The sequence below is a fragment of the Phoca vitulina genome, unplaced genomic scaffold (assembly GCF_004348235.1).
Source record: "Phoca vitulina isolate PV1807 unplaced genomic scaffold, GSC_HSeal_1.0 scaffold52, whole genome shotgun sequence".
NCBI classification, from domain to species: domain Eukaryota; kingdom Metazoa; phylum Chordata; class Mammalia; order Carnivora; family Phocidae; genus Phoca; species Phoca vitulina.
The window spans coordinates 8,017,741-8,078,688 of NW_022589755.1; the positions used below are offsets into that span (position 1 = coordinate 8,017,741).

General features: G+C 54.8%; 4 protein-coding genes across 10 annotated transcripts in view; 2 read left to right on the forward strand and 2 right to left on the reverse strand.

The window, feature by feature from the left end:
- Positions 1-10,353, forward strand: part of MEIS3 (Meis homeobox 3) — a 10,887-nt gene extending 534 nt beyond the window's left edge. The window contains exons 2-13 of one of the 3 annotated variants that reach the window (XM_032388232.1): positions 1,318-1,499; positions 1,690-1,849; positions 1,945-1,995; positions 2,980-3,030; positions 3,211-3,360; positions 5,632-5,743; positions 5,930-6,078; positions 6,891-6,967; positions 7,187-7,245; positions 7,353-7,436; positions 8,048-8,110; positions 9,940-10,353. In XM_032388232.1, the coding sequence (XP_032244123.1) occupies positions 1,318-1,499; positions 1,690-1,849; positions 1,945-1,995; positions 2,980-3,030; positions 3,211-3,360; positions 5,632-5,743; positions 5,930-6,078; positions 6,891-6,967; positions 7,187-7,245; positions 7,353-7,436; positions 8,048-8,097 (1,125 nt within the window). In that variant the 3' untranslated portion in view covers positions 8,098-8,110; positions 9,940-10,353. The remainder of the gene's footprint in view (positions 1-1,317; positions 1,500-1,689; positions 1,850-1,944; positions 1,996-2,979; positions 3,031-3,210; positions 3,361-5,631; positions 5,744-5,929; positions 6,079-6,890; positions 6,968-7,186; positions 7,246-7,352; positions 7,437-8,047; positions 8,111-9,939) is intronic. The other 2 variants (XM_032388233.1, XM_032388234.1) reach the window with 2 other exon arrangements.
- Positions 10,354-17,746: 7,393 nt separating this feature from the next.
- On the forward strand, positions 17,747-18,855 carry LOC116622167. The gene has a single exon (XM_032388408.1). It carries the CDS (start codon positions 17,757-17,759, stop codon positions 18,846-18,848), a length of 1,092 nt encoding a protein of 363 aa, XP_032244299.1. The 5' UTR covers positions 17,747-17,756; the 3' UTR covers positions 18,849-18,855.
- Positions 18,856-19,713: 858 nt separating this feature from the next.
- DHX34 (DExH-box helicase 34) lies at positions 19,714-45,943 on the reverse strand. 3 transcript variants are annotated; one of them, XM_032388405.1, is made up of 17 exons: positions 45,864-45,943; positions 40,964-41,900; positions 38,298-38,609; positions 36,229-36,483; positions 33,832-33,934; positions 32,522-32,739; positions 29,941-30,115; positions 27,883-28,076; positions 26,731-26,832; positions 25,747-25,971; positions 25,414-25,587; positions 25,022-25,139; positions 23,897-24,003; positions 21,685-21,969; positions 20,769-20,945; positions 20,448-20,586; positions 19,714-19,994 (listed from the first exon to the last, which is right to left on the reverse strand). In XM_032388405.1, the coding sequence occupies exons 2-17, from the start codon at positions 41,663-41,665 to the stop codon at positions 19,861-19,863; spliced, it is 3,420 nt and encodes a 1,139-aa protein (XP_032244296.1). In that variant the 5' UTR covers positions 41,666-41,900; positions 45,864-45,943; the 3' UTR covers positions 19,714-19,860. The 3 variants fall into 3 exon arrangements, with proteins under 3 accessions (XP_032244296.1, XP_032244298.1, XP_032244297.1); XM_032388407.1 differs by having other exon boundaries at positions 19,714-20,080; XM_032388406.1 differs by lacking the exon at positions 45,864-45,943 and adding an exon at positions 43,428-44,409.
- A 5,950-nt stretch (positions 45,944-51,893) lies between these two features.
- Positions 51,894-58,657, reverse strand: C5AR2 (complement component 5a receptor 2). Of its 3 annotated transcripts, none has more exons than XM_032388377.1 (2): positions 58,481-58,657; positions 51,894-53,572 (listed from the first exon to the last, which is right to left on the reverse strand). In XM_032388377.1, exons 1-2 carry the CDS (start codon positions 58,502-58,504, stop codon positions 52,544-52,546), a joined length of 1,053 nt encoding a protein of 350 aa, XP_032244268.1. In that variant the 5' UTR covers positions 58,505-58,657; the 3' UTR covers positions 51,894-52,543. The 3 variants fall into 3 exon arrangements, with proteins under 3 accessions (XP_032244268.1, XP_032244271.1, XP_032244269.1); XM_032388380.1 differs by lacking the exon at positions 58,481-58,657 and adding an exon at positions 55,869-56,069; XM_032388378.1 differs by lacking the exon at positions 58,481-58,657 and adding an exon at positions 55,645-56,069.
- Between the last annotated feature and the right edge of the window lie 2,291 nt (positions 58,658-60,948).

The window sequence follows — 60,948 nt, forward strand, 5'->3', positions numbered from 1 at the left end:
GGGAGGGTCTCACCAGGCTGGGCCGAGGGATTCTCTCTTCTATGGTCCTGGGGATGGGGAGATCAGAGTTCAGGCGAGGAGGTGAGTATGCACCTTTGGGGGTGCCGGGGTGTGGGAACGTGGCAGGCTGTGAGGACCCCATTGCACATCTTAGGATGTGCGAGGAACCGCAGGGAACAGTTGGATTCAACTTCGGGGCTCGGGAGAAGTTAGGAGAGGAGGAAGAGAGAGAGACGGAGAGAGGGACATACACACACACAGCCATCGGCGCACACCCACCAGGGGCAGGGGCCAGCGACCCGTGGCGGGAATGCCTGCATCCTTCTGTTTGAGTCTCTTGGCTTCTTTGAGCCTGTTTCCTCAAGCCCAAGGAGAGGGTTTAGCCTGGGTGGTAAGGCCCCTCTGGCCTCCCCAGTGTGCATGCTTTTGTCATGACAGTGGTTCGCTTTGGGGCTGATCACACAAGTGGGTTGTGCGGTTGTGCGGGGTTCCACTTCGGTTCAACAAGTGTTTATGGAATGTGTGCCAGGCGCTGTGCCACCTGCCTCATTCATTCATTCATTCACACATGCACTAAATGCCTCATTCATTCATTCACCGACTCATTCCTTCATTGCTGTGTCTGGTGTTTGGCTCTGTGTGTGTGTGTGTGTGTGTGTGTGTGGAGGGGTGGATTCACATGGTGAGTGGGGTGTGACAAGTTGTTAAATATGTACAGTCAGATGGACATATTTGACAACTGTGGGATGAAATTGAAGGGGGGGTGACAGTGTAGACTTACATTTATGCATAAATGATGCACTGCTTTTGTGGGAAGCGTCCATGAGTGAGCATCTCTCTCTCTCTCGCTCCTGTATCTTCTCTTCTCCATCCCACTCTTTCCTATCCTCTGTCTCTCTCTTGTATCTTGCTCCTAGTCTCTATCTGAATCTCTCCATGGTCCTCTCCCCTCTCCCCCTCCCCTCCTCACCCTGGGAGGAGTTGGTAGTTACCATCAGCTGATCTTTGACCCCCACCTTGATCCTCAGACCTGAGACCTGGGTCAGTCTGTCTCCTCTGGACCCTTCTGCCCACACACCAAGAATCTCTGATGGAACATTTTTCACAGGCCAGGGGTATAAGAGAAGACCGTGGGGCAGGGCTCTCAGACCCACCCAGAGAGCTCCATGGGACGTCCGCGGTCTAAAGGTGGCAGAGTTCAGACACGGGGAACGAAAGGGCTTGTTCTGGGGGGCAGGGAGGGGCATCTCCTGGATGCCAGGGTAGGGAGGTTTCCTGATGCCTCCCTGGGGCTCTCCCCCTCTTGCCTCCCCCCAGTATGATGAGCTGCCCCACTACCCAGGCATCGTGGACAGCACCGCAGCCCTGGCTGGCTTCTCGGAGGCAGTGCCCTCGACACCGAGAGCCCCCGGGCCCTATGGCCCCCACCGGCCTCCCCAGCCCCAGCCCCCGGGCTTGGACAGTGATGGCCTGAGGAGGGAGAAGGATGAGATCTACGGGTGAGTGGGGACAGGACTGAAGGTTCCATGGGGTCTTGGGATTTGGGCCCCTTTCTCTGTCTCTCTGACACTCTTGCTCTGTCTTCATCTCTCCATCTCTTCCCTTGGGTCTTCTGTCCCTCTCCCAGGTGCTCCATACTCCACACGTCCCCTGCTTTCCCTCATGAACCTTCTCTCCTGCTTCCCCCAGACACCCGCTCTTCCCACTGCTGGCCCTGGTCTTTGAGAAATGTGAATTGGCCACGTGCTCGCCCCGGGATGGGGCCGGGGCTGGGCTGGGCACACCTCCAGGTGGTGATGTATGCTCCTCTGATTCCTTCAACGAGGACATCGCTGCCTTTGCCAAGCAGGTGGGCACCCCCATCTGCTGTGTGCCAGGACAGCCAGAGAGGAGGGGTGGGCTGAAGACAGGGCGCCCCCTCCCTGGTCTCTCTCTTCCTCCCAGGTCCGCTCTGAGAGGCCCCTCTTCTCCTCCAACCCGGAGCTGGACAATCTGGTGAGACCTGCGCCCTCCCCAGTGCTCCTTCCTCCACAGGGGTCTCCTGTCCCACCCTCCATAGCCCTGGGGTTGGTTGTGGGAGCAGAGAAGAGATCACCTGACCCACTTGATCAAACAGTGGTAATTGTGGCCCGTTTGCAATGAGTATAGCCTAGAGTTTGAGAATGGGGACTAATGGCCTGAGTTCAAATCCAAGCTCTGCCACTCACTAGTTTTGTGAACCAGGACAAGTAGCTGAATCTCCCTGTGCCTCGGTTTCCTCATCTGTAGCTAGGAACAATTCCTATCTCATAGGGCTGTTGTGAGGATATAATGAGCTAACAAGAGTCAAGCACTTAGAACAATGCCTGGCACAGAACAGGGACTCAGTAGACGTTAGCTGTTCTATCAGCCAGGACAACAGAGCCCATGCCAAGATGAGTGCAGGGACAAAGCGCAAAGGAGAGAGGAGAGGGAGAGGGAAGGAGAAATACCCTGGCTTCTCCCTTATTTTTGTTTTCCAGCTCCCGCCAGGGCTTCCTATTGGCTGACCCTTTTGACAAAGGACTCTGGGAAATGTAGTTTACAGTCAGAGGGTGGGAAATGGAGCAAGGGGCAAGCAGGCAAAGGATGGAATATTTTTATTATAGCAGACCTTCATTCACTCCTCTTGCAATGGATCCTTTCCTGTCTCTTCCACCTCTTGCTTCTCTTTCTCTGTCTCTGACTCTCTGACATTCCATCTTCCCTTAATTCTGGGTCTCTGTCTCTGTTCCCTGTTGCTCTCTGCCCCTGTGGTTCTGTCCCTCTCTGCCTGTCCTCTGTCTTTGCCATTCTATCTCACTCTTTCTCTTCCTCTCTCTCCTTTTTTCTCCTTTCTCTTCCTCCTTCTCCTCTTGTCCTTCTCCCTTTCTCCCTCTTTCCCTCTCTTTCCCTCCCTCCTCCTCTCCCTCCATCCCTCCCTCTCTCCCCTGCTCTGTCTCTTCCTGTCTCCATTTTCAGATGATACAGGCCATTCAGGTGCTCCGCTTCCACCTGCTGGAGCTGGAGAAGGTGAGTGCTTCTCACTTCCCCTCACACCCTTGCTTGCCCTCCACCCCTCCCCTTCTCACCCCTTCCACCCCTCCTTCAGGCCCTCTGCCCACTGGAGTTGGAGCAGAATGCTGCCCCCATCCCTGTACACCCCAGCCCTGGCCCCCGGGTGGCCCCCCCAGTACCCCGGTGCCCCCTCAGGTCCACGACCTGTGCGACAACTTCTGTCACCGCTACATCACCTGCCTCAAGGGAAAGATGCCCATCGACCTGGTCATCGAGGATCGGGATGGCGGCTGCAGGGAGGACCTCGAGGACTACCCGGCCTCCTGCCCCAGCCTCCCGGATCAGGTGGGCCGGGGAAGGGGCACCAGGCATCACCCCGCAACCAAATCTGCGAGCAGACACAGCCGGGCTACAGCGTGAGGGCGCGCGCACACACCCCGCGGCCTCAGCCAGACACGCCTGACCACTGGGCATGCGCCAACGACGCAACAGCTGCGCAGACCGGGACACAGCCGGATGGCAGCGCATGCGCACACACGCACACACATAGACTCAGCCGCACGCACAGAGCCTTAGACACAGCCACGCACGCTCAGTTACAGCCGTTCTCCCTCGCAGCTAGATGAGCGCATATACCACCTACTCAAGCACACACATCCCAGCCGCAGAGCAGCGTCATGCGTCGCACAGCCTGACCGAGACCCGCACTTCTAGAGCACGCCCAGCCACACAACAGTCACACCGGTGGAGACGGAGCCAAACGGCCCAGATCCTGCCGCACAGACTTGGACAGCGCCGCACTTAGACCCAGAGCTGCACGAGCACAGGGCCTGTGCTCACTCAGACGTGAGCCACCCTCACCACGTGACAGCCCCTAGCCCCAGGTGCAGATGGACGCGTTTTGTTGGCAGTCACATAACAGCCGCGCGGAGCCTGACCCGGGCCACCCCCGCCCCAGATACAGGCACATGGCCGTACCCCGACACAGACTCGGGCCGGCTGCGCACAGCAGCCACAGACGGGCCTCGAGGACCCTCGGCCCCACAGCGCACAATCTGCACATGTGCAGCAAGAGCCCCACTCAGAGGCATCGCCGTATTCCGCGTTTTCAGGCAGCCTCCGATACACACCATGGCAATCCTCCAGCCCGGTGTAGACACAAAGCCACCGGCGTGGTAACCACACACACCGTCTCACAAAGAAGACAACCCAGCCCTGGAACACCAGACACAAACTTAGAACACTGTGGCCTCGTGATGGTCACATACAGCCACCTGGCCATCTCAGAGAGGGACACAGGCGTGGGCACACTGACACGTGCCACACAACAATCCCAAGACAGCTTCGGGCACACTGCTGTGGACGCTCACCCACAGCGTCCCATCAGAGCCAGCGCTAGAAGAGCCGGAGGCGACCCTTGCAGCCAAGCTCAAAAGCCTTCGGACGGATGATTCCGCAGTTCGCTCGCCCGTCCATCATGCAATCAAACACACAATTCCACACAGACATACCACACCTGGAGAAACCTTCTCAGCTGTGGCATCTCCAGCCCGGCCCCTGCAGGATAGATGATGCACCCGCAATGGGCCATGTTGGGGGGGGGGGGGGGGGGGGGGGGAGGGCTGCTTACAAAGCAACAGGCAGGGTTGAGGGTAATCAATAGGGCAGGTGGGGCACCCTGGGGTTCAACAAGAGCTGAACCCACCCAGTCTGCCTCCCAACAATTGAGCTGAACCTGAAACTGAAAGACAAAGGGCGTTGATGAAGTGTGTACAGGTAGGTCAGCCTCCAGGACACGGAACTGGGGCCGAGGGCAGATCCAATGCATTGTCCAGTTCTTCAAAGTGTGTCGGAGTCTGCATAAAGAAAGCACAGCCTGAACTCCCCCGATCTGCAATTCAGAGACACCTCCCTCCCTGTCGCTGAAAACTGAAAGTTGTTTTTTATCCCCCGTAAGTTTAGTGCAAACTCATTTGGCAGCAAAGTCTGACCTGAACTAATGAGAGGCTATTTATAGCCTTTATTTATTCCACTTAGTTAAATATTCATCCATCTTGCTGCAGAAATGTTAATGAGTTTGGTGAGGAGGTTAAGCCCCAGGCCCTGCTGGGGGTGTTATGAAATACACAGGGTGTGCACGAATTTACTGTCTACACATGCGAAGAGTTCTAGGGGCGCCCGGCTGGCTCAGGCGGTAGAGCGTGCAACTCTTGATCTTGGGGTCGTGAGTTGGAGATTACTTTTAAAAATAAATTTAAAAAAAATTAAAATGTGGAAAGTTCTGAATTCTGAAACACTGCTGGTCCCCAAGGATTTCAGATAAGCTGTCACGGATCTGTATAAGCTCATTTTTATGGGGCGATTGGTATGTGTCTTTATGTGAATGAACTCACTGAGTCCTTTCCACGCTCTGTGAGGTAGGGAGAGTTGTCCTGTTTTCCAGTTGAGGAAACGAAGGCACAGAGAATTGAAGCAACTCGCCCAAGGTCACACAGCCAGGAAAGAGGCAGGGACAGGCTTTACACTCAGGTGTCCCAGCTCCAGAGCCCATGGTCTCCGCCACTATGCTATAGAGCACCCAAGCCTTGGCACTGACCTCTAGCTCTTGTTTTCCAGAATAATACATGGATTAGAGACCATGAGGACAGCGGGTCTGTACATTTGGGGACCCCGGGTCCATCCAGTGGGGGCCTAGCCTCCCAGAGTGGGGACAACTCCAGTGACCAAGGTAAGACGCCTGGGAGGTGGAGGGGAAATGTGGGAGTTGGTCTGAGGATTGAAGTTAGACAGCAAGTAGGACTTCCAGAGGCGCAAGGATGACAGAGGTGTGGAGCAGTCTCTTGGGTGAGGGTTCTGGGTCCCTCTGGTCCCCCCGCTCACTGCCCACAAGCACAGCATGCCTGTCCTCCCTCAGGAGACGGACTAGACACAAGCGTGGCCTCTCCCAGTTCCGGGGGAGAGGACGAGGAGCTGGACCAGGAGCGGCGGCGGAATAAGAAGAGGGGGATCTTCCCCAAGGTGGCTACCAATATCATGAGAGCCTGGCTGTTCCAGCACCTCTCGGTGAGAGCCCTGGGGCTCGGGTGCAGGGTAGGCATAGAGAGAGAAGGAGAAGGATGGTCACACAGAGACTGAGGCCGTGAGAGAGACCCAGTGATGGGAGACTGAGGCATGGGGGAGATACTGAGGGCGAATCTCAAGGGGAGGCGGTTAACAAGAGCAAGCATCCGTGAGCACTAGCTGCGTGCCAGGTGCCGCTAGGGCTCTGAACTCACTCAGTCCTGCCCCCAACCCACCACCCATTCACATCCCGCCCCCTCAACAGTCATCACCAAACAGAGCCTATGAGGATGGGGCTGTGAGGAGCTCCATTTTGCAGGTGAGGAGCCCAGAGGTCTCCTAGCCAGAAGTGTGTTCAGATGCAGGCAGTTTGGCCTTATCCAGTGCAGCATGCTGCCTCGTGGAGGGAGCCGGGAAAATACAGGAAGAGAGTCAGGGAGAGACTGAGTCACAGAGGGACAGAGACCGGGACAGAGAGAGACATGCACCGGGACCCTGACAGAGACTCAGACAGGGCCCCGTGCTGGGCTTTGCCTCCTTTCTGGTGTTGGAGCCCCCACCCCGAGCTTCGGTCTCCCTAATGAGAGCTGGCCAATTAGCCTCTAATTGCTGGAAGAGGCGGGGGCGCCCACAGGCATAATTGCCCGAAGCTTGGCTCCGCTTCCCTCCACTGGGCTCTGGGGGAGCCTGGAGCAGCTCCGAAGAGCTGGCTCTCCCGGCCCTGCCCCAGCCTGGGCTCACCATCCTCATGGGGCCAGGCCTTGGGGACCAGATGGCTGCTGGGCAGGCAGGGTGACTCTTGCTGGTGGCCACAGCACCCATACCCCTCGGAGGAGCAGAAGAAACAGCTGGCGCAGGACACAGGGCTCACCATCTTGCAAGTCAACAACTGGTGAGTGACCCAGGAGACTTGTGCGGGTCCGTGGGCCAGCCCGGGGTGGGAGGCCGGGCGCTGTCCGCGGTGCTGAAAGAGGCCCCGCAGCCCCTGGGAGCCTCTCCTCTCCCCTCCCCATCCCCGTCCTCTCTTTCCAGCTCTGTCTCCGTGTGTTCATTTCTGCCTCTCTCCTACTCCCTCTTTACACCCTGCTCGGTTTCCATAACCCCCTCCCAGGTTCATTAACGCCCGGAGACGCATCGTGCAACCAATGATCGATCAATCCAACCGCACAGGTACGGGGAGAAGGTGGGGAGAGAGGGCCTAATGTTCCCTGGGGAGTATCAAAGCTGGGACCCGCATATCCTGGGGCTCAGCCTGCACCCCTCAACCTCCCTCCCAGGTCAGAGTGCAGCCTTCAGCCCAGAGGGCCAGCCAATGGGGGGCTACTCGGAAGCTCAGCCGCACATGACTGTCAGACCTCCAGGTAAGTCCCCGCCCCTTAACTAAGCCATGCCCCCAACACGCCAGGCCCCTCCTCTTAATGGCGATGTCCCACCTTCTGGGATTAAATTCATGAATAATGCAGTACTTCATTTGCATAACAGCGGAGCGGGAGAGGCAATTGCAGATTTCCTGGTGCTTCTTTCCAGGCCCTGCCCATCCGTTGGAAGGTTCTACTTTTCCTTAAAGGAGTAGTACCTTTTTTTTTTTTTTAAGATTTTATTTACTTATTTATTTTCTTTGAGAGAGAGCGCAGCACACACACACACACACACACACACACACACACACACACGAGCTGGGTGGGGTAGGGGTGGAGCAGCAGAGGGAGAGGGACAAACAGACCCTGTGCTGAGAGTAGAGCACAACGCGGGGCTCAGTCTCAGGACCCTGAGATCAGGACCTGAGCTGAAACCAAGAATCAGAGGCTCAACCAACTGAGCCACCCGGGCATCCCAGGACTAGTACTTTCTTAAATGATGATTCAGTCTGTCCTGATAGAGGGATCCCCTGGGGAAGGAGCAGGTGGGAGGGATTTAGGGGCATATGGGGATGTCTGGTGAAGACTCACAATCTTCCTCTTTTGTCTTCCAGGGTCGATGGGAATGAGTTTGAACTTAGAAGGAGAGTGGCATTATCTATAGATTCAGGACAAGTGTGAGTGTCCAATGTCTAGGGGTTCTGGGTTGGGGGTTGTGTGGCTCTCAAACCTTGGTAAGACCTCCAGATTCCAATATTGGGCTCACCCAGAGCAGGGTCAGCATGGGTCCCTGAACTGAGGGTTCTCCAAGGCTTACTGGGGGGATGATTCATCCATCCATCCATCTGCTCATTCATCTGTCTATATATTTATCCATCCATCAATCATCAACCTACCTACTATCCATCCAAACAAATGTCCACTCACTACCCATTCATCTATCCACCCACCTCCCCATTCATCCATCCACCTCCACCCTGATCCACCCACCCACACATCCACCCACTTATCCACGCATTCACTCACCTACCTACCTACCCATGATCCATCCATGCATCCATTTACTACCTGTCATCCATCAGAAAATACATCAGCCCACTCATATGTCCACCTCCATACATTCACCCACCCACCTACAAACCCATTCATCCACACACCTACCCATTCATACATCTCCAGCATATTGAGCAGCCTCACATAGGGTCCTGCTCTTGAGAAGATTTGGGCTTTTGAGGAAGTGGACATCAGGAAAGAATGACAGAGCAACAGCTGAAACAATAAAACACAGCTTGCTCAGAGGAGAGAACATCACCTATCTCTGAGATATCAGGAAAGACTTCATAGAGGAAGTGACTTCTGGGTAGGACACTGAAGGATGAATAGGAGTTCACTGGGTAGAAGTGGGGGGCAAAGGAGTAGGGTACATTCTTTTACTCTCCCATGTCTTAAGGCTTTAGAGCATCTTCTCACTTAGTCTTAATAAAAACCCCAAGAGGGAGAAAATATTATTTTCATGTTACAGATGAGAAAATTGATGCTCAAAGAAGAGTTCACTTGTGCAGGTTCACTCAGCTCAAAAAAGCAGAAGGAATAGCATGTGCAAAGACCCAGGGTTGAGAGGCTGCCTGGAAATTCTACAACACAAATCAGATCTTGACTCTCTCTGGATTAAAACTCTTCTGTGCCTTCCTAGTGCCCTCTAGATGCAATCTAGAGTCTTTAGTTTAGCACCTCTTCATTCCTTCATTCATTTAATGCACATTCCCTGAGCACTTCTGTGCCTGGCCCTGTGCTGGCTGGTACTTGGGACATAGCAGTGACCATGACAGCCCAGCCTTGCCCTCACGGGGCCCACTGTCCAGCAGGGGAGACAGACCTGTCTTCAGACAGTGATGACCCAAAGTGAGCAGAGCTGGGATGAGGGAACCCAGGAACTGGAGGAGCCCAGCGGGGGCATCAGACCCAGGCTGGGGGCATTCAGGGAAGACTTCCTGGAAGAGGGGACTTGGGAGCTGAGACCAGAATGGAAGGAGTGAGGCAGGAAAGGAGGGAAATAGCATATGCAAAGGCCCAGTGCACTTAGCAGACTCATGGCTATGAGACAGCCGCCCGCCCCCATCACCACTGCCTACACACCAATGAGGGGGAAGGAGGACTGGGCTGGGCTGGCGCCAGCAGAATAGGTGGGTGAGTAATGAACTTGGGGCCAACAGAAAGGCTGGGAGATGGGAGTGGAGACCTAGGAGGGCTTAGGCATGGAGCCTGGGAAGGAGAGATGGACATGTTTGTCCGGAGCCTGGCAGGTCAGTGGGGGTCTCAGCTCTGGCCCGACCAACCAAGGACAGGTGTGGCCTGGTCTGAGTGTCAGAGGACCTCATCTCTCTCTCTGCCACCTCTGTTTCTATTCTGCTTCCCTCCCTCCCTCTGCATTCCTCTCACTATGGGGCTAATGTGGGGCCAGACCCCTCCCCACTTCCTGACTTGGCCTCTCGTCCCCTCTCCACAGACCCCCGCCTCTGGACTGTGACCACCAGGCTCACACCTGGTTCTGGTCCCCACCTGGCCCCCTGACTTCAGGACCCCACCTCCTAAGGCCCCCAAAGCAATGCCTACCTCCCTGGGGCCCCACTGGGACATGGGGGCCTGAGCGCCCACTCGAGGGTCTCTCAAGGACAAAGACAAGGCCCCCAGACCCTGTGCCCCGCTTCTGCCCTCACCTCTGCCTGGAACCCAAGCTGAAATCCCGGGCCTGGGTCTTCAGAAGATGGTGGCTGGGGGTCCCCCGCCTCCAGGCCAGAGAAGGGACTGGCGGTGGACTGGGGAGGTCAGGGAAGGAGGGTCAGCTGGATCCGACATTTGGAAGAGGTCCCCTTGTCCTCCCAGCCCACTCCCTACCCCTTCTCTCCCCTACCTCCCTTCATGGAAGTCTTCTACTTTTTTTTTTTTTTAATGATAAAGTCTTAAAAACAAAAAGGCACCAATCTGAGTTCTTGTGTCTCTTTCGAGATTCAAATTCTCATCAATTTGAAGCTCATGAATCACGAATTATAATAATAATTGATACTCTTTTTTTTTAAAGATTTTACTTATTTATTTGTCAGAGAGAGAGAGAAACAGAGAGCAAGAGCACAAGCAGGGGGAGTGGGCAGAGGGAGAAGCAGGCTTCCCGCTGAGCAGGGAGCCTGATGCGGGATTCGATCCCAGGACCCTGGGATCATGACCTGAGCCGAAGGCGGCCGCTTTACCGACTGAGCCACCCAGCCGTCCCAATAATTGGTACTCTTAAGCCCCACTGTCCTCAGGCACTCTATATCAATTAGCTATCGCTGTGTAACAAGCCACTCCAAAGCTTTGTGGTTCAAATGCCAACTATATTTTAGCTCATTATTCTATGGGCTAAAATACTAGGGCTAATAATTCTACGGGCTAAAATTCTATGGGCTAATCTACTAGGCTCTGCTGGGCAGTTCTTGTAACTTCAACAGGGTTCTGCTGTGTATCTGTGGCCTCTTGAGGCCCCAGCTCAGGTCTGACCTGGTTATCTCAGCTGCATTATCTTGGCCACAAATCTCAAGGCCGGCCCAGATTCAAGGGAGGAGACATAGACTCCACCCCTTACAGGCTGGGGATGGGGGGCTGCAAACTCACAGCACAAGAGATGGGGACACGGGGAGGGATGAAGAAAAATGGCCACTTTTGCATTAATCTCCCACACTGCGGCTCGCAGTCCCAAGGGACACAAACACAGTTACCCAGGGCTGTCCTTGGAAATATTCATGTGTGGCCAACAGACCAGCAGACTGCCCAGCAGAGAGGTCATGAACCCAGACTCCAGCCCAACATGCCCGGGGTTCAAATCCCCGCTTTGCTCCCTACCAGCTCCGTGATCCTCACTTGCACTGAGCAGACCCGCGCTTGGACGCATGAGACCCTCAGAGCCCACCTCCAAACACCACTCACTGACCTACTCATCTTCGTTTTTTTAAGATTTTATTATAGAGAGAAAGAGAGCATGCGCGTGAGGGTGGGGTTAGGGGCGGGGCAGGGGCGGGGCAGAGGGAGAGGGAGAGGCATAAGCAGACTCCGCGGCGCGTCTGCACGGGCTCTGGGTGCTGGATCGGATGACCCTGAGATCCTGACCTGAGCCAAATCAGGAGTCTGAGGCTCCACCGACTGCGCCACCCAGGCGCCCCTCACATACGCACCTTCTAAGATACAGCAGCCTCTGGACCCTCGTAATGCAAACACGGAAACTGAGGCCCTGTTAGGCCTGTGACCCACAGAGGCCTTTACCGTCCCCAACGAAGTGCACGTGGATCTAACCTCCCTCGTGGGAGCCTCAGCTGCTGCCAACTCCAGGGTCTGCCGATTCGGCTGTTTTGTTCCCAAGACGCCGTGGAGCTCAGTGCAAACTGTAAGTTGCTTGGGTTTGGACCCTTGTTTGTGGCAAATAGCTCAGTCTCCCTTCTGCGCCTCCGTCCTGGCCGCTCCCTTTGCCCTGGATCACCTTCCCCAGCTCAGAGTCCCGTCGGCAAAGATGCAGGAGCAGCCCAATCAAAGCACCCCCCTTCTGACTGTCTGCCGCTCCTTTATTGCCCCATCCCTTTTCCTCCTAACGTCCCCTCCCTGGAATTCTCTCGGTCACTAATTCGCCTGTTTCCTTATTGGCTTGAACCTCAGCCCTGCCAGCACGCGGCGCGCAGCAGGTGCCCAGGGGACAACAGGTGGAGGGCAGAGGAAACGGGCAGCTGAGCCTCATTCACTCAGGCCACAGGTGTCTCCAGGGTCCGCACTCTGCTCTCCGGGCTCATCCGTGAGCAAGGCGAAGGCCCCTGTCCTCAGGAGCTGGCGTCCTAGTGTGGGGCACCCCCACAAAGGGCTGAGCAAACGAGCACATGGTGTATACTGCGAGGTGACAGGAGGTTGTAAATAATAGAGCGGCGTGGGGGTGGGAGTTACCTGCTGCGTTCTAGCTCCGTACCTACCCACCTGGTACGCCCTTACCACTAAGGAAGTGCGATGGCTGTCCCCATTTCCCAGATGAGGAAACCGAGGGCCAGAGAGGTGAACTTGAGCCCACCCAGGGCCACACAGCTGGAGAGTGTGGATCTCCATTCAAACCGGCAGCCTGGCACCTCTGAGGCCCGCGTACTAAGCACTCCGCCCGCGCGCCCTTTTATTTAAAAAAATAGAATTCTAAGAGTCTGATTTTGAAAGGGCCTAACATGAACTGTTCTCTGTGTTAGCTATGATTTTGGTGACGAGGATTCGTGTTTATTTCCCGCCAAACTCCGCAGGACTGAAGTGGCATGGATGAGTGATAGAGAGCAGGAAGGACTTCCCGGCCCTCCTTTGAGCGCAGGTGGGGGAGGGCCCTGGGGAGGGGGCGGGGCCGGGCCGAGGTCGGCTGCGGGGGGTTGAGGGGGGGAGGCCGGCGCATTCCTGCGGGCCCTGCCTGTTGGGGGGATGGGGGAACCCGGGACACGGGCGAGTGGGGGAGAGGCAGCTCCCCTCCCGCTTCCCCCTCCACCTGCTCGGTGACCGTAAATGCCTCTCGCTGAATCCTCTCTAATTAAACCAATTGGATGTGCCACCGGGGAGGAGGGAAATTGGGCGGGAGGTTAATTGTAACTAAAAATACCTCCCCCGTTTCCTGGGGTGAGGAAGCAGCGGCCGCCGCGGGTTCGGGCCCGGGGAGGTGGGGACCCCTCCGGGTCTGCGGGGCCGGGGGGCGGGGCCTGGCGGGCTGGGGGGGGGGGCGGTCGGCGCGGAGCGTGTTCGCGGCTGAGCCTGTCCCCGCCCAGCGCCCGCGTGTCCCCGACAAATGCCCGGGTCCCCGGCTGCGTCTGTCACGTCGTCGTGCCTCAGTCCAGCTCGTGCGTTTGCGACTGTGAGATTCTGGGTGTCGCTACCTGAGTCTGGGGGGCATTGTGTGGCAAAGTGGGTCATCTTTATAACTGGGGGCCTCCTTGAACGAGTCCACGGCGGTGTCTCTCTGCGTGTAGCTTTGTAGGCTCTTGGGAGCTCTGTTTCCAGGACAGCGAGAGTCTGGGTCATTTCAGCTCGGGTGCCCGTGAATGTGGGGCAGGCAGTGAGCCCGGGCTCCCTCCAGAGGGCGCTGGGGAGCCATGCAAGGCGGTTTTGTTTGTAACCGCTTTATTGAGATGTCATTCACTACCTTAAAACCCTCCCATTTAAAGTGTGCAGTTCGATGGCTCTAGTCTATTCAGAGTTGTGCTGCCATCACCATAATCAACTGTAGAACATTTTCATTACCCCAAGAAAGAAACCTTCTACCCCTCAACAGCCACTCCCCCGCCACCCCAACTCCCAACCTCGGGCAGCTATGATCCACTTTCTGGGTCTATGGATTTGCCTGCTCTGGGCATTTCATAGAAATGAAATCATGCACTATATGGTTTTGTTTTTTTTTTTTAAGATTTATTTATTTTAGAAAGAGGGAAGGGGCAGAGGGAGGAGTTTCAAGCCGACTCCATGCTGAGTGCTGATCCCGATGCAGATCGACCTCACAACTCTGAGATCAGGGCCTGAGCTGAAGCGCACCCCCACTATATGGTCTTTTGTGTCTGGCTTCTTTCACTCAGCATAGAGTTTTCAAGGTTCCTTCATGTTGTAGTGTGTCTCGATGCTTCGTTCCTTTTTATGGCGGGATATTATTCCATTGTCTCGGAAGGATTTTGAGCAGAGAAAGGACAGAGTCTTCTGTGTGCTTTGTGCTGAGCGGCCATGCAGAGGGTGGATTACGGGGGAGGGGGATGATATGAGTTGGGTTGTGTCCCCCAAAAAGATATACTGAAGTCCTAATTCCAGGACCTATGAATGTGACTTTATTTGGGGATAGGATCTTGGCAGATGAGCCAGTTAAAATGAGGTCATAGGGTGAAAGAAATTAAAAAATCAAGCATTGACTTGAGGGAAATATTCACTACACACATGACAAATTTATATATATGTGTATATATATATACACACACATATAAAGGACTATATATATTATATAAATATATAAACTGTATATATATATATTTTACTTATTTTTTTAAAGATTTTATTTATTTATTTAATTGACAGAGAGAGAGAGAGAGAGAGACAGCGTGAGGGGGAACACAAGTAGGGGGAGTGGGAGAGGGAGAAGCAGGCTTCCAGCTGAGCAGGGAGCCCGATGCGGGGCTCGATCTCAGGACCCTGGGATCATGACCTGAGCCGAAGGCAGTCGCTTAACCAACTGAGCCACCCAGGCGCCCCTATATATATATATTTTAAAGATTTTATTTTTTGACAGAGAGAGACACAGTGAGAGAGGGAACACAAGCAGGGAGAGTGGGAGAGGGAGAAGCAGGCTTCCTGCCCAGCAGGGAGCCCGATGCGGGGCTCGATCCCAGGACCCTGGGATCATGACCCGAGCCGAAGGCAGACACTTAACCATCTGAGCCACCCAGGCGCCCCTCAACCGTATATATATTTTTTAAAAATTTATTATTACGTAAACTCTACACCCAACCTGGGGCTCGAACTCCCGACCCCAAGATCAAGAACTACATGCTCTACCAACTGAGCCAGCAGGCTCCCTGTAAACTATATACGTAATATAAAGAACTCTTTCAAATCAGGAAGACAACTCCTTTATAAGAGTCAAAATAAATCAAGAAAAGTAGATAAACCGGGGCGCCTGGGTGGCTCAGTCGTTAAGCGTCTGCCTTCGGCTCAGGTCATGATCCCAGGGTCCTGGGATCGAGCCCTGCATCGGGCTCCCTGCTCCGTGGGAAGCCTGCTTCTCCCTCTCCCACTGCCCCTGCTTGTGTTCCCTCTCTCACTGTGTCTCTCTCTGTCAAATAAATAAATAAAATCTTTAAAAAAAAGAAAAGTAGATAAACAAATGGCTAATAAGCCCATGAAAAGATACTCGACATCATTAGGCATCGTGGAAATGCAAGTACAATTGCAATAAATATTACAGTATCATTAGCTAATCAAAGGTCTTATGCATGGCTGGTAGGAGCATACATTAGTAAAACGACTCTGGAAGGCCATTGCAAAGAATCTACTAACACTGAACCCCTGTGTGTCCCGTGAGCCAGCAGCTCCAGCCCTGGGCACGTACTCCGCAGAAAGGCACAGATGGGTTCACCCAAAGCCACACGGACTGTGTGTCCATAGCGGCATTATTATTGTAGCTGGAACCCAGCCAACTGCCCATCAACAAAAGAACAGATTAAAGTGTGATGAATTCATTCAACAGAATGAATAAACCACAGCTCCACGCAACAGGATAGCAAAAGAAGCCAGGCATGGGAGAGCACATTCTTATGAGGTTCTAGAACGGGCAACGCTAGGCGATGGTGTGAGGGGTCAGAGTGCTGGTCGCCCTGGGGGCCCGGGCTGGCCATGGTTTGTTTCTGTCTGCATGCTGGTGGCACAGGCGTGTTTTGTGTCCTGGGGAAATTCACCAGGCCGTTAGGCTTCAAGAGAAAGTTTTACAAGGTTGTTGAGTGAGTGCACACACACTTTGCATCTTGAAAGATGCTGCGAAATTGAAGTGCGAATTCCCCTCAGGGTGGCTGGAGGTGCCCCTCTCCTCACATCCTCGCCAGCAGGGAGCATCCTCCATCTTTTTAATTTGGGCCAATCTGATGGGTGAAAAGGGAGGTGTCCGGGAGCTTTATTTCATGCAGTTGTGAGAATGGCCAGACTACAGCCCCACCTAGAGTTTTGGTGCACGTTTCAGAGCAGACCTATTTCCCCGGGGGGCTGACGGGTAATAAGAACTTCTCAATTCGGACGAATGCCCTGGTGGCCATATCTGCGCGTTAAGAGTTTTCTCCCTTCTTCTGTCAGTTTCCTTCAGACTCACGCCCTAGCATGGTTTTATTGGGTCTGAACCCAGGGGATGCTTGAGTCTTTTTGGCAGATACCGGAGAGCTTCCATTTTTAGCACCTCCCTACCTGTGTGCATGGGCACACACACAAATAAAAAGAACTCTGTTTCTTGCCAGTGGGACATTAATTTATGTTTTAACCTGAAAAAGGGGGAAAGCAGGAACAGTCCGATAAGCTGTAATGTTCTTAGGAGACTTGGCTGGACAGTGGGTGGGAGAAGCTCTGAGGTTAGTTTCTCCCATAAGCCATTTATTTCTCTATTTTTAATGCCTTGGGTCAGGGAAGGCATTTTCAGAGGTCATAACGGGAGAGAGATTTGACTACCAAAAAACTTAAAAATGTTGAGTGAAGTCACCATAAAGCCAAAAGACAAGCAGCAAACTGAGAGAAATGTTTATAACACCTATGATGCTTAAGATCCAGAATATATAAAGAGCTACTACAGACCAATAACAAAATGACAAAGAGTCTAGGATTTGAGCCAACAGAAGAGGAAATACAAATGGCCCATATGCAAAGATGCTTGGGCTTGCTGGCGATCAGGGAAAATAAGAATAACGTAAGTCACCGCGGCCTGGACAGAGGACAGGTAGGCTAATCTATCAAATGACCTATTAAAATGTACCTTCCTTTGGACCAGTGATTCTACCTCCAGAGATTTATCCTACACATACATATCTGGAAATGATCCACGTGTAAGGATTTTCATGCCAGCTGTATTCGTAGGAGCAAAAGAGTTGAAACCGCTTAAGCGTCTCTCCAAACGGGCCTGGTTAAATAAATGTTCGGCCCATCCAGGTAATGGGCCACTATACAGCCAGGCACGAGGAGCCAGCTCTGTACCAATACAAGAAGATCTCCCAGAACAGTGCCCGGCACACAGTAGGCCCACTGAGTGTTTGCTACTGTACCAAAATGCACACAGTGTCCCTTGTAAGTTGGACAGAAATGCAGGTGGTTAAAAAGGAGGGGAAACTTGCAGTCTGTGCCAAAGACTCATCAGAAATGCTCTGTGGGTGTGTGCGTGTAAGTGTAACTTTCCACGGGTGTTTTATTAGTTTTGGGTTTACAGTGTAGTGATGCCACCATTCTGTACATCACCCAGTGCTCATCAGGACAAGTGTGCTCCTTCATCCCCGTCACCCATATACAAAGGAATATTACTCAGCCATAAAAAGGAATGAAATCTTGCCATTTGCAAGGACATGTTTGGAGCTAGAGGGTATAATGTTTGTGAAATAAGCCGGTCAGAGAAAGACAAATACCATACAATCTCACTCATGTGTGGACTTTAAGAAACAAAATAAACGAGCAAAGGCAGAAAAAGAGAGGAACCAAGAAACAGATTCCTCTAGAGAACACACTGAGGGTTGCAGGGGTGGTGGTTGGTGAAACAGGGGGTGGGGATGAAGGAGGCACTCATAGATGCTCTCACCTTTCGCCCGACTAATTGCACTCTTGGGAACGTGCCCTAAGGAAACGGCCGGAAGTTTGGGGAGAGGCATCGTGCAGAGGCGGGGGGACCAGACCAGAATGGAAGGAAGTCGGTCATGGCCCCGGGCAGGCCCGGCCACTAACCGAGGGGACAGGCGCGCGGGTAGTAACCGGGCCGTGTCTATGTGCAGAGGCCTTGTGGACGGAAGCAAACAGGACCCGCCGCCGTCCGTGCGGCGCTCATCAAACACACGGGCGCCCAGAGTCTCTCGGGTGCGGGGAATTCCGGGGGACTCTTTTCCCTTCTTACTATTTCCAGCTTCTCCGAATTTCCCATCATGGAGAAAGTCTTTTCAAAAATGGGAATTCAGAAGCGGACGGAGACCCCTCGATGCATACAAAGGTGTCCGCTGTCGCGCTATTTGGAAAATTAAGAACAGAGTCCGAAGAAGCCCAAAGACGCAAGAGCGGGACGCGGGTATTTACAAGTGGGGTGTCGCCACTTGGGCCATTTCACCGCCATTTGTAGAGTCCGCTTCCGGACGAATGTGTAGTGAGCTGGAGAAACACTCAGGATCTGTCTCCGAGACCTGCTCCACCGGCCAAGGGCGCCACACGACCTTGACCAGTGCGCACGAGTCCGGAGACGCATGCGCAGAGAAAGGCGCTGGAGGCTGCGCCCGGGAAGGCGGATCGCGCTGGATTCTTCCTCCTTCCATCGCGTTTCTGCACCTTCTCCGTTTCCGCCCGTGTTGCTCAGGGCAGGGGGACCCCGGGTGGGCCCGGCTGACCCCACTCACCTCTGGCGGCGGAGGCTGGAGGCGGCGCCCCCCGCAGCCGGACTCTGGTCGCGGAGCAGGTTCCGGCAGGCGGACCCCTCCAGAGACGGGGGGTGCAGAAGACCCCCCAGGGTCCCGGCCGGGGCCGGGCGTTCTTGCACCCAGCGGTCCCGGCGGCGGCCTCCGAGGGTTCTGTGCTGTCGTCCTGGGGGTCGCTCCTGAGGGCCCGGCCCGGAGCCCGCCACTCCAGCCTCCCGGGCTGTTGTCAGCCCCCCATCCCCGTAGTAACCCCCTTCCTGGTTAAAACCCCTGTCGTGGCTTCTATTTAGGCTCTGATCCCTGCCCCCACACAACCATGCATTGCTCTCAGACTCAGGGGGAAAAAATATGACAGCTTTCCAAGAGTTCCATTTGAAAATAGTGGGGCTGTGTTCATTGGTCAGAGAGAAAAACGGTAGGGCAGAGAGGTCGAGGGGTTTACCCGAGGCCCCAGGGTGTTGAAATTTGTCCGATGTGCTTTGTTTTTAATATGGTGAATCCCACTGACTGGTCTTCAAACGTTAAACCAACGCGGTTCCTAGAACAAACCCCACTTGGCCATGATGGACTTACTGCCCTTTTTACAGACCCGGGAATAGGCCTGTCTAAACTTTCGGTGAGGACTTTGCGTCTGCGTTCATACAGGACACTGCGGTGGGCTCTTCGTCTGGGCCTTAGTGCGATGCTGACGTCATAGTTCTCTCCCCCTTCTGGAGCCAGCTTTGGGAACCTGCACCCTTCGCTTTTCTCTTTCAATGGAGCCGTGGGATTTGCCAGCATCCAGGGTTCACGGGGTTTCCCCGCGGTTCTCATGTGTTTGGCGGGGTCGGGCTGGGGGTCGGAGGGGACAAGTGAGAACTGCCAAGGACCCGGCAGCAGGAACGGCCCCGGGGACCGTGTCAGATGTGGGCCCCCACCGACCGGGCCGCCCCCACCCCCAGTTCTCGAAGCGACTCATGCAGACGGACAACGCAGGTCTCCCTAGTCTGAGGAAAAGCAGGGCCCGTGAGGACAGACTCAGGAGAGAGCAGCGGCGGGGGAAGGGTCCTCTGCCTGGGATCTGAAGTCCCTGCGGGCCCCCCCGCCCCCATCTGCCCCGCAGCGCCCCGGATGCCGGGAGTCGGACCGCGGGGAGGGCCAGCGTGCGGCGGCGGCAGGCTCCCGGGGCACAGGCCGCGTAGACTTTATTCACACACTCCTACCCCCTCCTTGCGGGGCTGGGCTCGGGCGGGAGTCCTGGTGCCGGGCGGGGGCGACGGGCGGGGCGGCGGGCGGGCTCACAGGTGCCGCGCCCGGTGCCGCAGCACGTCCGTGGGCGTGAGCAGGAAGTCCTCCCCGCAGGCCTCGCAGTGGTAGGGCCGCTGCAGGGCAGACGCCTTCGGGAGGGGCGCGGGGGTGGCTTCCTCAGCCCCTAGGAGAGAGGAGTCCGAGGCTGGGGGCGGGGGGGGGCTCAGGCTTTCTCCCGGCCCCGGGCTCTCCGTCCTCTGGGAAGCCTTCCTGGATTAACACATGCACACAGGCAAGTCTTTACTCTGTGTCTCTTGTTGTGTCTCTGTCACCCCCTGGGACACCCACTGCTGCCTCCCGGACCAGCCCTGGCGGGAGGTGTGCGGTGCATGCCCGGGGTGACAATGGGGGTGCGTGGCCGAGACAGAGAAAAGAACGACAGACACAGCGGAATGAGAAAGAGGGGACGCTCTGGGCCCTCCCATCCCCGGCTCCTGGTCTCTGTGACAAAGCCTGATGTGGCTCCAGCCGGGGTTGTCAGTCCCCAGGTGTCGAGCGGATGAACGCCCAGCCTCGCAGGAAACCACCGCGGGAGGGGCGGGCGGACACAGTGCCCCGGCCTCCCCCACATTCTTACCCGGGGGGCTGTCCTGCGGGGCCTCGGGGCACGTGTTCTCATGGGCCACGCGCTCCAAGGGCGTCAGGGGCATGTGCAGGCCACAGTGGGGGCAGGTCCAGAAGGTGCGGAGACAGTCGCTGTACAGGTCCGTGTCGCTCTGGGGCAGGAAGGCTGCATCAGGACGTGGCCCCGTCCCAGAACCCCTCGGGGTCGGGAGGCCCCATGCTGAAACCACGTCCTTGCACTAAGATGCGACGTGGCTGGTGGGGAGGCCGGCACTCCCTCAGATCCCATCTTCAGGGGCGGGGGGCTGATGGGTCAAGTGGGGTCCATGCTTACCGCGAGGCAGTTGTAGGTGAGGAAGTCAGTGACTGCGTAGCCCCCTTTAGTGGGGTGGGGGGAGAGGGGAGAACTGCCAAAGAGGCCGGGGAGACTGGGGGCAGTGGTGATGGTCTGGGGTCCCACATATAGGTTCTGGACTTCAAGCCCTGTGAGCCGCCGGAGGCTGTAGGGAACCTGGGGAAGGAAGGACAGGAAAGGAGAGATCGACTCAGGGAGACACTGTTGGGGCACCTGGATCCAGCTGTGCCTGAAATGAGACCCTGGACGGTTCAGTAAGAGGGCCAACTGCTTAAGTCAATCACAACAGTCTCAGACACTGGCTACCACAGGCTTGTCTAACACACGCCCTGGTGCCCCTTCTCTGCTCCCTGTCACCTGGGGGACCACAACCAGACGTGCCACCGGGCCACCTTGCCCATCCTCACCCGGCACGTTGGTCCGATCCCCCTGCCCTGGCTCCCTGGACCCACCGCTCCAGGAAATCACTCTGGTGCACACCCTTCTCTGCGCCCCATCCGCACGCAGTAGAATCAGGAGCAATTCCCAACTCCCCGCTGACGAGGTGGGGAACTGATCTTCCCCGGTGCCCTCCGTGAACGGATGGCTACTTACAGCTTCCTTCCCCGGCCTGCACGCCCTTAACTCTTACTGAGGGTAGCTCACACAGCGCATGCAGTGGGTGCTCAATAAATGCATGTTGAACTGGTGGGGAGGGGCCCGCAGGGGCTAATGGCTCGGTCTATGGAGCTGGGCTCCCGGGGTCAAATCCTTGCTCTGCCCCTCCCCTGCTGTGTGACCTTGGGCTTGTCCTCGGCCTGTCCAGTTTGCAAACCCCCACAAGGAGCTGGAAGCCAGGCCTTCTGGACTCTGAAGCCCCGTGGCGGGCGCTCCCTCTGGCCCAGGCGGCACGTACCTTGGATGCCGCAAACTGCAACAGGTCCCTGCTCAGCTCTGCCACCTCCTTGTGGTCCACCGGAGCCGCCGCCTCCTCTTCATCCACCTCTGGCCGCCGCCGCTGGGCCTCACGGGCCAGCTGCCGGTCCAGGGCGCTTTCCCAGTGGGCCCGGAGCCGCACGGAAGCTGCCAGAAGGCGGACAGCGCTCTCACTCTCCGCAAGCTGGAGCTCCAGCCAGCCATCGGCCACCAGGCGCGAGCAGTCCCCATTGGTGTCCAGGGACCGGCTGAAGAGCAGGAGGGACTGGAAGAGAGGGGACAGGAGGTCAACAGTGGGTGTGCGGGGCAGGAGGCCAGCTCAGACCCCTGCCCACCCTTCATTCCTCCCCCTACTTGTCCGTGGACCTCATGTGTCCACCTCCCACTAAACTACTACACCCCCCCCGCCGTGTGCCAGGCCCCCTTCCAGCCTCGGCTGCAAACGAGGGTCCCTGCCCCCACAGAACGAACTTGGTACTTGGACAGACCAACCAAGGTTAAAGAGTAAAGTGTACTAGGTTCTAAGAAGTCAGGGTCATCCTCCCGTGTCACCAGAGGGCTGAGCTGACACAGATGCTCTGTCAACACCTCCTCGCTCGGCGTCCCTCCCGTTTGGACGTGTCATCACCTACGCTTTACCCCCAAAATGTACAAACAAGAACTGAACACTAGTTGACGGACAGACGCTGAGGGCCCTGACTCCAGCCCGTTTACTTTAAAATGCGTCGGGAAGTGGAAAAAACCCCGGCTATTGTAGCGGACTGCTGGGGGGACACAGTGACGGATCTGCTCCGCCTGCTGTTCTCCTTTTGTGTGTGGGAGAGACGCCCCATCAGACCCCAAGCGTGCGGCGGAGGACCTCCGCTCTGAATCCTTGCTTCCTCGCCGAAGTCCCACCCGGCGCCGCCCCGCTGCCCCACGACCCCGCTCTGCTCCTCTCTAGCGCTGCTGGGGGCACCTGGCGTTCTCGCCCCTATTTCTTGGTGTTTCTGTCTACTGTCTGCCTCCCCCACGCCTCTGGGAGCCCCAGGGATGCGGGCCGTGTTGGGATTCCGGTCACGACCGCATCCCCAGCACCTAGATCAGGAAGCGCTCGATCGTGTTTGAGTGAAGACGAACCGAGCAGGTTCGAGTCAGCATTCCGGGCGCAGGCGGAGAGCACGGCGCCGGCAAAATCTCCAGAGGCTCAGGGAGCCCGCGGGCTTTCTCCCTTCCCTCTGCATTCCCCGGGGTTGAAGCGAGGGGGCCTGGTCACGGGGACCCCCAGCTGACAGGCAGAGGAGCCATGAGGTGTGGCGTGGGGCCCCGGAGCTCTGGCTCGGTCCCCTGCTCACTGTGCGGCTCAGACAAGCGACATGCCCCCCGAGGCTCGTGGCGGCGTGCAGAACTCACGGGGTGGGGCAGCTAATGCCGGCAGGACTCTCCCTTCCTAGCTCCAGACACATACCCCGATCTATCCGCAACCCAAGCGTGTCCTCGGCCTCCACCCGGGGCCAGCCACCACCCTCTCCTCCCCAGATGACTGCAGTTGCCTCCTTGCTGGGCTCCTGCTACTGCCCCACATCGGACCCTGTTCCAGCTCTGCTCAAACCCTCCGGGGGGTGGGGGTTCCAGCCTCTCCGACCTCATCTCTCTGACTCCAGCTCCAGCCACTCGTCCCTTCACCACCTCTGGTCCAGCTGTTCCCTGGGCATGGTGGGCATGTGTGTGCCTCAGGGCCTTTGCACTTGCTGTTCCAAGACACTCTTCTCCCTACGTATTCTGTGGCTCCTTCCCTCCCTTCTTCCCTTGTTCCACTGCACCTTCTCGATGAAGCCCAAACTCTGATCACTTCATATTATAGCCTGTTCCCTACCCTCACCCCCCCCCAACCCCCTTACCCTATTCATTTTCCCCAAATATTCCTCATCTGCTAACATATCATGGAGCACTGCTTTACTGTCCTTATTACCATCCTCCCCAGCTGGACGTGAGCTCTGGGACAGCGGGAACCGGGTCTGGTCTTATTCACTGCCTGCAACAGGTCCGGGGCACACAGCAGGTGCTCAGCAAGTGCTTACGGAATGCAGACACGAATGCAGAGCCAGCAGCCAGCTGGGGGAGGGCAGCTCTTCGGGCCCACCCCGGCCTCCTGCCCCGGGGACACAGTCGTCATAGACCTGCGAGTCGGGCTGCGCGGGGCTGGGACCCACCTGCAGAGCGGGGACACGGACGCAGTTCACCAGGTAGGGTTTGTTGGTCTCCAGCAGGGAGACAAAGGCGAGGAGCTGGTGCTTGCTGCTCATCTTGTCCTTGTCATCTGAAACAGTCCACAGGGCAGCTCAGGGCACCCGCCACCCGATCTCCTACCCTCAGCAGCCCCTGCGCTGGTCTGTCCCCCCCAAGGGCTGCCAGTCCCCCCAGGGCCATTTACACACATTAAGAAATACTGCTACTTTCGTTAGGTGCGATAGCGTTCTCGTAGTGCAAAAAAAAAGTCCTTATTTTTACACTTCTAAACGATAGGACGTCTGGGATCTGATCCCAGCAAAAAGGAGAAAAACGTGAGGTGATGGAAGACACGGGGTGGCAGGAAGCTGGGTGAGGGTACCAAGGGCTCGTCCCATTCTCTACTTGGATGGGGTCTGGGATTTTTCAAAATGAAAAAATAAAGGGGAAAAACAACGTAACAGGAAGAGGATGAACTGTCTAGGAATTTACAACAGTTAAAGATCTGAGAGCAAAGTTTCAAATTCTACCTTTGATGTTTAAAATCATAAACCTTAGCTTTTGGGGTTAACGTTGACATTTTAATGCGGTTACTTTGTTTACAAACAAGGACAGAGAGGAGTTGCGTCCCAGAGCTCGTGCCTGTGCTTTGGGGAGGGCGCCCGGCCGGGACCCCGCCTGGCCTGCTGCGGCCTCAGCCGGCTGCTCCCTCGGGCCAAGCGCCGGGACGCTGCCTTCCGTGCCCCTGCGGCCAGGGGAGCCCCCCCCGGGGCAGGACCAAGCCGGGGTGTTCACAGGGCCCACGGGACAGGTCCCCTCTACTCACGAAAAGCTCCGGCCTCCGGGGGTGTGGCCACAGTGCCCCATCAGCCGCTGCTGCCACCGCCACGGGGGGGCGGGCTCCGCGTGGGAGCGACTCCCCAAGAGGTCTGGCTTTAGGACCCTGAAGGCCCCACACCTGCCGCTCCCATGTCGGCAGCCCCAGCAGAGGCAGACTGTGGGTGGGAGCCAGGGGGTAACCCCAGAGTGTAAGGGACACCCCGAGGTCCCTGTCCCTCCGCCCCTCCCCTCCCGAGGGATTCTGCTCTCCCCGCCTGCGCTCACAGTACCTCGGCTGGCCTGGCCGGCCCCGGCCTCCCGCTCCTGCGTGTGCAGAGCCTCGGGGCTGCTGGCAAAGATGCACGTGGGGTGCAGCACGGTGCCCTGCTGGGACTGCGTGTGGAACATCTGCAGAGGCCAAAGGCGGACGCCAGGTGACAGAGGCCCTAGGACCTACTCCTCCACTGCCCAGAACCCTTCTCCTCCACTCTCTCGGCCAGATTCCCCCGTCCATGTCTCCACTCAGAAGTCCCCTCTTCCAGGAAGCCTTCTCTGACCCCCCCACACTGCACCGGAGCCCCGGGAGGGCAGGGCCAGGACTGGTCCCATAGCCGCCGAGTCCTCAGCACCGAGCAGGGCTGGGAAGGCGTGCTGAGAGACGACGCGCACGGAGGAGGCCCACCTGGTCCGAGTCCTTGCGGCTGCTGTTGAACGGATCCGGGACGGCGAGCTGCGGGTAGAGGCCCCGGGCCAGCACCAGCTTGAGCAGGGCCAGCTGGTCCCGCGTCAGGTCCTGGGCTGAGCCGGTGGCCGCCTGCAGCTGATCCAGGCTGTGCCGCAGCTGGAACTTCACGTCCTGGGGGAAGCGCGGGGTGGGGGGGGATGGTGGGTTCCTGGGGGGCCCAGCCCGGTACCCAAGGGGCTGGCGCTAGGACACGTGGACCCCAGGGTGCTGCCGAGTGCGGGGCCCAGGTCCTGTCCACGAGCCGGGTCTCCTGAGCAGAGCGCAGCCCACCTGGATGTCCACGCCGTCGCCGGGCCCCTGGTCCTCGTCGCTGGATCCGCCGTCCAGGTCCCCCCGCAGCCGCAGCACCTTTCGCCGGCGCCCCCCGCCCTCCTCGTGCTGCCGCTTCAGCTGGTACAGGGCCCTGCGCTCGCGGCGCTGCTGCAGCCGACGGCAGCTGTCGCCTGGTGTCGCGGCCTGCGCCCGGGCCAGCAGCCCGTGGTCCTCCAACAGCTCCTGGCGGGGGGGGGGCCCGGGTGAGGGACACAGGGCCTGCCACCCGCCGGCCCCTCTGTTTTGGAGGACACGGGACGTCATGTCTGTGTGACACAGAGAGAGGGGCCCCTGCCTCTCACTACCCTCTCGGGGTCCACAGGCCAGCACAGAGTGAGGTGCCGAGAACGGCCTGAACATCCGCGGTCCCCGATGCGGGGGGGGGGGGGCGCCTAAAATTGCATGGTAGGCCACGGTCGGGTCACCACCCCCTCCGGGCCTCAGTGTGGCCATCCGCCATCACGGGCAGTGATGACACCAGGGACTCGCCCTGTCCTAAAGGCTCTTCGTGTATTAACTCATTCAATCCTCAGAGGACGGCACGGAGGCCGAGGCCCAGGGCCGTGCAGGAACTTGCCCAGGATCGCACTGCTAGTGAATGACGGAGCTGGGACTTGCCACGGGGACGTCCGCTCCGGATCTGATGTGCCAGCCATCGCCCCCTGCTGCCTCCGAGAGCTCAGCACCCCTGCTCCAGGCGGCCAGGTTCTTCGTGAGGATGTAGCATGTGACCGCTGACCCTGTCTACTTCTCCAGGAAGCCCTCCTGGACTTCCACCCCCTTTGACTCACCCAGGCCACCCCACGTCTGAGTGTCTGAGGGTTGCGGGAGGTGGGTGTAGGGTGGGACTCCGATTGCTCCGTCAGAGAAGGAAAGGGGTGGTGTACCCGCACTCACTGCCCCTCCCCCACCCAGCCTCCCAGCTTTGGTCCCGAGCCTCACCTTGAACTGGCGCCGCAGGTTGGCCATCTCATACAGCCGGTGCTCCTCTATGCCCCGCTGGCGGCACCACTTGCGTGAGTTTCTGCTCCGTTCGGATTTCACCTGGGTGGAAAACCGGACACCAGGGGGTCAGGGCCTAGCCGGCTGGGGAAGGGTGCAGGGGCTGACCCAGCTCCCAGACGCCCCCAGCACAGGCCCAAACACCAGCCCCTGAAGAATAAGAGGCAGGGACACGTGTGTTCTCCTTCTTCTTCCAGGTCTCAGCGCCACCGCCCCTCCTACAGGAAGCCCTTGCAGACCACACCGGGTCACACATCCCCTCTGGGCTCCCCCAGCCCCCTGGACTGCCTATCACAGCCCGTTCTCGGTGGTCACAGTCCGGGGACAGGTCTGCCTCTCTGCACGGGACTGTGCAACCCAGGAGGGCAGGGCCACGTGCTTTTAGTCACCACCAGTCCCCAGCACTGCCCGGCACAGGGCCAGGCCCAGAGCACGTGCTGGATATACACGTGCCACCCTAGGAGTGTGTGGCCCTCCCCTGGGTGGCAGGGCTTTTATTCAGCGCTTTAAAAACCCCAGCCTCGGGCGCCTGGGTGGCTCAGTTGGTTAAGCGACTGCCTTCGGCTCAGGTCATGATCCTGGAGTCCCGGGATCGAGTCCCGCATCGGGCTCCCTGCTCGGCAGGGAGTCTGCTTCTCCCTCTGACCCTCCCGCCTCTCATGTGCTCTCTCTCATTCTCTCTCAAATAAATAAATAAAATCTTTAAAAAAAATTAAAAAAATAAATAAATAAAAAAAACCCCAGCCTCGGGCGCCTGGGTGGCTCAGTCGTTAAGCATCTGCCTTCGGCTCAGGTCATGATCCCAGGGTCCTGGGATCGAGTCCCACATCGGGCTCCCTGCTAAGTGGGGAGTCTGCTTCTCCCTCTGCTGCTCCCCCACACTTGTACATGCACACTCTCTCTCTCTCTGAAATAAAAATCTTTAAAAAAATAAAAACAACCAGCCTCCCCTTGGGGCTGGGCCCTGGGAATGAATGGTGGAGACAGGGCCCTTCCAGTTTGCAGAGGGCTCGGGGTCCTCGGCGGGGTAGCGGGCCTCCCCTGGCCCCACGCAGAATGTCACAGACGGGGTGGCCCTGCCGCCGGCCTCACCTGCACCCAGGCGTTGAAGACATTGAAGAGCGTGAAGGGGTCCCCCTGGTCACTCTCCAGGGGCCGCCGTGCCGCCGCACACTCCGGGTGGCTCTGGGCACTGCGGGTGAAGGGCGACTGGACGCTTAGGGCAGCCGCGATGGTGAGCACGGGCTCCGCCAGGTGGAACATGGAGCCCAGGATCAGCATCTTCCCTGGCAGGGCGGGGAAAGAGGTGTGCGGACACCGAGCTGAGCCTCCTGGGCTCTGGGACGGCCACCCCCCACCCCCAGCCAGCCCCAAACCCCCTCCACCTGGCCCGCAAAGGCCTCGGGAGCCACAGGGACAGAATCAAGCCCACACTCTGCTTCCCAGTCACGTGAGTTTGGGCAAGGCCTCAGTTTCCCCATCTGTAGGCCGGAGGTCACCTCAGTCTCACTGCCTCGGGCCCCAGGTGGGCACTGTCTGAGAGCTGGCTGCTGTCGGCAGCACTGCCCCCACCCACCTGGCTCTCCTCTCTACAACGGATGCCCCCATACCCCCCTCCTGGCTTCGTGTTCCTTCCGGCACTCGCTCTGACCCCCCGCGGTCTCTCCCTCCTCCCTCCAGAACGGGACTCCACATGAGCCCCAACAGCCGGCCCAGCACACCGCGGGCACTGACTTCCGCGCCTGCCTCCGCTGGACCCTCTCCTGCCATCTTCGTTTAATTCAAGGTGGAGGTGGGGGGAGAGGGGAAGTGGGGGAGTGGGAGCAGGGAAGACAGGGAAAGACGGAAGCAGCAGGCCCCTGGTCCGCACCACCAGGCCCTCGCCTGCCTGCCCCGTGCTCAGCGGCCTGCGTAACACGCGTCTGACTCAACTTCTCTGGTCCCCTTGGCTGCCTTTCTGGAAAGTTCCTGTTACACATCTAGCCTCGTAAAATAAAGCTGGGCAAGAAAACGAGGCTGTCCCAGAACTCTCTAGCTCTGTCCCTTGGGCAAGTCCCTCCGTTTCTCTGCGCCTCTGTCTTCCTGTCGGTGAAATGGGCTAACGGCGGCGTCTGGCTGCCGTGAGAACGGACCGTGCCGCACCGGGAAGCACTCGGCACCCCACCTGGCGCAGACGAAGCACGGTGACTGAGCCATCCGGGCCCGGAGCCTCCCGGCACTGAGTCCCCGCGGGGCTTGGGGACCAACAGTGTCCGCCTGGCTGGGGTGCCTCCCAGCTCTGCCCACAGCATGACCCTGAGCAAGTGAGCGACAACCTGTCTCTGAGGCTGGAGTGAGTTACTCCCACGTCACGCGGACCCAATCCAGGCCCTGTTGCCTGCTTGCTCCAGGCCCTTGGGTGCAGATCTTTGTCCCTGGCCAACCTTCAACTTCCTCGTCTGTACAGGAGGGGTGACCAAAGGCCCTCCCCTCCCCAGCTGAGGGTGAAATGACAGAAGGCCCACAGAGCCTTTCACTGACACACGGCCAATGCTCACAGAACGTTCTTTTTCTTCTCAGATCGGATTCCCCTTGCTCTAGCCCTGTGTCCCCAAACAAACAGAACCACCTTCATAACCACGAGAGGCCCTCAGGGTCGGTGGTCCCCAGGCTCCTGTCCCCCCTGAAGCTCCAGGATGGTGCACTGATGGGGACGTTAATGATGTTAACATGGGCAGAAGGTTCTGGGGAGCATCATGCCCAGCCAATAGTGCCACAAGGAGTCCTGCTCGCCTGGGAATACTCTGCGGGCCACAGAGCCTCTAGAAGGTCTTGAGTCAGGAGAATCAGACCAGAACACACGTCAGTCAGCGAGCTTCTCAGAAGGGGCAGGGATGACTCAGAGATGAGCAAGAGGAAGAGGCAGGCCATGTTGACATCCTTACGACACCAAGAGAGGGGACACCAGGGTGGAGCTGGGAACAGGGTGTGTGGGGGAGAGAGGGGCCTGTTTGTTTACTGCTGTACCCCAGCGCCCGGAACAGGGAACTCGTGACCGAACCGACGGGGCCCAGAGAAGGGACAGGCCGGCCCTACGAGTCGCTCAGAGCGTGAACGGTCCCCGCAGCCACTCCCAGCGCCCTGGGCGACCACTCTGAAGGAAGTCCTCACCAATCACAACATCCACCGGCAGCTGGGCCAGTAGGGACCCGATGGGGGTGAGGGCCTCGGAGCTGTCCAGGGCCCCCTGGTCCCGGAGGTAGAGGATGGCCGTTTCCAGGCTGGCTGGTGGTGGGGGCTCGATGAAAGGGAAGGTTCGTGGGTCCCCCACGTTCATGCTCTTCATCTGGAATGATAGTTGAGCCCCCCAGGAATGGGGGACACGGGAGTTACTGTGGAGCACTGGCCGGGGGCTCACAGATCACAAACTCATGCTACCTTAAAACTCCCAATGCCAAGGCCCTCTGCACGGGGCAGGGGAGAAGGGCCACTGTCTGTCTGTCTGTCCAGCACCTCTTCTCCCGGACCCTGGCCGCACAGCAAGCCACAGGACCTAAGCTGGACCAATCTTGGTTTCTCAGCCCCTCAACACAGCAACCGAGCAAGGAATGAGTATGGGACCTGAGCTGGGCCAATCAGGATCCTCCCAGGGACGTTTGCAAACGGACAGTGGGAGAGAGAAGTTCTGGCTTCCTCTCTGGTTGTGAGGGGCCAGCGTGGAAGCCCAGAGCTGCTGGGATTATTTTTCCCTTGCCTGGAGATTAGCCCAAGCACAGCAGATGAAGAAGTCCTCAGTCATTCCTAAGCCAGACCACCCCCCACGATGGATGCACAACCTCGTGAAATCCTCTTTTCTGCTCACGGTAGTTTGAGTTGGGTTTCTCTCACCGTGGACCAAAGTGAATCCTCATTAATTCAGAGGTCCAGAGGGGCAGCAGGGTGTGGGGGAATCAAGTAAAGCAGGCACCCATCACCGGGCCTGGCAAGGCGGAAGCAACCATCCCCTCTCTGGACCGAATGGAGGAAAGGTGGGCGTGGCAGCTCACGGGCCGGGAGAGAGCGGGAAGGAAGCTCAGAGGGCCCAGGGGCTCTAGCCAACCTTGCTGCGAGGTCATCTGCTGACCTGGGCCTCATCCGGCGGGCACCACAAGCTCGGGCTGGCCACCCAGCAAGCAGCCGGTCCACCTCCCTCCCTGCTGCCCGGACAAACACCCAGGGCCCATGAAAAAAAAAAAAAAAAACCTTCACGTTAGAAGCTCTGGGTGAGGGGTAAGGCCAGATTTTTTTAATTTAAGCTCTCTACATGATTCTACTGTGTAGCCGGGGCCAGCAATCCCCGCTCTGAGCTACTCAGCCAAGGCCACGGCCCTGGGCATTTCCAGGTCAACCAGGAGACACCCATGACCCAGTGCTGCCGACAAGACGGGATGGGAGAGCGGCCAGGGGCCTTCAGGGAAAGGTGCCCGGGGTCTTAAAAAGGAGACCCACGCGGAGGGGCAGTTGTTGCCTCTGCCTCTGGATGGTCGAGGCGGTGGTGATGTCCTGGCTGCCACAGCCAGGTGGCACGCATGAGGCCGGCTCGGAGCGCGACAGCCCCAGATGGAACCTGGGCTCTGACCGCCTGGGACACACCTGGGGCAACTTAAATCACGTCTCTGTGCGACTGGTTCCTCGTCCAGAAACTGGGACGATAAGACTACCTCCCGTCTAGTTTTTGCGGGGATCCAAACAGTTCTACACACCGAGCACGGCGCCTGGCCCACAGCGAGGGCGAGGCAAGCGCTCTCTATCCAGCGTCACCTTTGCCATCACTGTGCTTGGAAGAGCCGCTGACGGACGGAAGATGGAAAAGGCTAGAACGAGCCCGAGCCCCGTAGGACATCACTGACCCACTTAAACAACCGAGCCTGCCGCCTCCCCATCTGGGGACTGCTCCGCTGTGAAACGGTCCAGCGTCCGTATCGGTCAGGCCCCACGGGTCAGGAACTCACACAGTGGGCCCCAAGCAGCATTTTTGAAAAATGAAATCAAGGCTGGAGTGAGTTACTCCCACGTCACGCGGGCCCAATCCAGGCCCTGTTGCCTGCTTGCTCCAGGCCCTTGGGTGCAGATCTTTGTCCCTGGCCAACATCATTAACATCAAAACAGGAACTACGAGGGTGCATCACCCACAGGGAGGGGGCTGGTTGGTGCTCCCGGCCGCTGCCGCCCGGGGGAGCCTGCTGTGGAAGCCGTCGGCCCTTCCTCTTCTGCCCGAGCCCAGAGCCCAGAGCCCACACCGGCCGCGGGTGTGAGCGCTAACCAGGGCAAGGCGAGTGGAGGGGCCTGGCCCTCCAACCCTCCCACGCTCCCTCCCCTCCGCCGGAGCCACACAGGGAAGGGGCCTGGGTCCCCAAAGAAAAGAAACCGCCCAGCAGCCCGAGGACCGAGGTTCTGGTGTCGGCGCTCGGCCAGTGGGCCCATCTGGCGCAGCTGCCTGATGGAAGCAAAGCTGACTAATGAGCGAAGAGCCAGGACATAAAACGTACGGAGAAACCCCGGTTTCAAGAGCCACTTCCGGGCGGATTTTCTGTCCCAGCCGAAGGCATTCTGACGGAGTCACGAGGTTTTTCCCACGAGCCTGTGGACCCGGGGACAACCCTCCCCTCGCCAGGGGGCTCGCACGTTTGGAAGCCATGAGCCCCCGTGCCCTTCCCGGCCCCGAAAGCCCAGGCTGGGTCCCGGCTGAGGCCCCTCCCTGCCCAGGCCTTACCTGCAGCACCAGCGCGCCGAGCGCCACCCTCCGGATCTCGGGGACGGGGTAGGGGGCGAAGGCGTCGTAGTCGGACTCGGCATAGAGGCGGAAGCAGACCCCGGGGCCCGTGCGGCCGGCCCGGCCCTTCCGCTGCTCGGCGCTGGCCTGACTGATCCAGAACTCCTGCAGCCGCTGCAGCTTGGCCTGCGGGTCGTAGCCCATCTCCTTCACCTTCCCTGCACGGGGATGGGAGACTCGGAGCGGCAGCCACGGGGCGCGGGGGGCCCCCTCCGCTCGGTCCCTGACGCCCTCGCCTCCTTCATTCCACTGACGCAGACCGGGAGCTTGTTTAGCCTCGACCCTGACGCTTCGTTGATTTAGCCTTTTGTTTCCTCACTCCCCCATCTCTTGCCTGTGTATCCAGCAGCCCGTCGTCCCACTGTTATTATTAGGCACCTGCTGTGTGCCAGGCAGCGTGCGAGGCGCCACCGTGATCGCTGTCCCTGCTGTCCCAGGGCTGAACAGAACAGAGTTCATCGACTCTAAGACCAACTCTGTCCACTTTCACGGTCTCTGAAAACGGGGCGCACCTTGAGAGCAAAGCCACGTCCACATTTAATGGCCGGCATTTTTAAATTTTGATGGTACGTAAAGTGACGGAATGCTTCACCGCGGACGGCGTCCCAGGTTCGGTACGACAAGCTCACTGCTAACACAGTGCTCGCTCGGCGCCAGGCACCATCCGCAGGACCCAGGGGAAGAATTCACTCGCTGAATCCTCACAACCTGAGGGAGGCTCTGCTACTCTTGTCATTTTACAAATGAGCAAACACACATGGTCTCAGTGACACGACCTTGGTCACATAGCCAGGCTGGCCCCAGCGTCTCCCAACCGCTACAATGACTTCCCAGACAACGGTCCAGTTGGGAAGACAGAAAAGAAATAGGTCAACAGATATGAAATATAAGGCCCATATTCTGGGGAACAACAGGTCTCATAAGGAAAGCAACAGCGGCAGGAGGAGGGGGGATCACAAAAGTGGACAAGGTAGGCCTCTCTGATGGCGGCACATTTATGCAGGCCCTGAAATGAGGGCGTGAGCCCTGTGGATATCTGGAGAAAGACTGCTCTCGGCAGGGACAACAGTAAGTGCAAAGGCCCTGAGGCAGGAGCAAGCTTGGAATGTCTGAGAAGATGTTGCTGCTGCCCCACGGCCCTAAGGCCCCCTACTCCCTGCTTTGGTCCAGAGTTCCCTGACTGCACTTGCACATCTCCAGACCCCACACTTCTCTCTAGGGCCTGAGGGGTGGCGGGGAGCAGCTCTTACCAGAATCGACTACAAAGCGGATCCCATCAATGGTGACAGAAGTCTCGGCGATGTTGGTGGAGAGGATGCATTTCCGAACTCCAGGGGGGGCCACGTCAAATACCTGGGGGGACAGAGGAGGAGGTGACATATGAGACTAGCTGACCCTTGCTGACCCGTGTCCGGTGGCCTCCCTGACGACTCCTGGATGGCCCACAGGCATGTCACACCCACCTACAGTATCTCGAATAGCCTCAGCGCCTCCCACTGAACACCTTCCTCCTCCTCGGGTCCCCATCTCAGAGACGGCTCGTCATCCACCACTCCACGTGGGCCAGGAATCTGGGCTGTCCTGGCTCCCCTGCTCCTCCCCCCTCCAGCCACACCTGCACGTCTTGAACGTTTCCGAAATTCATTCCGTTCTCCCCAAACCCACAGCCTTGCCCTGGTCCAGGCCCTCGCTTCCCACCCAGGTCCTGCCCCAGCCTCCTCCCTGGTCTCTGGCCTCCCATCCATGATCACACACAGCAGAGGGATCTGCTAAAGCACAAACTGGCACTGCTCCCCACCTTGCTCAGAACCCCCCCAGGGCTCCCAGGAGCACTCAGGACAAAGCCCAAGCACCACACTGGGTCTTCAAGGCCCTGCGGCTTAGGCCTGCCCACCTCTCAGTGCCACCCGGCCTGCCTTCCCCATCACAGTCTGGACCCCAGACACCCTGCAGGTGGTCTCCCAGGGGCCCCACCTTTCTCTCACCGCAGGCCCTTTGCACAAGCCCTTCTCTTAGGCCCAAGAGACAAACACAGTGGTCAAGAGTGGGGGGTCCGCAACTAGGCCTGGGGGCCAGAACCAGCCTTCTGTTTTCTGTGAATCAAGTTTTAACACAGCACAGGCTCACCTGGGGCAGTCTGCGGCCGCCTTCCTGCTGTAATGGTAGAGTGGAGGAGAGCCGGAGACGAAATGGCTCACAAAACCTATGACTTTGGGGGCACCTGGGTAGCCCAGTCGGTTAAGTGTCTGACTTCAGCTCAGGTCATGATCTCGGGGTCCTGGGATGGAGCCCCATGTCGGGCTCCCCGCTCAGCAGGGAGTCTGCTTCTCCCTCTCTCTGCCCCTCCCCCTGCTCATGCTCTCTCTCAAATAAACAAACCTACAACTTTGTCCTCCCTGGCCCTTTACAGGAAGTTGGCAACCTCTGGTTAAGAGCGTGGGCTCTGGTGCCAAACTACCGCGTTCCAAAGCCTGGCTCGGCCACTTACGTGACTTTGCACGAGTGCCTCGGCCCCAGCGTCTGTGTCTGTCCTGGGTAAGAGCGGCCCCTGGCAGACAGGGCTGCTGGAAGGTCTAAATGAGGCCAGGCGTGCACACAGCTGCCCACTCTGGCCGGCACCCAGCAATGCTCCACACACCTTAGCCAGGACACTCTTCTCCCTGCCCCCTTCCTAGGCTGGGGCTTTCTCGGGTCTCAGTTTTGAAAGTTTCTTCCTCCAGGAAGCCTTCCCTGAATCCACCACAACTGTGCTCTCACAGAGCTGTGCCTGTTTCCAGAACTTTTCCTTTTCCATTTGTAAATTATCATTGCTTGCCAGCTCCCTCCACAGACCGGCAGCTACTCGAGGGGAAGGGCCATATCTTGGCTCCCAGTGTGTCCCAAAGAGCCCCCTTGGCGCAAGGGGAGGCACTAAGGAGGTGCTCAAAGGTGGTTTCTTCAATCAACCAATGACTGACTGTGACCTGAAGGGCCTCCCCCCCCCCCCCCCCGCCCCAGAGAACCATGGTAGTCAGCCTCCACAAAGGCCCCAATGCGGCTCGCCTCCCGGGATCCACACCCTCATCCAGTACCTTCCCCCTGACCAGAGCAGCCCAGGTCAACTAACAGGACACTGCAGACATGACGGGCCGTGATGCCCAAGGCCAGGCCATAAAGGACGTTGTGGTTTCTGCTTGGGTCTCTTGGGGAGAGCCAGCCACCATGCTGGGAGGACACTCAAGCAGCCCACGTGGAGGGAAACTGAGGCCCCCAGCCAACAGCCCGCCATGTGAGTGAGCCCTCTTAGAGGAGGGCCCTCCAGCCCCGGGCAAGCCTTCGGATGGCAGCCCACACCTCAGCTGCACCCTCCGGAGAGAGCCTGGGCTGGAGGCACCCACCGAAGCCTCTCGCGACCTCCTGACCTGCGGGAGTGATGTGAGATGGTGAACACTTACTCTTCTAAGCTGCTAGGTTTGGGGGGACTCTGTTACACAGCAACAAACAACTACCAGGGTGACCCGACGGCCTCTCTGACGGCCCCCTCCCGACCCTTCCCCACACCCAGCTCGCAGACTCCCACCTCCACACCTGTGCTCGAATCGGGCCTCCCCTCCCCCCCATACAGCCAGACGCGCCCCGCCCCCCCCCGGCCTGGCCACACGTGGTACCTTGTCCTGGTCGGCCACGGAGAGGGTGCTGTGCAGGGGCAGCACCACCCAGCGCTGGGTGCGGCCGGCGTAGGTCTGGGCGGCCTCGAGGACCGAGCTGATCTCTGCCATGCCGCTGAGGAAGACGAGGACGTCGCCCCGCTCCTCGGGGGGGTACTTGCTGTCGATGGCCTCCAGCACCCTGAGGAAAGGCCGAGGGTCCAGCCTCCCGGACTTGGACGCTGCTGGCCCCGCCTCCTGTGGCTGGTACACGACCTGCGGGGAGACGGCCCCGGGCAGGGGCGCGCCTGTCACCCGAGCACAGGGCCACAGGGCAGGGAGACCCCAGGCTGCGGGAGACGGCGGGGACCCCTCAGGCAGCACCTGGCGCCCTCGAGTGAGTTAGTTAGAGGAGGACGTCCCAAAAGGACAGCGTATGGGGGTAACCAGGCTTCTGGGGCGCTGGGGACGTCCGAGGTTCTGCAGTCCGGGTGCCGGCCGCATGCAAGTATTTGAAGTGTGAAAATTAGCTGAGCTCCACGCGCGACACGCACGTGCCGTCGGGTTTGACAGGTAACTTCAACAACTACAGAATTTTTAAGGGTGGAGTCAGGATCAAAAGCCTAGAGAAATCACTTCTCAGACAGCATGCTCCCCCCCTCTTTTTTACAGCTGCTCGGAAGACAGACAGATGGGTATTTAGAACCCAAAACCACAAGGAGCAGTGTGGTTTCCTGGTGCTGGGAACTCCGGGGCTCCTACCAACTCTCCCTGCGAGGGAAGGGAGTGGCTTTCAAAACACAAAGAGAGCAGGCACAGACCGTCTCGGAGGGCCACCGGGAAGCCAGGCGGGAGGGGTCCACGAGTGCCACCCATGGGTGGGGGGGCGGGGAGACAGACAGGTGGGGAGGAGAAAGGGGATCCGAAAGAGCGAAGAGAAGCTGCCTGGCCCAGGGCCACATCTGGGATCCCAGCAGGATTCCAGTCCCGGCTCAGCCGCTCCGCATCTCTGAACCTCCGTTTTACCCCCAGGGGCAGAAATCCCTGGCGCAGGCCCCCCAGGGCTGTGGCGAGGGCCCTCGTGAGCTCCCCTCGTGAGCTAGCGGCTTTACTCTGATCCCCGACAAGACCACTATGCGAGCCACAGCAAACAGGCCAGAGCAAAAGGGGGCAAAGGTCAGGGTAGAAGTTTCCGGAGAAACCAAAGACCTGGGGTGGGAGGTTAAGGACGTGTGTGGAGTCAGGCCTGCCCAGGACCGCTGTGGGGACGGGGTGAGGTCGGGGGTGTCGAGTGGTGTGCGAGACCCACAGTGGCCCCAAAGACTCTGCTCTTTTCTTCCTGGGCACGCCGTCCCCTAGCGAGAGAGCGAGCACCTTCCAGCCCTCCCCACCTTGCACCAGATGCGCACGGAGAGGAGAACAAGACAACTGCAAGGTTATGTCCAACTTAAAGACAAACTGGCCTTTCCCTGGACTAGGGCTCCTTCCCTCTTCCTGCAAGCTTTGACCAGACAGACCTGGACAGCTCCCTAGAACAGTGGTGCTTGGTGCGGGGGGGGTGGGGGGGGTGTGCTGCCCCCAGGGGATATTTGGTAACATCTGGAGACATTCTGGGCCGTCACCCCTGAGGGGGAAGAATGGCGCTGGCAGCTAGTGGGAAGAGGCCAGGAAGGCTGCTAAACATCCTACAACACGCAGGGCAGCCCCCACAACCGAAGAATTATCCAGCCCAAAATGTCATCAGTGCGGAGACGGAGCAGCTCCACCCTGTGCGATGGTAGAGCAGGAGAAAGGAGGGGCCCGGGTCCCTGAATGACCACATGCAACAGAGCTGCCCAGCAGCCCGGACCAGCAGGACTGTTATATAAGAGGAACGAACTCATAGCTTTACATCACTGGGTCTCCTCCAACAAGCACCGCGCACCTGCCCAGCACATTGCAAATGCTCAGGAGATGGCAGCTTTAGAAGAGAGAGCACGAGCAAGAATATCCTTCACAGAAAGATGGGACTCTGAGCAGGAGAGAAGGGACAGGTCCAGGCCGGCCAGAGACCGGGTGGGAGGACTGGGGGACGCGGGGGCAGCACTGACCGTGATGGGGAACAGCCTCCCGGGCACCTGCACCACGGGAGCACCATCGAAGTAGCTGGAGAAGAGCGAGATGTTGATGGTGGCCGACATGAGGATGACCTTGAGGTCCGGCCGCTTGGGCAGCAGGCGCCGGAGGACGCCCAGGAGGAAGTCGTTGTGGAGGTGCCGTTCGTGGACTTCGTCCACTATCAGGACCTGGTACTGGGGCAGGCTGGGCTCCCGCTGGATCTGCCTCAGGAGCAGCCCCACCGTCAGGAACACGATCTTGGTGGCTGCCGTCCGCGTGCTCTCAAAGCGGATCTGGTAGCCAACCTGAGTTGGGGGGAGAGGGGGATGGTCAGGAGAGGAGCCCGCGCCTGAGCACCAGCCCGCATCCGCCCAAACTGAAAATCTGAGCAAATGCCCCTGCTCCCCAGCCCCCATCAGACTCTGGAGTCCAGCACGCTTGGGGCTGGACGTCACCTCTGCCGCTTAGTGCCGCTGACTCGGGGCAAGCAGTTCCGTGCCTCAGAGACATTTCCCCCCCAGATGCTGGGAGAATGGTACGTGCTCATGCACATAAAGTGTCAGCACAGAGCCTTGCGTATATACTAATTAACGATCATGGGGATAGTTCACCTTTCTTTGAGTCCCTACTCTGCTGGGAACTACTGTAAACACTGAATGGGCACCCCCTCATTTCATCCTCACAGCCACCGTGAGAAGCAAGAACCACCATTCTCACCTCACTGATGGGGAAACTGAGGTCACTCATCCAAGGCAAAACACAGTTAAAAGCAGTATTGAGAGGAAATGATCTTTTTTAAAAATTTTATTTGAGAGAGGAAAAAAGCACAGTGGGGAGGGGCAGAGGGAGAAGGAGAGAGAGAATCCCAAGCAGACTCCACGCTGAGCGCAGAGCCCCACATGGGGCTCGATCCCACGACCCTGAGATCGTGACCTGAGCCGAAACCAAGAGTCGGACGCTCAACCAACTGCGCCACCCAGGCGCCCCGTGAGGAAATGATCTTAACCCTACCTCGTATCACATACACATCAATTTCTGATAAATTATAGTTTTAAAGGTAAAAATCCTTAGGAAAAAACGTAGGATGTCCTTATGTCCTTAAAGTAGGTGGATAATCCTTAAACAGAACCCAGAGAGTGCCAACCACAGGAAGAAAATGACAGACTGAACAGTATTTAAATAAAAAGACACTGTCATCAAAAGACAGCATTCAGAAAATGAAAGACAACTCACAGAGTAGGAGACAAGATCTGCAATACACAAATCCTACAAAGGACTCGTTTCCCTCCTCTTTAAAACCCCATAAATCGAGAACAAAAAGACAACACTAAAGACAAACAGGGAGAAAGACTTGAACAGACACTTCAGAAAAGAGGATCTCCAAATGGCCAATACATACGTTCAACCCTTAGTTGTCAGAGAAATGCAAATTAAAATGTGCTACTACGATCCACCCACCCAGAAAAGCTAAAATGAGAAAGATTAACTGTAACAAGTGTAGAACACAGCACCAGTTGGGAGTGTGGATGGGTACGACCACTTCGCAAAGCGGCTCGGCAGCATCCACTAAAGCTAGACGTTCTTGCAGATCTGACGCGTCGGCGGTCACACTCCTGGCTATAGCCCTGACGGACATATGTACTGACAGACAGCAAATGGCATGTTCTAGAATGTTGATGGCAGCACCTTTCCACAAGAGCCTCAAGCTGGAGATGCCCCAAGTTCCAGTCAACAGCAGAAGGGACGAATGCCTTGTGGTGTCTTCACCAGGGGATACCAAACAGCAGCGAGAAAGAACAGTAGGACAGTGTGCACCCACACACTCTACCACAGACAAGTCCCATAAAACTAATACCGGGCGACAGAGGACAGGCACCAAAGAGAACACACTTTTTGATTCCATTTATAAAAAGTAAATAAAAGAGGCAAAATTGATCTGTGGTATTTCCTCTTTAACTCAACTGTCATAATCTAAGAGATAATCTGTCACTCAGGATAGTGACAACTCTTGGGGCCTCAGGGCAGTAACGGGGAGGACGTGGGGGACAGAGGGTTTCTGGGGTGCTGGCTACATAAATGAATTCAATTTGTGAAAATTCACTGAGCTACATAGGATACGTATTCTTCTGCTTAGAGTATTAGAATTTCAATAACGATTCTTAAGGGGCAGAGCCTGGATTAGAACCCTAGAAATCATTATAAAGAAGTAGCCTCACTCTTTTTTTTATGGCTGCTAAAAAACGAATGATTTAGGACATTTCCAATTTTTTGCTGTTACAAGTGTCATACTGGGAGGGGGGCGCCTGGGTGGCTCAGTCAGTTAAGCATCTGACTCTTGATTTCGGCTCAGGTCATGATCTTGGGATCAAGCCCCACATCGGTCCCTGCACTGGGTGTGGAGCCTGCTTGAGATTCTCTTTCTCTCCCTCGGCCGCTCCCCACGCTCGCACTCTCTCAAAAATAAAATAAAAATTTAAGAAAGTGTTATGGGTAATGCTAGTGCCTTTCTCGTTTGGACCATATTCAGGTCAATCTGTAGATCAGTCTCTCGAAGAACCGGAAGTGCTCCGCTAACTTTCATCGATACGACCATAGGGGCAACAGCCTACGCCTCGAGGTCGCGCTGGAAACACCGGGGAGCTGGTTAAGGCCCACTCACCTGGGAGCCATACTGACTGAGGCTCTCGAAGCTGACACGCTTGGCCAGGGAGATGCAGGCGATCCGCCGGGGCTGGGTGCATGCCACGTGACTGAAGCCGGCAGCCAGCAGGTACTGGGGCACCTGAGTGGACTTGCCACAGCCCGTGTCCCCGGCCACCACCACCACCTGGTGCCCCTTCAGCGTCTGCAGGATGCGGTTCCCGTACTGGGCGATGGGAAGCCCTGCCCGCCCCTGCTGCAGTTTGGCCAGCCGCCCGAACGCCTGCTTCTGGCCGAAGTCCAGGTAGTGCAGCAGGGCTCGGCGGAACTCGGCAACTCTCTCGGGGGGCTGCCTGCCCAGCCCCCGGGAGCCGCGGGTGTCGGGGCCCAGGACCGAGAGGTTGATGCGGTAGCGTGGGTCGTAAGTGCGAGGCAGGTCAGCCAGGGCTGGGACGCTGTGCTTGCGACACACGGGGTCTTTCTCCCGCTTGCTGGTGGCCTTGAGACTCTGGAATCTCTGCAAGCGTTCAAAGAAGGCCCAGAACTTCTGGCACTCCTCAGAACCCTGGCGTATATAATCCTCATCGCGGAAAAAGGCATCCTCGAAGAGGCGACGTGTCTCTGGACAATTCCAGTCCCATTTCTCGGGGGCCTCCTCCTCCCCGGGACCCCAGTGTCGGCCTCGGGGATCCCCGCCCTCCTCCGTTCTGGGAGGAGGCATGCTATCAGTGCTATCTCCAAGTCACAGTAAGAAGCCAGTGTCTGGAATAAGGAACCACGCTCTCTTCAAAGAGACAATGTCCCTCCTCATCGATGGTCCAGGACGACCACAGGCAGTGACAGAGCAAGTGCCCAGGAACCTGGCTCAAGCTGGCGACACCCAGGGCCCCTCACAACTCCTGCAGTGATCTCTGGGACAGACACCAGTCCATCCTGGGTTTTCAGGTCCAGAATACCTGGAGGAGAGAATAGAAGATACTCATTTTTAGAAACATTTCCTGAAAGCCTGCTGTTCTGGAAGCACTGGACTAGGACGGATAATATGAGTAAGGCCATCCTGAGCCCTCACATGTGGTCGTGGTCACAGGCGAGAGACAGAGAATCCAGTGACTGGGCCGTGGGAGCCCACAGGAGCTGCCTGACCATGCTTGGGAGTCAGGGAAGGATGCCCAGAGATGTCTGAGCTGAAACCTGAAGGAGGGTGGGTCACGGGGCCAATCGACAGCAGAACCTTGTCACGAGCGGCTATGACACAAGAGGGGTGCGGTATAATGAAGAGTAAGGCAAGTGTTCTTCATCTGGGGTCCCTGAGCTTCAGGACATCTAGGGACGCTTTGAAATCAAGTGCACAATTTTGCAAGGGTTAGGTTAGACGCTGTCTTTGCTTGCCTGGCACATCCCTTCCTTCCTTCCTTTTCTGGTAGCAGCACCCACCATCCCCCCTCTCCCCACCTTTGAAAAGCAGTCCTTCCTGGATTCCACACGGTTCTGATGGCTCCAAGTCAGAGAAGCCCTACTGCTTGGGCAAGCGACAAAGGCCTGGCCCATCACGGCACCCGACTCCTCCTCCTTCAACCGTTGATTGGTGTGAGAAGCAGACACATGACCCACAGGGAGCCAATCACGGCCTTTCTCTGGCATTTACACTAGGATGACTTATCAACCCGCAGCTGTCTCTAGTAGTAGCTCTTGAACCCGAGAGTCCTTCCTAGAAACCCATCCTAGAGAAAAGCCTGCGCATGGGCACAATGAAGGACGCACCAGGACGGCCACTGAGGAACTAGGAGGAGAGAAGTGGAAGAGAGAGAGAAGCTTGGCTTAGTCCACTCCAACACTCACTTCTCAGCTACACAAAAAAATGTCTTTTGGGCAAAGTTGGTTTTCTCTCAGCTGCCTAAGTCCTAACGTATGTACAATTTTCTGGAGTGAAGCCCATCACTCAGATTCTTGAAGTTTATGACCTTAAGAGCATTCAGAACCTTCCTTGGTATAGGTTTTGGAGTCAGGCAGATCTGGGTTTGAATCTCTGAATCTCCAAATCTTCATCATTTATTAGATGTGTGGCCACCTGCAAATTAACTATTTTGAGGCTGTTTTCTTCACCCATAAAATGGGGATAATACCTACTTCCAAACACCGCAATGCTTATCGCCTAGCCTGGGACAGAGGAGCTAAATAGTAACTAGAATTCAAGTCCACTCTTTCTCCCAGTGATGACTAACATGGAAAATCAGTGACAGGAACCAGGGCATACAGCCTGGAAAACTACACTCAAAAGGCCACAATTTGAGGCTCCTGGGTAGCTAATTTGGTTAAGTGTCTGACTCTTAATTTCAGCTCAGGTCATGATCTGAGTCATGGGATTGAGCCCCGCACCAGGCTCTATGCTCAGCAGGGAGTCTGCTTGAGATTCTCTCTCCCTCTGCCCCTCCCCCACCCCTCTCTAGAATAAATAAATTAAAAAAAAAAAGGCCACAATTCACCTTCGTCTGGAATTAGCAATGCTTTCATCTACTCTCCCTGCAGTCTCTCAGGGCCATCACGGAACACAGCTCAGAGATTCGATCTCTGCAGTCTCAGGGGGGAACTCAGGCCATCCCTGGGAGTAATTAGAGCCAGAAAGGGGGTTTCTGCTGATGAAGCACCTGTGAGCTGGCGGAGTGGTTTCCCACGGGAGCACATTTTCCGGTAAACACCTGGGTTAGGTGATGCTAGAGTGGCTTCATAGGTAACTCCTAATGGAGGGGAGGCAGTAAGAGGAAAAGGCCTTAGAAGGCTATGGATACTGAGCCCGGGATCCCGAGAAAAGGATCCGGAATGAAATGAAGAGCATTCCTCCCAGCTGCAAGCTGCCTATGCGCACATGGGCCCAACTGAGTACCATGGCTCTCGAGTCTCAACCTTGTAGATTTCCTGGGTCCCCTCGATTCTCCGCCACAGTGTCTCTGACCATCTCTGGGTCTCTTGGTGATGGCTTGCAGTTTCTCTGCTTCTGAGCTCTCCCCTCTCTGGCTGTCCATCCTCATGTCTCAGCCTGTTTTTTTCAGCTCACCATGCTCACCCCTCTTCCCTCTCATAGTCTGGTTGCGTCTCTCGTCGTTTCTCTTATCTTCAGGTCTGATATTCTCTCCAACCAGCCCTCTCCATTTGACCCTTTCCATTCCTCGTCGGTTCTCCAACTGACTTTCTCATTTGCTTGTTCAGTCATTTTTTTTTTTTCCTGACGCTCCATTTTTGTCTCTCTCCAGTTCCCAGTCTCTGTTACTGCCTCTCCCTGAGGCACACAGAGAGGGACACAGCGAGAGAGGGAACACAAGCAGGGGCAGTGGATGACTATTCATCTGCATTTCCCTACCTAACCTTTTGTCTCCCAGTTCTGACGCTTTACTAGCTAACAGCGCTCCTCACTTACCAGGTACTATTCTAAATCACCTATGTATATTATATGCACAACTACATACATACACACAGCTACACTTTCCTCGTGTTAAAAAGGTGCTATTTGGGGTACCTGGGTGGTAGAGCTGGTTAAGTGTCTCTTGGTTTCAACTCAGGTCATGAGATCAAGCTCCACATCGCTGGACTCTCTCCCCCTCTGCCCCTCCCTCCTTTAAAATAAATCTTAAAAAAAAAAAAGGTGCTATTATCACTCCCTATTGTACTGAGCCAACGACAGGTTAAGTACACAGTGAGACAAGGATTCAAATCCAGGGAGCCAGGCTCCCATTTATTCCTCTTCATCTTCTCAGTGTGATTCTCCGTGGTCTGGCTTTTAAACTTGACACTGTCTTTTCAGTTCTTTGCTCTCCAAGTTTACCAAATGCACCCTCTCTCCATCGAGCCCCATTTCTCCACACTCCAGATGGCTCTCTTCACTGGTCTGCCCTAATCACCCAGTTCCCATCTATCTCACTCACTTCCCACCTCCGGCTTTCTCTCCAAGTCGCTTTCCCTTGGCGGCTCTTCCCCTTTCTTAGTCCCTCCATCAGCTTTTGCCAGGTTCTCCCTATTCCACTGCCTCCATCTCTATCTATCAGTCTCTCACCACTAATGAAGAGAAATCTAAGATGGAGCTGGGAGGCCAGAAGGATGGGGGAAGCTCTCCTGCCGTTAGTACTGGAAGAACTGTCAATTATAGGCTCCAACAGAATTGCCGACAGGAAAGAATCATCAATTACAGGTGCCAACAGGGAAGGAAGTACAGCTGCATCTCCCACAAGAAAGCGACGACCCCAGCAACTCAGCCAATGAGAAACCATCAACACCCTGAACTCTTGCTCTTCTCCAACCTACTTTCCATTCAAAACAACCCCTCCCAACTTCCTCCTCCTTCTCCATAAAATTATCTTCTCTTTGGTTGGACTAGCCAATGGTTTTTGCTGTAGCTGGCTTGCCCCAAATTGCAACTCGCAGTTATCCCCAAGTAAACCCATTTAGGCTGGTAAAATAACTTTTAAGGTCAACGAGTGTTTTGTTCCTCCGTTTGAACCGCCCTCTTCCTCTGTCTCTTTCTGTTCGCTAGTTTCCCACCTCCCCAAGTTCACGGTGCGACCACATTTCTCTGCAGCCTCTGGGAGGCGCTCTGGGAGGGACCCCATCAGCTCCTTGTCCCCCATGGCCCCAGTTTGCGGCTTCCGTCCTCTCTCCGCCTCCCCGTCTCTCGGTCCCTCAGCTTCTCCGAGCTTCTTTTCGTGGCTCCCATTTCTTCCAGTTTCGAGCCTCTGTGTCGCCCAGGTGCTGTTGGGGCGCTCAGGCTCCATCTCCGTCCGCTTCTCCCGGGCCCCATGTCACCTCCAACACATGTTCTCATGTTGGAACTTCCCTCCCCACCCCTCGGCTCGCTCCCCAACTACCCAAGCCGGTCGGACACCCGCCGCCTCCGCCGCCACGGCCCCGCACAGCCGCCCCGCCACCCTCACCTCACTAACAGCCGGAATCGCTCCAACTTCCGGTCCCCAGCGCCCCTCACGCGCCCGAAGCCGCTTCTGCGCCTGCGCACGCCACCTTCCCTGCCAGGCCCCACCCCGCCTCAGGCAGAGGAGCCCGTGCGCAACTGGGAGCGGCCAAAACGCACTCTGCGCCTGCGCACAACACGCTCCAGCTCCGCCTCTCTTCGAGGGGAGCCACGGGTGACGCTGCGCCCTCTAGAGGTCGGCGGTAGCGCTGCAGCGGGGACTTGCAAGCGCCTCCGCCCGGGCGCGCGCTCTACCCTACCGGTGAATCGCCTTTGCAACGGATCGCCCGACGCCAGAGAAAGCTGGCGGGAGCCCAGACACTATTAGACTGCTTCCGTTGGGCGCCTGGGTGGCTCAGTCGTTAAGCGTCTGCATTCGGCTCAGGTCATGATCCCAGGGTCCTGGGATCGAGCCCCACATCGGGCTCCCTGCTCAGTGGGAGGCCTGCTTCTCCCTCTTCCACTGCCCCTTCTTCTGTTCCCTCTCTCGCTGTGTCTCTCTCTGTGAAATAAGTAAATAAAATCTTAAAAAATAATAAAAATTTAAAAAAATAAACTGCTCCGGTGATTTATTCACTGTAATTCATAATTATTAACGCATAATTCTATTAACGTATAATTCATCGTGGCAATTCACTAACAAATAATTCAACTCCCCAAATTGAAGGGAGGGGCCATTCTTGTCTTGGAGGTCCTGTGTTGTCCAGCGTCCACCACAAGTATCAGAGAGTCGGTAAATGTTGTTGAATGAATGACTAAATGAATGAGAAAATAGAGTCCTCTCTAGTCCTAGGTGCCCCGGTCATTGTGGGTCTCAGCCTGTTTCCCTATTTATAACAGGATAATATCTGCTTTTCAAGATTGTTGGGGAAAGTAAGCGAAAATATATACATAGGTACATAAATTGCTTTTTCATTAATGTACATAGTAGGCACTCAATAAATGTTAGATCTTTCATTTATAGTATATCCTCCCATCATTCTCCTTTTTCCTGAAGAGAATGTTGCCGCTGAGAAAGTACAGCCTTCAGTTCCGGAGCCAGTTCCAGGTACTGAGAACATAGCCGTGAACAAAACGGATCAAGTCCCTGCTCCCATGGAGCTCGGGTTTTAGTAGGAGAAACAGACATTTAAATATCTTTACTTAAATAAAAATAAAAAGAATGTCAAGCAGTACCGCCACGCTCTATGGAGAAAAACAAAGCAGGAAAGGGGCAAGGAGTCATGTTATTTTAAGTAGTGTGGTCAGAGAGGACAGCTCCAAGGAAGCAGTATTTGAGCAGAAATAAGTGAGGCAGCAAGCCATGGAGATCCCTGGAGGTGAAGGAAATCGCAAATGCAGATTGCCATGGCAACATGGTTGGTGGGTTCAGAGGTCAGCAAGCTGGCTTGTGTGGAGGGAGTGAAGGAGGGGGGAATAGCAGGAAATGAGGTGAGGAAAGGAGGAGAGTAGATCAGGCACACCACGGTGAGGACTTTGGCTTCTCATCTGAGTGAGGTGGGAGCCATGGGAGGAGTTTGAGCAGAGGAGGGACCTGAGACACGATCTGAGTTAGATTTTTTTTTTTTTAAGATTTTATTTCTTTATTTATTTGACAGACAGTGGGAGAGAGAAGACAAGCAGGGGGAGCGGGAGAGGGAGAAGCAGGCTTCCCACCAAGCAGGGAGCCCGATGTGGGGCTCGATCCCAGGACTCTGGAATCATGACCCGAGCCGAAGGCAGGCGCTTAACGACTGAGCCACCCAGGCGCCCCAAAGATCTGAGTTAGATTTTAACAGAATCTTGGGCTTGTGTGTGGGGAAACAGACTGTAGGGAACCAAGATGAGGAAAGAGGACCAGGGAGGCAGCCGATGCAGTAAGTGAGAGATGGTGGACCAGGATGATGGCAGAGAAGGTGGTGAGAAGTGGTCGGATTCTGTGGATACTTTAAAGTAGCGCCCAGAGGGGTTGGCTGACAGATTGGCCATTGAATGTGAGAGAAAGAGAGGCGTCAAGGGTGACCCCAAAGTTTTTGGCCTCAGTGCCTCGAAATAGAGTTGCCATCAACTGAGATCAGGAAAATAGGGAAGGAGGGCTGAGAGAGAAAATCCAGAGTTCCATTTTGAGCATATTCGAGTTTGAGTTATGTGCTGGACATTGATTTGGGTTGTCAAGGGGGAAGTTGGATACAATTATCAAACCTTTGGAAAACAATTTGAACGTAGAGAAGGCAATTCGTAAGTCATCAAAAGAAGAAGGGGACACAAACAATGAATCATGGAACACTATATCTAAAACTAATGATGTAATGTATGGGGATTAACATAACAATAAAAAAATTTAAAAAAATAAAAAAATAAAAAAAATAAAAAAAAAAAAGAAGAAGGGGAAGAAATTGACTAAGCACTGCTTGAACTTTCCAAAAGAGAACTACAACTTCTTTTTAAAGAAAAATGGGAGGAAGTAAACAACAAATATGACTTTAAGATGTGTGTCTCAAGGAAGTAAACAACAAATATGACTTCAACATGTGTGTTGCAAACTACCAAACCTAGGATTGAGTAGCAAACTTGAAATTCGTTCTTAGAAAAATATTCAGAACTGGTGCTCTGGAAATGAGGAAATCAGTGTGTTCAAAGAACAAACAAAATTAAGAACAGAAAAGGGGAAATTACAACAAACAAAAAGCAAGATTATTTTTAATGACCAAGTTCCACAGAAATACATTTAAGGGGCACATGGGTGGTCAGTCAATTGAGAGTCTGACTCTTGATTTCTGCTCAGGTCATGATCTCTGGGTCCTGAGATCGGGCCTGCATCGTGCTCCATGCTCAGTGGGGAGTCTGCCTGAAGATTCTTCTCCTCCCTCTGTCCCTCCCCCCGCTCTTGCGCACTCTCTCTAAAATAAATAAATTTAGGGCGCCTGGGTGGCTCAGTTGGTTAAGCGACTGCCTTTGGCTCAGGTCATGATCCTGGAGTCCCGGGATCGAGTCCCGCATCAGGCTCCCTGCTCAGCAGGGAGTCTGCTTCTCCCTCTGACCCTCCCCCCTCTCATGTGCTCTCTCTCTCTCAAATAAATAAAATCTTTAAAAAAAATAAAATAAAATAAAATAAATTTTTAAAAAAGCATTACATTTGAAAGCTTCCGTGAAATTGATTTCTTCTTTAAAAAAAAAAAGTAAGGCTGATGCAATAATAAATGAAAATAAATTTTAAAAAAACCACAAAAGACTTTTTATAAATGTATTGAAGAAGAGCTCTCTTAAATGGCACCTGGCCCCAATGGATTAACAACAGGATTTCCCCCAGCTGTTCATAAAGCTCTGTAAATTGTCCCAGGACATAATTCATTCTACAAGGGAGAATTGGTCTTCATAACTCATGCATGTCAATTCTGAATAAAACCCCAGGACTAAAATATGTATTGGTGAGGATGTACTATGTGTCCCTATACCAGAAATAGAAAGAAGAGATATCGGGGCACCTGGGTAGCTCAGTCGGTTAAGCGTCTGCCTTCGGCTCAGGTCATGATCCCAGGGGTCCTGGGATTGAGCCCTGCGTTGGGCTCCTTGCTCAGCGGGGAGCCTGCTTCTCCCTCTCTCTCTCCCTGCCACTCCCCCTGCTCCTGTTCATGCTTTCTCTCTCTCTCTGTCAAATAAATAAACAAAATCTTTTTTTTTTTTTTTAAAGAAGAGATAGCAAGAAAGAGAGCTTCATCACTGGGGAGCTCACAGTCTAGCTGGAAAACAGGATGTAGACAAATAAAGATAGTTTTGTTATTTCTAAGGCCTGGGAATGGGTGGAGAAGAAATAAAAATAAAAATGGCTCAGATGTTGCCCATGGGGAATTTACAGCGTACCTGGGAACTTGTGTTCCAGAAACTTAACCCAGAGAAGAGAACACTACTCCCTCCCTCGGAGGGGAATGAATCAGAGAGGACTCCCTGGAGAAAGTGTCATTTGAGCAAAGGAAGGAAGGAAGATTTCAGAGATAAGAGCATGGGCACTAGAGTCAAGTGAACATGGGATCAAATCTCAGTTCTATAATTTCTTTGCTGTGTGATCTTGGGCAAATGACCTCCCTTCTCTGGGCCTCGTCTTATAAAAGGAAGCATCTCCCCTTACTTCCCTGTGTTGGGGTAGGACTTACCTTAAAGGAGAAATTCTATGGAAGATGCAGTCCTGTAGTAATGACCCTACATTCAGGTGCCACTACTATGTGACTTCAAGATGTGAGCGGGTGAGATCCTCGAGAAGCCCTGTCTCGTAAAACGCCCTGCAGTGATGGAAAGGTTCTGTATCTGCGCTGCCCCGTATGGCAGCCGCGAGCGACACTGGGCTATTGAGCTTCGAACTAGCAGCTGGTGCAACTGAGGAACTCAATTTTTTACTTGAATTCATTTGCATCCGAAGAGGAACCGACAGCTGGTGATTACCAGATAGGGCAGCACCGATCCGGAGGGCACCCTAGGCACCAGCTTGCGAAAAGGCCTAGAGGCATGAAAATGATACAGCCCAGAGGATCTGTCCTGGTCTCCTGTGGCAGCTGTAACAAGGTGACCACAGACTTAGCGATTCAGAACAGTACAGATTTATTCCATTAAAGTTTTGGAGTCAGGCATCTACAATCAAGGTGTCGGCAGGCCCCTTCTGGGGCTGCATTCCTTGGCCGGTGGCCCCTTCCTCCCATCACTCTGATATCTGCTTCCACTGTCAAATCTCCTGCTCCTGACTCTGACCCTCCTGCCTCCCTCTTATAAGGACCCTTGTGATTACCTTGGGCCCCCCCAGATAATCTAGGATCCTCTTCCCACCTCAAGACCCTTAATCACAACTGCAAAGTTCCCTTTGCCATGTATGGTCACATATTCCCAGGTGCAGGGGATTCGGATGTGGACCTCATTAGGGGGCTGTTATTCCGTCTGCCACAATGGTCTGCACAGCTAGAACGTAAGTGTGTTCAGTGGCAGAGAGAAGCCTCGACTACCAAGCTAAGGAGCTAGGACATAGCCTTTCCTTCAAAACAGAGCCATAATCTGTCACCTTCTCACCTGCCTCTGCTAGTACCCTGACCCAAGTGAACATCACTTCTTGCTCGGACCATGGCAGTAGTCTCTCTGCTAAAGCAGAAGATCCTCATGTCCCTCCCCCCCCACCCCCATAGTCTAGTCCCCACCAGCAACTAGAGGGATCCTATTAAAATCTAAGTCAGATCAAGACACTTCTCTGGGGTGCCTGGGTGGCTCAGTCATTAAGCATCTGCCTTTGGCTCAGGTCATGATCCCAGGGTCCTGGGATGGAGCCCCGTGTCGGGCTCCTTGCTCAGCAGGAAGCCTGCTTCTCCCTCTCCCACTCCCCCTGCTTGTGTTCCCTCTTTCGCTGTGTCTCTCTCTGTCAAATAAATAAATAAAATCTTTAAAAAAAAAAAAAAAAGACATTTCTCTGCTCAGAATAGGGTTGCCTGATTTAGGAAAAAAAAAAAATTTACCGAATGCTCTCTTGAATTTGAATTTGAATTTCAGATAAACAACAAATAATTTTTATTTCTTAATTTTTTTTGGATTTTATTTTTTTTAAGATGTTTATTATTTATTTGAGAGAGAGAGCGAGCCGTGGGGAGGGGCAAAGGGAGAGGGAGAGAGAGTCTTAAGCACACTCCATGCTGAGCATAGAGCCTGGCTCGGGGCTTGATCCCATGACCCTGAGATCATGACCTGAGTGGAAACCAAGAGTTGGACACTTAACCGACTATGCCACCCAGACACCAGTAAAGATTTTATTTTGAAGTCATCTCTATACCCAATGTGGGGCTCGAACTCACAACCCTAAGACCAAGAGTCACAAGCTCTACAGAATGAGCAGCCAGGCACCCCCAACAACATATAATTTTTTGAAGTATGTTTCAAATATTGCATGGGACATACTCATGCTAAAAAAAACAAACAAACAAACAAACAAAAAACCCACGTTTTCTTGTTGTTTATCTGAAACCCAAAACCCAAATTTAATTTGGTGTTGTATATTTTATCTGATAACAGTAGCTCAGAACACTGCCATGGATCTCCAAACACTTGCTATGGCCTGGAAGGCTTTCAAATCCAGCCCCCCACTACCTCTCTCCCTTTGTCTCACTCCACTTTCCCTCTTGCTCCCTCTGCTTCATTCACATTGGCCTCTTCACTCTTCCTGAAATGTGCCAAGCATATTGTGCCTCAGGGCCTTTGTACTTGCTGCTCCCTGTGCTTGACATGCTTTTCTGCGAGATTTAAGCATGACTCCTTCCTCCCTTCCTCAGGTCTTGGCTCAAATATCACCTTACCCAATGGGCCTTGCCTAGCTTACCTAAATCCCTGCCCCACTCAGTCCTCTTTGTCCCCTTTAGGTTGGCACTTGTCACCACTTGATATATTCCATATTTCTTTTTCCTTTGCTTATTGCCTGTCTTCCTCCAATAGAATGTCAGTTTCCTGAGGGCAGGGATTTGTGTCTGTTTTAGTCACTGCTACTTCCCCAGTGCCTATAATAGGGCCTTACACATAGGAGGTGCGTAATGAATGCTTGTTGAATGAATAAAGAAATGATATCATTGAGCTGCTGGATCCAGCTATGCCTGAAGGCAGCCTTGCGAAATCGGATGGACGCACACAAACCAGTTTCCTTCTAGCCTACACGCCCATCTCCGAGACTAGATCATGGCTGGTGGATTTCTGGCTGACCGCATTTTCATCCTTGCTCTGTGACTCCTTCAGGGCCTGGCGACAGGCGGCTGGCAGTGACCTTTGCAGTTGAGTCCTCCCGAAGTACAAGAAGAGCATGGGATTGAGGCAGCTGTGAGCCAGAGCAAGGCCGTTGACCAGCGGTTCAGCCCGCAGGGCCCCGGCCAGGAGCGCGGAGTGCGGGGCAGCCACGGTGATTACCAGCCCCAGCAGGTGGTAGGGGGTCCAGCAGACAAAAAAACCCACCACTACGGCCATGCCCAGTGGCCAGCGGTGTCGGGCCACGCGGTACAGAAGGGCCCCGTGGCAGCTGGCCACGACCACCAGCGGCCCCAGGAAGCCAAAAACAAAGCGGGTGGCGGTCACCGCGTTCTCCACCACGGCGGAGCCTCCGTAGTCCACCACACACTCCAGCCGGCGAGGGAAATGCTCCTGGTGCAGCCGGCGGTAGATGGCCGAGGGCACGGTGAGCAGCAAGGCCACGGTCCAGGCGACCCCGCAGGCTACCTGCACCCCGCGCGCCCGCCCCGCCGCCGCCCCCCAGCTGGGCCTGAGGGCCCGCAGGCAGAGGTCGGCGCTGAGAGCGGCCAGAAGGAGCACGCTGGCGTACATGGACAGCAGGATGCCCGAGGGCAGGGCCCGACAGCCCGCCGCCCCGTACGGCCAGTGGCCCCCGCGCGCGATGGGCACCGCCAGGAGGGGCAGAGACGCACAGCAGAGCAGATCCGCCGCGGCCAAGTGGAGGAACCAGGTGGCGCCGACCCTCTGGCGGGCCTCCTTCCAGGTCACCCAGGCCACCATCGCGTTGCCGGGCACGCCCACCAGGAAGACCGCGGCGTACAGCAGGAACGGGGCGGTGCGCAGCGGGTCGGTGGAGACGCAGGTGCCGTCCACGCAGTCCACGGGGAGATCCGGAACCCCGTCGTAATCCCCGTACTCGTAGCTGAGAGAAGTGTTCTCCATCCAGGCCCCAGACACCTGAACGGGAGAGAAATCGTGGGAGCTCCTGGACGAAACCCTCAGGCCCCTGGAATCCCCGGGTGTGGGAACCCCCACTAGCCGCTTGGACGCCGGACTGCGACAGCTTCCGATCTCCAGTGCATCCTAATATCGGAATTCTAGAAGACTACCATCGTAGAACTCGCTGCGGGAATAGTGCCACGGTCAGAACCCCAGCAGGTTAGAATACTGGAATTCTAGAATGCCAGAGTGTGAGAACACTAGCTCATGAGCATCCTGGAATTCTGGAATATTACAATGTTAGAACCCAGGCTTACTCGCATCTAGGAATTCTAGAGTATTGCAATGTAGAAAATGATCGTGATTTAAAAAAATATATTTTAGGGGTGCCTGGGCGTCTGCCTTTGGCTCAGGTTATGATCCCAGAGTTCTGGGATCGAGCCCCAAATCGGGCTCCCGGCTCAGCGGGAAGCCTGTTTCTCCCTCTCCCACTCCCCCTGCTTGTGTTCCCTCTCTTGCTGTCTCTCTCTCTCTGTCATATAAATAAATAAATAAAATATTAAAAAAATATATTTTGGAATCCCAAAATATTATACTATTAGAACCCCAGCCAATTATTATTTGGAATTGTAGGGCCGCGCTGTGTGATCCAACATTCAGCGTTGATGGAAATGTTCTTAAAAAAAAAAAAAAAAAAAAAAGGGCGCCTGGGTGGCTCAGTTGGTTAAGCAACTGCCTTCGGCTCAGGTCATGATCCTGGAGTCCCAGGATCGAGTCCCGCATCGGGCTCCCTGCTCAGCGGGGAGTCTGCTTCTCCCTCTGACCCTCCCCCCTCTCATGCTCTCTCTCTATCTCATTCTCTCTCTCAAATAAATAAATAAAATTAAAAAAAAAAAAAAGATTTTATTTATTTATTTGAGAGAGAGAGCACGCGAGAGAGCACAAGCAGGGTGAGGGGCAGAAGGAGAAGCAGACTCCCCACAGAACAGGGAGCCTGATGGGGGGCTGGATCCTGAGACTCTGGATCATGACCTGAGCTGAAGGCAGACGCTTAACCAACTGAGCCACCCAGGCGCCCCTAGAATTTAAAATATTGGAATCCGAATATCCATCAAGAGGGGGAAAGGTTAATATGTATTGACAGCAAAGGCCCTGAGGTGAGAACGTGGTGGTCATGTTCAAGGAACAGCGAGGATGCCAGTGTGGCTGGGGTGGAGTAGGGAGGCAGAGAAGGGGAAGGTAAGAACAGAAAGATATCTTGGACCATGGGGCACACTGTGAGGACATTATCTGTTATTCCATATGAGATTGGGGCCACAGGAGGGTGCTGAGCTGTGAAGCGACATGATCTATCATAGCAATAGCAATAATAATAATTATTATATATATTATAACATTATTACTGTGATAATAATATAATATATAGTAATATAATGTTATAATATGTAATATATAGTAATATTACTACTATAATATAATAATATATAGTAATATTATTAGTAATATAATATTAATACAATAACATAATAGTAATAAACTAATATATATCATATATTAGTATTATATATTAAATATATTAAATAAATATTATATATTAAACATATTAAATAAATACATTAATATATATTTTTATATTATGGATAAATATACTATATATTAAATATATATAATAATATACTATACTATATTATATATAAATATATAATAATACACATATACTATATATAATATATAAATATATAATATAATATATAAATATATAATAATACTAATATAATTAGTAATATAGATTAATATATTAATACATTATATAGTGATATAATAGTTATTTTTACTTTTATAATATAGTAATATTAATATATAATTATATATTATTATTACTTACTATTATTATATTAGTAGTATTAGTATTAGAAGCCACCATCCACTGAGCACTTTGTGTTATGTGTTGGGCATTGCTCCAGGTGCCTTTAAATCTTATATCATTTGATCCTTATAACAACCCTCTGATTTTAATACTATCCTTTTACCCGTACTATCATTGTACCCATTTGGCAGACAAGAAACTGAGGCCCAGGGACGTAACTTACCGAAGATCATTCAGCTAAGCAAGTAACAGAGCTGAGTTTTGAACTGTGTCATCCGCACTCTGGAACTCCGGGCCCTAGAGCGCATTCACCCAAAAACCTTAGATTCAGGAGACAGACGGCAGCCCAGCCGGTGGCCCTAAGCAGACCCGGGTTCCGTAACTCAGTTTCAGTTGGCTCTCTCTTGGTTTCCTCATCTGAGGAATGAGTCACCGAGGTGAACCTACCTCACTGGTTTAGGGGAGGCCTTGTGGAGTTGACGGGTGATAAAGCAGTAAAGGGCTCGGGTGGATGGTAGACCATCCCCCCCAACGTCAGCATGACCTGCCCCTGAGGCTCTCTGCTGGCTCTCATGGGCACTCCCCAGAGCTCTAGCTGGCACTGACGCAACAGGAAAAGCGGAGGGGAAGTTGGAGTGTTGCCCTCTGCCCCCTCCTCCTTGCCAAGTAGTTGCCAAGAGGCCCAGCCACTTTGTGTGTGTGTGTGTGTGTGTGTGTGTGTGTGTGTTTGGAGTTTGGCATGCTGCTTTCATATTATTTTCATCACTAGAGTAAAAGGTGTGCAGCTTTTAAAAATTCAAACCCTCACCAGCTGTGTGACCTTGGGCAAGTCACTTAACCTCTCTGTTCTTCAGCTTCCTCGTCTGTAAAATGAGAATAATACTCTTCCTACCTTAGAGGTGTCACGAGCGTTCAGTAAGCGAATCAGAGTGGAGAGCTGAACGCAGTGCCTGGTCCACAGCGAGCATTAGCTGTGTGGTAGCAGCTGGTACCTGCTGATACGCGCGCCCTCTCTCCCCACCCTCAGACCCCACCCTGCCCAGCTTTTACTGGTCAAAACCCGGGAAATCTTCTGCATGTTGGCAGCTCAACCAACTGTGGTATTTCCCTTTGAATATATCAAACAGAAATGCAACATCCAAAACCCACTGTGTCATCTCTTTATCTTTTCCACACAATGAATGTGTTTTCGACCTGTTTCCCTATCTGCACACACATCAGCCCTTTCCTACAGCAGCTTGAGTATCAGCCCACTGGCTGGATGGGCCGTGCTCACCAACCAGCCTCGGACTGGAAATAAAGGACATTTAATGATAATCACGAATAGCCTTATTTTATCCTCATTTTGTACAGTAAATTTGATTCATATAAAAAACAATGAATTATATTCATATAGTTATATATATACAAAACATAATTACCATCATCATCATTATTTTATAACAATTAAGATAGCAGATGACATTTATCCAGCATCTATTATGCACCAGGCATAATCCTTATGACAACTGTATGAAGTAAGAACTATTGTTATGCCCCATTTCCCAAACCGTCAGCTACTTTGGGCTCCACTGTCTCCCCAGCATCTAGAATGGCACCTGGCAAAAATCAGGCACTTCATTGGTATTTGGTGAGTAAAAGAATAAAGAGGGAAACTGAGGCACAAAGCAGCAAAGGGGACACTTAGGTTTCTTTCGGTTCCTTAAGCTCACAGGCGCCCGTGTGCACGCTCTTGGCACGTGTGTGTTTGTAAATCAGCTAGTCTTGTCAGAACTTCTGCTCTGGGGACCCGTGGGGCTGAACATAGGATACTTCGCCCCTCCCCCCAGAGAAGCACACGTATGCTCATCAAAAGACGTGTGCCAGGAAAGACATGTTCACGGCAGTCCCTGATGGGAAACCACCCAAAAAGTCACCCCAAGGGGAATGAATAAACATACCATGGTATGGGGCGCCTGGGAGGCTCAGTCGTTAAGCATCTGCCTTTGGCTCAGGTCATGATCCCGGGGTCCTGGGATTGAGCCCCGAATCGGGCTCCCTGCTCAGCAGGGAGTCTACTTCTCCCTCTCCCTCTGCTGCTCCCCCTGCTTGTGCTCTCTTCTCTCTCTCAAATAAATAAATAAAATCTTTATTAAAAAAACATAGCATGATATATTCACGCAGTGGAATACTCTATAGCAGTGAGGATGAACAAACCACACACACGAATGTGGATGGATTTCATACATATACTGCTGGGCAAAGAGGCAGACAGACACGCAGGGGAGGTGACTGAGTGATACCATTCACATCAAGTTCAAAAACGAGCAGAAGAGTTCTGTGGGGGGTGGGTAGCGACTGGGGGAACAGGAGGGCACGTCGGCACTAGGCTTGTGCTATTCCTTGACCCGGGTGCTCAGTACCTGTGCACGTTTGGCTCGTGGAGATACACAGAGCTTCCCAGCTCTGACGTGCGTGTGTCTGTTATCTGTGAAAATAAAGTTAAAGCTTCTTTCTTAAGAAGTGGAATTGGAGGGGCGCCTGGGTGGCTCAGTTGGTTAAGCGTCTGTCTTGTGCTCGGGTCATGATCGCAGGGTCCTGGGTTCAAGCCCCACATCGGGCTCCCTGCTCAGTGGGGAGTCTGCTTCTCCCTCTGCCTCTGCCTCTGCCTCCTCCCCCCTGCTCATGCTCTGTTTCTGTCTCTCTCTCTCTCTCTCTCAAATAAAGAAATAAAATCTTTAAAAAAAAAAAGTGGAGTTGGTGAATCGAAGGGCTAGTTCACTGGACAAGTGGCCATTGGGTGGATTATCCAGAAACTGCTGGGGTTCCTGGAGTTTGGAGAATCGTCCTTTGCTCTACACCTGAGTGTGCCAGATATGTGGACCCTTTGACCAAAATCTTTTCTGTTGGGCCGCCGAAGTGAATTCCAAGAGCCTGGAATTCCAATGTAATGGTGATAAGATCCCACCTCTCAAATTGCCGTTTCTGATTCCCAGATTCTGAAAAGAATTAGCCTACAAAGCCGAGATGGCCAAATGCCACCCTCCCGTCCTTGCCTCCCTCCTTCCCTCCATCCTTACCGGCTCTTGTAAGAGGATCCTCATCTTGACCAGATGCCACTCAGAAGCCTGATCCGGGCTCACAGCCAGGACCCGGGAGGTCCGGGGGTCTCTCCCGGCGTCTGGCAGCTGGTGGATTCCTGTCCCCCTTGCCGAGGCTCCTAAGGGATGCCGCTGAGCACTGCCACCTCACGGGCCCCAGCCAATCTTAATAACCAGGGGAAAACAGGAGTGGCCTTTTCGTACTCTAAGGGTGTGTTTGTCCTGTATTCTTCCCATGACTCACACATCCCAAAATTACTGGGCAGCAAAGGAAGGTGGGTGGAGAGTTGACCCAGTGTCACCAACCCCAGTTATCAATGCCATCTGTTCCTGGAAGCTAGACCTGCATGCGGTTTGACCTTGAAGGCCTGGAGGTCTTCACTCTCACTCTCCCAGGGGGCCCTCTGAGGTCATCCTCAGGGAGCACCCACTGCCCGCTACCCGCCTCCCAGCCTCCAAATGTATACCAGCCCCCTCTCTCTGCTCTCTGCAAAGCCTTGAAGACAGATAAATATTCCTCCCGCCTTCCGTGTACTGAGAGAGACAGCTCAGGGTCACATTCCCCACAAAAGGGCCAAGGTCGTCAACCACAGGGCAGACAAAAACACAAACAAATCATATCCCTCCTGTTCCCCCAGTTTCCCGTCTTTGAAATGGGAAGATGTTGACCGTCGTGGTCCCTAACCTCACTCCCAGCACAGGCGCCAGGCCGAGAACGTGAACTTGAGGGCCAGAATGACGAGACTCATAGTCCAGGTCCGCGGTGGGTGAGATCCAGGGCCTCGGCCTCTCTGGGCCTCAACTTCGTCATCTGTGCAGTGGACGTTTTGCCTTGAGCAATACATGGGTGAAGAGATTTCAAGCACATCTGTGGGTGCCCGGCTCACCGGCCCATCGGCTGTGCCTCCCTACGTGTTAAATTAACAATGACGAAAAGAATACAATAGAAATTGTTAAAATGTACATTTTAAGAAGGCTTAGCAAGAGGAAGTGGTTGTCCAATTTCAGAACTCTTATTCAGCAGTTCTTTTGTGGCTGTATACTTCTCTCTGTGCATGCTTTGGGTGGAGGGGATATATTTACACATTTCTTTTGATGTCCTTTAGGAAATAAAACTGTGTTGTTAGAGGAAGTTGTTCTGGGCGCCTGGGTGGCTCAGTTGGTTAAGCAACTGCCTTCGGCTCAGGTCATGATCCTGGAGTCCCGGGATCGAGTCCCAAGTCGGGCTCCCTGCTCAGCGGGGAGTCTGCTTTTCCCTCTCCCGCTCCCCCCCTCTTATGCGCTCTCTCTCTCTCTCTCATTCTCTCTCTCAAATAAATAAAATCTTTTAAAAATAAAATAGAGTAAGTTGGTCTGAGTCAACAAACTGGAGCTCACTGTGTGACCTGTGACATCTCCCGGCCCCTCCCCGGTGACCATGTCCTGGCTGAGCCTTGTCGTGGCCCCAGACCCTCCCGACGAGACAAACGCCCCTTCCATCCCCTCCTGCCATGCTCTGGGAGGCCTCCTCATCTCCCACATCCTATGGGAACCCACCCTGGTCAGAGAAGAGACGAGCATGGCATAAGCTCAGGGTGGGGACTGTCCTTGATCAGCCCAAACTTCCACTGATCTCAGATTTACAGGAGTGTGTCTCTCAGATCAGTAGAGCTTCCTAAATGCCATGGTCACTGATCCTGAAGTGCACGTTTCTCAGATTCTGGGAGGCTGAGGTTTTCTGGTGTCCCTGGCGCTGGGGGCTCTTTCCTGGGGGCTGGGGGATGCTGGGGGCAGAGGCGAGGGTCTCCATAGCCTGCAGATGGCTGAGGGTGGAGAGCGGGCATGGGGGGAGGGAGACACAGCTTTTATAGAAAGGGAGGGGCTGCTCTGGGTGTGGGATTCCTTTTTACAGCCACTCCGAAAGACGCCAAGTACCAGCCCCTCAACATGGGGGGAGCTAGAAGAAGAAGACCGTAGACGGTTACATTGACATAGGAAATTGCCATGTTGTGGGTCAAAATAGGTTGGGTGGCACCTGAGTGGCTCAGTGGGTCAAGCGTCTGTCTGCCTTCGGCTCAGGTCATGAGTTGGGATCAGCCCGCATCGGGCTCCCTGCTCGGCGGGAGCCTGCTTCTCCCTCTACCTCTGTGGTTCCCCCAGCTTGTGCTCTCTCTCTCACACACACAAATAAATAAATAAAATCTTTAAAAAAAAAAAAAGTTTGCATTCCGGCAAATCTGTAACGAGAAAGCAGATTAGTGGTTGCCAGGGGCTGGGGGGCAGGATGGGGTTTCTTTGGGGTGATGAAAATGTTCCAGAACTAGGGAATGGTGACAGTTGCACCCCACTGGGAATGTACTAAATGCCATTAATGGTGAATTTTATGTGGCTCATATTTTATAATTTTTTAAGTAATAAATAATGAGCCATTGCACCCCCCACCCCAAAATGAGATGAAGTTTGGCAAC

Bases quoted from the DNA above. Each gene is read 5' to 3' on its own strand.
- LOC116622167 (XM_032388408.1), top strand. From the start codon at position 17,757: ATGCTCTCACCTTTCGCCCGACTAATTGCACTCTTGGGAACGTGCCCT.
- DHX34 (XM_032388405.1), bottom strand. From the start codon at position 41,665: ATGCCTCCTCCCAGAACGGAGGAGGGCGGGGATCCCCGAGGCCGACAC. The intron at 33,935-36,228 runs GTACCACGTGTG...CTGTCCCCCCAG, and splicing joins CCGTGGCCGACCAGGACAAG to GTATTTGACGTGGCCCCCCC. The intron at 19,995-20,447 runs GTAAGAATGTGG...CCTCTCTCCTAG, and splicing joins CCCGCAGGACAGCCCCCCGG to GGGCTGAGGAAGCCACCCCC.
- C5AR2 (XM_032388377.1), bottom strand. From the start codon at position 58,504: ATGAGGATCCTCTTACAAGAGCCG. The intron at 53,573-58,480 runs GTAAGGATGGAG...TCTCCCGTTCAG, and splicing joins GGATCCTCTTACAAGAGCCG to GTGTCTGGGGCCTGGATGGA.